At 39.6% G+C, this 72,089-nt stretch overlaps 1 protein-coding gene across 1 annotated transcript; it reads right to left on the bottom strand.

The window, feature by feature from the left end:
- Window positions 1–48,276: 48,276 nt before the first annotated feature.
- On the bottom strand, window positions 48,277–51,085 carry LOC147638158 (putative aldo-keto reductase 5). The gene is made up of 5 exons (XM_086798088.1): window positions 50,729–51,085; window positions 50,059–50,256; window positions 49,675–49,847; window positions 48,974–49,076; window positions 48,277–48,848 (listed from the first exon to the last, which is right to left on the bottom strand). The coding sequence occupies exons 1-5, from the start codon at window positions 50,999–51,001 to the stop codon at window positions 48,504–48,506; spliced, it is 1,092 nt and encodes a 363-aa protein (XP_086654214.1). The 5' UTR covers window positions 51,002–51,085; the 3' UTR covers window positions 48,277–48,503.
- Window positions 51,086–72,089: the final 21,004 nt, after the last annotated feature.

Below are 72,089 nucleotides of genomic sequence, written 5' to 3'. Positions count from 1 at the left end.
TTGAGATAGAGATATAAACTTAAAGTTTAAAGGCTAAAGCCTTTATGCATATAAGGTTCAAGTAGGTACCTGAGCACTCTAAGAACCCGGGATAGTCATGCATCATCTCCAAAGCAAAAATCCTTTCACCTCCGCCTCATGCCTATTTATTGGGCCTTGAAACATCATGTACTTTGATACCTCGCCATAGTGTCTAAGCTCCTCAATCAAAGGCTCAAGGTACATATCCATGTTTTTCACCTTATACTTGCCTGGTACAAGGAGAGAAAGCATGATATGACCTTTCTTGATTTCCACCCATGGAGGGAGGTTGTAATTCACCAATATAATAGGCCAAGTAGACCATGATGTGGACTTGAAAGCCAAATGGGTTAACAGCATCCATGCCCAAGCCAAGACATAAGTGACGAGGCTCATTTTTAAAATCTAGCCATTATGCTCCACATGTTGCCATGCCAACGAATCAACTATGATCCTCATGATACCATCGGTTGAGCGATGAGTATCATGCCATGTCATGAGTTCTGCAATCCCATTACATTTAAACATGTGTTGGATGTGAGGAATGATAGGGAAGTGTCTCAAAATCTTTTGGGGAACTTTATCTCCTTGTTACAAATCATCCCTATAGTGACTCTCCCCACATTGTAGACATGGTGTTGCATCTTTATTAACCCAATAGATTTTGAGGAGGAAGAAGCTTCTTAAGAAGCCTACAACATAGGGTAAGAAATCATATGTCAAAATATTAGCAAGGACAGTATATAGAACATGAAATATTTTCTATTTGAGAGAATAGAATGAGGCGGTCTTACCAAGAATACTTGTGACACTTGCATCACTTCATCCATAAGTTGAAAGTTAAATAGCTTCAGGTTTTCTCACAGTGTGGAGTATGAACATCCCTCATACAAAGGGGTGCTTGCCTCTCTATGCAAGGTTTCCTCCTCTTATGACATTGGAGCTTGCTCACTATCATCTATGACCTCTTGTCCAAAGAAGTCATTCACCACGTTGTCCATGATGAGAGTCTCTTCCTCCTCATGGTTATGGTGGAGGCACCTCATTCATTGGTTGGGAAAGATGAGTCTCAGCCACGCTTTCCATATGAAGCCTTGCCACCTTCTGCACTCTACCGGATGTCACCGAATTGTGTGGCACGTTACCTAGAACTCTCCTATGGTTCTCCTCCATGTCATCATCCACACTTGGTTGTGCCACTATCTCATGAAAGACTATATGTCCGAACATGCTCAATTGTTATATGACATTGTCGTGTATACTGGCCCTTGCACCGATCACACACACATCAATTTTTTTCTCTCAACCACACCTCGGATCCAACTTTCGGCCCTTGATGATCACCATCAGACATCTTTAACCTAGCCAAAAATGATTTAGGGTTCATAAAAAACACAACAACATCTAGTACTACAAACAAAAAATTACCCGAGTTCATTTTGTTGCTAAACAGGATCACAACAGCATTTTTTCATAGCGTGAAAATTTACTGCCCCTAGCAATGAAAATACGCTGCTCAAAAGCGAAGCTAGTAACAAAATTTTGTTGTCAACACGACCTGCGAACTGTGACTCCCACCTAAATCACCACCAACGGGTGTCAATACCTACCCACTTCCCCTATCCTACACATGTACAGCCTACACCTGCAACCTGAGTATTCCTCCCACCACACCTCTTCTCTTAAGGGTTTTGCATAGCTTAAGTCTCCCTCTCCAAGGTAAGCTCTTTCTTGCTTTCTTGAAGGTTTCATGGTTTTGTTCAATCTTTGTCTTCTTCCAAGCTTTCATGGCTTGGACATAGCTTTATGTGAGCTCTTCTCCCTTCCCTCTCTCCTTTTCTTCCTTCCCCTCTCTTTCCTCTCCCTTTCCCTAACCATAGCCTAATTCATAGAGCTCTAATAGAGAGCTTTGATGGAGAGGTCTCCATCAAAGCTTTCTATTAAGCATTATATGCATAGAGCTAGGGTTAAGGCTTAATATAAGCTAGTTTTTCCATTCACTTATGCATTAAGAGTAGGGTTTAGGGTACTCACCTCTTTTTTCTCTTGTTCTTCTTGCTTACTAATGTGTTAATGAGGACTAACTTTTTTATTTATTATGTTTCTTTTTGAAGGTTTATTCAAGTGAGCAAGATTTTGGATATAGCCTCTCATATGGTAAGCTCTTTTTCTTCATTTTTGCTTATGATGCTTGTCTTTATGTTTTTACACCCTTCGATGCTAGGGATTAGGGTTAGGTCAATAGGCAATAGGCTTTATACGTAGCCCTCTTATGCAATAGGGCCTTATGCATAGGCCCTATGCATAGCCCTCTTATGTAATAGGGTTATGCATAGGCCTTATGCAATAGGGCGTATGCATATGCCTTATTCATAGAACCTATGCATAGCCCTCTTATGAAATAGGGCTATGCATAGGCCTTATGCAAGAGAGCTTCTGCATAGGGCTATTGCAATAGGGCTATGCATAGGCCTTATGCAAGAGAGCTTCTGCATAGGGCTATTGCAATAAGGCTATGCATAGGCCATATGCATAGCCCTCTTATGCAATAGGGCTATGCATAGGCCTTATGAAGAAATTCCTGGTGCTCATGCTAGATCAAAGATGTGGAGGAGAAAGTGAAGAAAATGCTAAATCAAAGATGTGGAGGAGAGAGACCCAAAATACTAGAAAAGATCTTGCTTATTATTAAGTTGCCCAAAGTACAACTAAGCTTCATGCTTCATAAAATGCCTTCTAGCTCCACCTTTAAATAGGTGAGCTAGTGGACCATAAGTCCATTCACACACACATACCCTTCTCCTCCCCTTTTACATAACCTTAGTCTTTTAATACCCCCCCTCAATACCAACTATGAAAAAAATTAGAATAGGTGGTATTGGACATAGGTTGCCATAGGCGTACAAGGTTAGGAATATAGATGTGGTTACATTGAGATTTAAAACAATTTCTCAGTGGAGTTAGAGGCTGATACAAAGTTAGCCTCTGAGATCCTATAAGCATCAAAGAGCTTGGGTCTCCATTGAAGTCATGAACTAGGCTTGGTCCGGTTGGGTTCTCAAAGTAGGGTTCGACAAGAGGATGCTCCACTTCGATGTAGTATGGTTGAGAGCTAACCATCTCCATACCTAATTTAGGATTCTCATATTCCACATATCTAAAGGAAGCTGCAATCTTGCACAGATTCTTGATCTTTTTGCTTAAAAGTGTAAATTTGAGCTACCGCATTGTGCTTAATTCCCATTTTTGAAAACGCAGCTATAAAACTCTTTTCCAGCCCATCGAAAGATTGCTTTGCCTCAGGCTCTAAAGTCTGAAACCATGATAAAGACTTACTCTCTAGCGTCAAGCCAAAACCTTCGATTTGCTCCGCATGTATAGCGTATCCATGACTTGCTCCGCATGTATAGCTTGCTTAAAAGCTGCTATATGGTCATACGGGTCACCGGATCTGTCATACTTCTTGACAAGCTTTTGCAGCGCAGATGGTCTCACTTTTCTAGAATATTCATCGTCATGTCTCCTATATGAGTCTCGGCCTCTAACTCTAGGCTCTTCAAATGTCAGTTCTCTTGGAGGTACATATCCACTTGCTCGTGGTCTTTCTTCTCCCCTAGATTCTCTAATAGCCTCGGGTCTCCTCGTAGGATCAATCGTTGGAAAGACTAGTCCTCTAGCAGTTGTTCGCATGGAAGGTGCTGGTCGAGCCACACTTGGGGTTCTAGCCCATGGTGGTGCTAGTGTTTCTCCTTGAAAGGCAGATTCATCTGGACGTGCCGTGTCTAAGGTAGACACCTCAATGAAAAGGGGTCTTCCTTTCCATGTCAATTCCCTAACCTCTTGCCATTCAAGAGTTCTAAACTCGTTCCCCCATCTATCATGAACACGCTTAGTGAAACCTTCTAGATGCTCTACAGTTATTGTATGCATGACTGGAAGCTCTAAGCTCGGCGGGTGCTTAGTGGTTGCATAGTAGGTTTCTACCACATCCCTATACACCTCTTTAATTGGGTCGTCTTGATAGATTTTAACTACTGGAATTTCTTTTACTCTTTCCCATGGGTTTTTCTTGGTCTCTTTTTCTTTACCCGTTCTTTCTCTATCCTCCCAATTCATGTCAGAAAACAATTCTTCAAGTAAAGAAATGGGCATACCTGGTCTGCGCGATGTTCCTGGCACATTTGGGCCGATGGAAGCTCCTCCTTCTGCTTTGCTTGTGCGCTAGGTTGAAGTACACCCAAAGCATCCACTTGTTCATGATTTTTGGTGACCTCCTAGTGTACTCCATTTCTACCCATGTACATATCGTCTTGGTAGTTTACCCATGGTGTTGGTTCAAACGCAGAATGAATGTCTGCAATTTTAACAACAAACCGGATCATTGGATCTTTGTAGATCTCACCGCCATGTGCATTTGTATACAAGAAACGGAGTCTCATGTTGTCAATCAACTCCCCATCTGGGATTTCAAATGGATTAGCAGAATCTGCCATACCAATGGGTGTAGATGGTCTATTCATGCCAAATGACTCGTTTATGTCCATTGAAATATCACTCGCGGTTCTTGAGAGGCTCTCTATTTGAGACTCCGAAGATTTCTCGAGAATGCTCTCCAACAACCGATTGAGTGCCTCTCCCTTGAGTGGTTACCCTAAATGGTGCACTAGTGTTACGTCCCCCTAGTATTATTCCCGAGCATAGATGCATATGCTATTTTCAGCATGTTGCAGTGTCCAGTTTTAGATTTTTTTTTTAAATTCTCGACCTATTTTTAGTGTATTTTTTTGTATGGGGTTTTCGGCTTTGGGACCAAATTTTAAACCATGGGTGTCGTCCCACTCGTAGGAACGTGAAACTTAATATCCCAAAACCTAGCACCAGTGTTGAAAAAAAATTTCCAGACTCTTTTTTTTTCACCCTACCTAACCACTAAACGCAACTAACATGAATATGTGTGCAAATACATATTTTTTTTAAATAATTACACAAAAATATAAATTATGCTAATTATACTAATTATGCAAATTACACTAATTATGCAAAAAATTACAAAAATTTCAAAAAAATATAGAATATGTAGAAAATACGAAAAACCAAAGAAAACGCATAATTTATAGATTTTTTTAAAAAAAATACAGAAAACATGAAAATTGCATAATATGCGAAAAACACAAAAATTGTAGATTTTGAAAAAATTAAAGATTAACAAAAAATTAAACACTAACCTTGATTTGCGCGTAGCTTGAAACCGTTAACTTTTTGCGAGAGCGAATCACCGGGGCAGTTATGAGGTCTGCGCTGCCCAGCTAATCAAAAACCTTCTTATCGCCTCCCAACTCAGTTATTGCCATGGCTGCTGCCGCCACCACCGCCCTCTCCTCCGCTGTCTTCAGTGGCCAAGCTCTATTGAAGCCCGCCAATGAGCTCTCTAGTAAGGTGGGAGCTGGGGAGGCGCGCATTCAAATGATGGCGCCGAAGAAGGCCCGCAACTCTGGCAGCATCTGGTATGGTCCCAACCGCCCGCTCTACCTTGGCCAAAAACCTCTTCGCCTGCTAGCTGGATAGAGGGCCTGTTTGCAAGGTATCCCACAGGCAGCCGAACTACCCCATTGAATGGTCAGTGGCCTTTGCACGATCTCCTCACTCACACAACTGAGGAAGTGAGGCACAGGTAATACCCAACGTCATGAGCCTTTTTGCGATGGAGGCAATGAGAGCGATGGTTTCTCTTTATTGCAGCTTAGCGTGTAGCTTCCCTGCAATAGCTTAGAGTCTAATTATCCTACTTCTAATGATGTTTAGAATGTAATGGCTGCCAAGGGTCCTCAACCAACCGTAGGTCGTATCCCCGACCGGTGCCACAATGGAAAGACCCTTATCTCCCTACGATGCAATACAGGCGAGTAGAGGTAATGCCTAGCTCCAATGGAATGCAAGCACTCCTTTCGCGCTAGGGACTCAACCCGGTTAGGTGCATGAAAGCTTATCCTCTAAAGGAGAGATGCCTATGGCTACCATCACATGACACTAGATTAAGCACACACACAAGCTCAACTTGCCCTCATTCCTACACACCCATTCATTCACAAATACAAGCAAGAGGAACACAATCACTATGCACACAAGCAAAGAGAAAGACCTCACTCCACTCCTATCTTCCTACAAGCATGCACACACTCAAGCATCAAGCTTCCATGAAAGCTTCAAATCAGCCCACATACACAAAAACGAAATACTAAAAGCATGCACAAGAGTAAAATGATTAGAGAAGAGGATGAGAAAGACTCATGACATTGCTATTGATTTAATGAAGAGATTTATCTCATACAAAGATGTAGATGGGGTGAGAGAAGAGTCTTCACCTCTATGGAGAAGAGGGAGAGTAGCTCTCCCAAAGGAGCTCTTGCATGAACTTAGCCCAAAGTGTGTGTGAGCTCTCAAATGAGCCACTATTTATACTAAAACTCCTAAAACTCCCAAAACTTCCCATGTGGGATTATTCTCAAGCCCACTCCCACACTCACCTACAACTTGGAACTCTCTACAAGAGCCCTAAATAAGAATGTCAAGTCTCTTGTTTTCCTGCTTCCATCTTTGTGTTGCATGCTTGCATTGATCACCACTCGTCACGCAACACCAAGTCATTGTATTTGGTATATACACAAAAACATACATATATAATACACATACACATACACATACATATACACACATCTACATATACATATACATATACATGTACACACACACACACACACACACACACACACACACACACATACACATACAATATGCACAATCAATATGTCAAGTTAATCTTCTATTCATGGAGTGAAATAGTAGAAAGCTTGGTTTTCTTTACATCTTTCTAAAGCCTTTTAGACAAACCTTTCCCAAGCTATTGCTAAACCTATCACCAATTTTCACCTCAAGGTTCTGTGGTTAAGGAGAAAAAGCATTGATTAGTAGGTTGTTGCAATTCTTGCACATCCAAAAAGCATGCAACAAAAGAAGGCTTGTTTCTGTCAAATGGTGTAAATTTTCAAGAAGCGTTCTTCAACAAGGTTGTAGAGGAAATTGTGACTCACTCACCCACAAAGTTTGAGCTACATATGAATTTGGAGCTAGGACATATCATATTTGCAATAATGTGCAATTTTACAAAAAAATCACTTTATAGGTATTTAATAAGTAATGTTTACATACAATATAATATTTCATTTGAAGTATTTCATTTCTTTTCTCTTTGATTTTACACATAATCTTTGCCCATAAATCTTGCAAGTAAGGTGCTTTAAAATTCTTTGAATGGATTTCACCAGTATTGTGTTTGAAGTGCAAACTTAAGGTTTTCTTGGATCCCTTCCTCACATAAGCTTTTCTCTCAATCTCCCCCTGTGTGAGACACTACGTAGAACAAGTGCCATTGGAAAAATGCATAGCTTAGATCCATGGGGCAAGAAATTCCAAACCCTAAAAATAGCGGGTTTTGTGCAACCACTTCCTTATGGTTCATCTTTATCAAGACATGCTTGGGACAGTGTTTGAAATGGGAAGGGGTGAGGCTTAGAGTTAGGCAAAACAAAGCAATCCACACCTCAAGGATGATGACCAAATCGGATGGAACTGGAGATCCCACTCAGATCCTAACAAAGTTTAATCAGATCTGCGAGGCTATCGGGAGGATTGATGATCCCACCAAGATCTGTTCATTCAATTTTGTGCTTGAAGGCAAAGCAGGCCAGTGGTTTAGGTCTCTACACCCACTTGAAAGGCTGGCCGGCTATGAGGTCTTGAGACAACATTCATTGTGGGATTCTCACCCAGTGGAGCTAGATGGAGCTCCACATAGCATAAATCTATAAACTCCAGCAAGAGGAAGGAGAGATAATATGGGACTATATTGTTAGAACCACGTATCTCCACAGAGATGTAGTCCCAAAGAAATGCTAGATGACTTATCATTCACATCGATTGATTTATGACCAGTCTCAAAAGCAAGAGGCTTCATAACCATCTCTACAAGTCTGGACACACTACGTCTTTGATGAGTGTCATCGTGAGGTAGTAATAGACCCAGTAGACAATTTGCAAGATAAGGATGTAGAAGTTGTCCACCCAAAACAAGAGATAGGGGACCCATCATTCAAATCTTGAATAACTGAGGGTGACCGCCACCAACATTGACTAGTATCCTAGTCAAGGTCATGACAATGGACACGTTGGTAGAAAATATACTCAATTGATTTGGCCAGCAATGGGAGGGGCAAACGTAAGAGCAACCTTAAGGCCAGTTCCTTAAGGAGGACACCCACACTTATTCCCATAGAGAGATATGGTTTGGTATGCCATTTGCTGCCAAAACCATATAAGTAAGGAGTGCTCGATGATGTTGAGGCCTAGACTGTTGCCATATACATAGGCAGTGATGTGTGTGAACACACTTAGGACCGCCGAGGCACTTTTTCCCTCTTTAGGAGGTTTTTTCCCCCGGCTTGTATATACGCCCATCCTTCTAGGGCTAACTTATCTTTTGTACATTGACACAATCTAATACTTTTTGTGTTGTGTGCATTCTTGCTTCTTCTTCTCCAAGCTTTGTGTGCTTTCCTGCAACCCTAATTCCAACAATTGGTATCAGAGCAGGCATCGGCTCCCAGGGCTACGCCGCCAGCACCCTCCGACTCACGTTCTCCGATTGAGGTGAGTTTTCACGAGCGCTTGCAGGTCCCTATACTCTGCAAATTGGCCCGTAGGGCTTTGCGTTCTCAGAATTTGCATCTGAGGTCGTTTCGGGCTCCGTTTTTGCATTTCAAGTTCTGCACAGGTGTTTTCGTCATTTTCTGCAGAAATTTCGACAGTGCAGTTTTCTACAAAACAGGCATACGTACTCTATTGTGGACCGTGCTACATAGCACGAGTTGTTTTCTATTCAGTCTTTGCTTCATTACAGGCATCTTTTGCATCAGTTTCAGTCAGTGGCCATGGCTGATAACAGCAATGATGTATTTCGCATGTTGTCTGCTGAAGACAAACTGGATGGAGACAGCAACTACCCACTTTGGGCATACATAATGCAGCATGTTTTGGTTGCAAAAGGAGTGTGGAACATTGTGCAGGGTATGGATGTACGTCCAGGTTCTGTGGATGTAGGATCTGTTGAGGATGTTGCAGGTTCTAGCAGCTCTACTGTTGCTGATGTTTTACCCACTGCTGAACAAGCTCATTGGGATGGTAAAGATGCGCAGGCTCATGCCTTGATTGCACTTTCTGTCAAACGGAACATCACCCCACATATTCGTTCAGCTAAAACAGCAAAACAGGCTTGGGATATTCTAGCTGGTTTGTATGCAGGTCGTAATGAGGCAAAAATTGCTTACCTGCGTAAAGAGCTAGAATTGAAGATTATGCAAGAAGATGATGACATGAATGTTTTTCTTGCTGAGATTAAAGATCTCAAAGAACAGTTGATTTTTGCAGGTGAGATTATTCTTGATCATTCTCTTGTGCAGACTGTTCTTGATGCTTTACCTGAGACATATCAAACTTTTGCTTCCACGTGGAGACTTCTTAATGAGGACAGACCTGATGCTGTCAAGTATGATACTTTAGTCAACAAGCTCTTGCAAGAAGCGCAGTCCAGGCAAAACAGGGCCAGGCAACGTGCAGTTGATCAAGCATTTATTGCTGCCCAGCAGCAATAAATGCCCAGCAGCAGCAGCAGCAGAGAAGAAGTGGTAAGGCAGCCCCTTCCACTGTTTCTTCTCTGCTGCCCAGCAGCAGCAGAGAAGAAGTGGTAAGGCAGCCCATTCCACTGTTTCTTCTCCTATTAGTAGGTCTGCAACTTCTTCTCCTTCCACAGGTAGCAACAATAAGTCTGAGAAGGCTCTTGATAAAGGCAAGAAAAAGACGAGGTGCAACTATTGTAAGGCAAATGATCATGTCATTAAGAATTGCCCTAAGCTAAAGGCTAAAGAGGCAAAGAAGAAAGAGTCAAATGCAGCCACAATAGCGGATGCTTCTACAAATGCAGATTCTGAAAATGTTGTGCAGGATACAGAATGGGCGTTTAGCGTGTATTGCCAGTATGACCCATCTGTACATGATGCATGTTTGGCAGTTTCTGTTGACTCTCATGTATGGTATTTTGACAGTGGTGCTACAAAGCACATTACCTCGCATCGTGATATGTTCACTTCTCTTGAGGCTGTCCCTAATGGGAATACTGTCACATGTGCCAATAATGCTTCTTACCTAGTGAAGGGCGTTGGTAAAATTATGCTTACGGTTGCAAATGGCAGCGCTTTCACACTTTCAGATGCATTGTATGTGCCAGGGATAAAGAAGAATCTATTGTCTGTCTCTGCGCTTGCTAGACTTGGATTTGTAATCAAATTTGTGGATGACAGATGTACTGTTCATGATTTGACTTCTGGTGATACGATTATTGCATCTGGCACCTTGTTTCGTGGGCTGTATAGGCTCAATTCTTATGACAAGTGTGTGGAAGATTCAGCAAATGCAGTTTCTGATGAAAAGGCAGTTTCAGATGCAAAACTATGGCATGCTCGTTTTGGTCATTTGAACTTTGCTAGTTTGCTGCGTTTGCAGAAATTTGATATGGTTGCTTCATTGCCCCCTCTTGAGGCACCATTGAAACATGTTTGTGAAGGCTGTATTTTGGGCAAAATGCAGCGTTCTGCGTTTCCAAAGGATGGTTCTGTGCGGGCCACTCGCAAATTGCAGCTTGTACATAGTGATGTATGTGGGCCTATGCAAACTCCGTCATTTGGTAAACACTTGTACTTCATGACTTTCATTGATGATTACTCAAGGCATGCATGGGTATATCCACTGAAGGCAAAGTCAAGGCATGCATGGGTATATCCACTGAAGGCAAAGTCCGAAGTGTTATTGTGCTTCAAACAGTTTTTTCTTATGGTTGAAAATGTATCCAATTGTACTGTGGGCACCCTCCGTACTGATCGAGGGGGGGAGTACATGTCTAAAGAGTTTGATGCATTTCTGGCTAGTCGTGGGATAAAACACCAATGTACAGTGCCGTATACCCCTCAGCAAAATGGTGTTGCTGAGAGGAAGAACAGGTCACTTATGGAGATGGCACGATGTATGGTCAAGAGCCAAGCTTTGCCACATGCGTTTTGGCTTGAGGCTGTCATGTGTGCTGCATATGTACTCAACAGGTGTCCCACTAAGGCCTTGCAGTCTATTACTCCATATGAAGCTTGGCATGGCAGGAAGCCTTCTATTGGTCACTTGCGTGTCTTTGGTTGCTTGGCCTATGCTTTAGTGCCTGTGCAACAACGCAGAAAATTGGATGATAAGGCTGTCAAATGCATTTTTGTTGGTTACAGTGCTGAGAGCAAGGGTTACAGATTGTATCATCCGCAGTCAAAGCGTATCTTGATTAGTCGAGATGTTGTTTTTGTAGAAGATGCTGTGCAGCCTTTGTTATCATGTACCAAAGAGACAGGTGTGAGCTCACGGGATGTATTTGATACATTGTTGCCTCTGTTTACAGGTGGGAATTCAAATGTAAGTCCTAATGAGGCAAATATTCAGCCTATGCAGATTTCAAACGACATCATAGATCAGCCTATTTCTGATGCAGATTTACAGGATGTAATTCATGAGGATAGGGCTGAAAATGAGCAGGCTAGAGGTATGCCTAAATGGCTGGTGCAAACCTTGCGTGATAGTAAGATTGATGCACCTATGCCTAGTCGTACTCGTTCAGGTTTTCAGCATGCCTCTTATGCATCAGATTGTTATGCTTTGGCTGTGTCTAGTATGTGTGAAGAGGAAGAACCTCTTTCATTTGATGAGGCACAAAATTCAGAAAATTGGTTGGCTGCAATGCAAAGTGAATATGATGCCATAATGAAGAATGGTACATGGTCTTTGTGTGATTTGCCTATTGGTAAAAAGGCCATTGGATGTAAGTGGGTTTTTAAGTTGAAACGAAAGCCAGATGGCAGTGTTGATCGCTATAAGGCTAGACTTGTTGCAAAGGGTTATGCTCAAAAAAAGGACATTGATTTTGATGAGACCTTTGCTCCCACTTGTCGTATGACTACCATTCGTAGCATTTGTGCATTGGCAGCTCATAATGGTTGGAATGTACATCAGCTGGACATAAAGACTGTGTTCTTAAATGGAGATTTGCATGAGGAGGTGTATGTATCGTAGCCTCGTGGTTTTGTTCAAAGAGGGCAGGAAAACAAAGTGTGCAGGTTAAAAAAGGCTTTATATGGTTTAAAGCAAGCTCCACGAGCTTGGTATGAAAAAATACATGCATATTTGACTGCACATGGGTTTCAGAATAGTCCAACAGAAAGCACTTTGTATGTTAAACGTGTGGATGGTGTACATCTAATCATTGCTCTCTATGTCGATGACATGCTGCTCACAGGACCAAATGAGAGTCATATTGCTGATTTTAAGGCTGATTTGAATGCCTCTTTTGAGATGTCAGATTTGGGGCATTTGCATCATTATTTGGGGATACAATTTAAGCAGTGTGATGGAGGTATTGCTTTGTGTCAGACAAAGTATATTGAAACATTGTTGCGGAGATTTGGCCTTGAAGACAGCAAGCCTATTGCTACTCCAATGGAGACAGGTTTGAAGTTGAGTCTTCATGATGCTGGAGATCACTTTGATGTCACACTCTATCAGACAGCTGTTGGTTGCCTCATTTATGTATGCATTACGAGGCCAGACATTCAGTTTGCAGTCTCACAGGTGAGCAGGTTTATGCATAGCCCAGGGTCTCAGCATTGGAAGGCAGTTAAACGCATCTTTCGCTACTTGAGTGGCACCATACATCTTGGGTTGTTTTATCCCAAGGGGGGATCGTTGCCGCCAGATTTACATGCTTTTTCGGACTCAGATTGGGCTGGTTGCTATGACACAAGAGTGTCCACAAGTGGTTTTTGTTTCATGCTCGGTAGCTCATGCATATCTTGGTTGAGCAAGAAGCAACCTACTGTGGCCACTTCTAGTTGTGAAGCTGAGTACAGGGCAGCTTTCACAGCTACGGTTGAGTGTGTGTGGCTCAGACGGCTTATGGCTGACTTGGGTGTTGGACAGGAGTCTGCCACCTCTATCTTCACTGACAGTCAGAGCGCATTGGCAGTTGCGAGAAACCCAGTTTTTCATGCTCGCACAAAGCACATTGAGGTGCATTATCACTATGTCAGGGAGAGACTCTCAGCAGGAGAGATCAGCTTGGCCTATGTGCCAACACAGGACAACCTCGCCGATCTTTTCACAAAGGCGCTTCCTCGTGAGAAGTTCGAAGCTTTCCGCAAAGCTTTGGGCTTGCTCCCCTTTGTGGATTGATCTACTTCGGGCATGGCACTCCCCTATACATGAGTGCCAGCTCTCGTTCACACCATCACTCCCAGGGGGATTTGTTGCCATATACATAGGCAGTGATGTGTGTGAACACACTTAGGACCGCCGGGGTGCTTTTTCCCTCTTTAGGAGGTTTTTTCCCCCGGCTTGTATATATGCCCATCCTTCTAGGGCTAACTTATCTTTTGTACATTGACACAATCTAATACTTTTTGTGTTGTGTGCATTCTTGCTTCTTCTTCTCCAAGCTTTGTGTGCTTTCCTGCAACCCTAATTCCAACATAGACAACAATAATTTTGTGCTCATTTTCGGTGCCATGTGAGCCATGACATAACTCATTATTGGTACTAAGGAAACCCAAAAGGGTGGACTCCAGTACCACCACTCCCCACATGCCAAGGTAATCATTAGCCTTCTTGCTAGCCCCACTAGTCATTCCTCAAGTGACAAAAGCTTCCGATGCTTGCCCACCAAAACCTTTTATACTGAGAGGTATGTATAGACCCCATAATTGTCATATCTACCTCCGGTATTAGTACCTCAATTGGTTCCTCTACCTCTTACTAAGAGGTAGACCCCCATAACTATCATATTTACCTCTGGGTATTACTACCTCAATCGGTTCCTCCAAGAACCACACCATTACAATGGTACTTGTGCTGCCTCCAAAGACAAACCAAGGAACAAGAGAGATATGAGTCATATAAAAGCTCTAGTGTCTGCCCATCACAACCTCCTATTGAGAGGTATATACAGACCCCATAATTGTCATATCTACCCCTGGCATTACTACCTCAATCGGTTCCTCTACCTTTATGTATAATAGACCCCCATAATTGTCATACCTATCTCTGGTATTACTACCTCAGTCGGTTCCTCCAAGAACCACACCATTATAATAGTACTCGTCACTGCCTCCAAAGACAAAAACCAAGGAACAAGAGAGATATAAGTCATATGAACAATAAGACCCATACGAGTAGTAGTAGTAGTAGTATGAACAATAAGACCCATATGAACAATAAGACCCATACGAGTGGTAGTACTAGTAGTATGATCCCTATGGGTATCCTAAATAGGCTTCAACCATAGACTATGCCTCTATGTTCGAAGCCATACGAGTGGTAGTACTAGTAGTATGATCCCTATGGGTATCCTAAATAGGCTTCAACCATAGACTATGCCTCTATGTTCGAAGCCATGGTGCAATGACACGTAGGCTACTGATATAATGATTTTGATGTAAAGGCCTGCACCGTATTACAAAGTGTCCTCGTAAAGACCCTTCACCAAATATCTCGAGTGCCCAACCCCACTGTAATTTCTTATGGAGGCACATGTTCCAAGTACAGATTCAACCATGCTTATAAGGACTATCCCAACATAGTGACAATCACCCCAATGGGTGGCAGAAGCTTCAATTATACCACATCAATGATAAGTGTACAAGGAGGACTTATTCATAGGGCCCCTCTCCCTTAATGCCAACACAAGTGTAAGATTCTTCCTTAGCCTGAATAATGAATAAGCTTTTACCTCAATCCCTTGTAATCATCCTCTATTTTTGAATGCAAGAAAATATTGTTTTCCCTTGTTGTTTTGGCCTAGAGAGAAGAAATATACTAGATAGAGGTAATTCAATATTGAGATATTTTCGGATATAAAAATTCTCCTAATATCTAAGATATATTTCCCTGAAATAGAAGTTTAAAATAAATTTTCCAATGTACATTAGGAATCAATTAAATATGTGTATTAAAGGCCTTAGCCTAAGGGGTCCACATTTCATAAATTTTTGGATTATGATCTAATTAAGGTTCCAATGGGCCAATAGAATTAATCCAAGTGTTGGGATGAGATAAATCCAAAGAATAAAAGAAAATACACAAAAATGAGTAAATGCTCACATAAGATGAAGAGTTGAGTGAGTACAAGGTTTATTAGTTAAAAATTAAGGTATATTAGAAAAAAATTGACATATTTAGAAGAAATGATGAATTTTTGACACCTTGGTAATAAGGAGGGGGAGCCCCATCAAGTAGGTGCCTTTTTCTTTTCATCATTACTTGGATTTTTAATTCAAAAAATGTGATATTTTCATCTCCTCTCTCCTGGAGGAGCAAACTGGATTAAAAAAAGGAGCCAAATTGATCCAAATCTTGTCCAAATTAGGTCAAACTGAAGCTGGAAAGCTCTAGAACCCAGTTGGACTTGGTTAGTGACCTCCCTCACCTATAAAAAGACCCTCATTCCTTTGTATTTTCATCCTTGAGCTATATCATGCCAGTATTATCCTAAAAATTAGTATATTTCTATTATCCCTTATTTTGCCTCTTCTCTTGGGAGCTTGGAGCTTCTCTACTCTCCAACATCTCTTGCAGATTGCTCTTCTCCTCTTGGTGGCCAATGAATTTCTTGGGGGCTTCACTTCAAATTAAAGAATCAAGTCAAATTTAGAGGAGTAATTCTATTTTTATGATTTTTTTTTTCAATTATCTCAATGATTTTCTTCTTCTCAACCCCTCTAAAGCTTGAGAAGCTTTTAAATTTATGGTTCTTTCTTCAAATCAAGCTTTCCAAAGATTCATAATGTCTAATTAGAATTATGTTAATCTTTATGCTTAATTATAATGTTTGTTGGAAATCATGGATCTAGGACTAGGCTAGCCTATGGAGGCTCAAACATAATGCTAAACATGATTATAAACAAATGACAAAAGCAATACAAAGCAACACAAGATGCACTTACTTGACCAAGAGATTGTGTACTTGAGAATGAGTTGTTGTGTAACATTACATTGAAATGACCCTTTATATAGGTCCAAGTACCATATGGGCTTTGCCTTTGCATGTGGGATAACTCCTAGCCTTCACCACATTCATCCACATCCCTTTGACCTTGTCTATGATATGACATAGATCACTTTTTCTAACACCCTTCCTTGATCATGGCATATCATAATGCCCTTCCTTGCTTCTAACATTACATGAAAGAAAAGCTTAACTCATAAGGAGTATAGCTCTACAGTACATAAAAGAAAATGACATGACATGAAAACATTCCTACATGAAAACATTCCTCTCCCATACCCCATCATCATCATAGCATCATCATCATCATATCCATGAACATTGTGCCTCATGTGCACCATCATGAGTTGGGCATGGAGACCCAACACTCCCATCAATCCCCCCCTTATGGGCTACATGGCCAACGTAGGAGAACTGTGAGCATACATCATATCACATGACCTACATCATCGGTGGTCAGAGGTGAACATACATAAACATTTGGGTAAGAGAGGGCATAAATCATTCGTCATTATGACATGACATAATAATCAACATAGACAGCATCTTGTTCATCTTCATCGACATCTTCGTCTTTGTCTTCATCCACTTTTGCGTCTTTATCTGCATCTTTATTTTTGCATAACATCTTCTCCGTCCTAACATTGCACATAGACTGTGCATGCATTCCCATCCTTGAGGCATCGGCATAATGCAGAGAATTTTCCAAAAAAGAGGTAAAAGAACATCATCCTTAAGTGCCATAGGAACAACCTCTTATATGGCTTTAAGGTTTTTAAACCTTAGACTCAAAATAAAGAATAAATCCTTTATTTTCAAATGAAAACGGCAGATTTGATTCCACCGGCGCTGATTTCGGATTTGTCAGCTGCGCTGATTTCGGATTCGTCAGCTGCGATCTTCTGATCTGGTCAACTGTGTTGAGCTTCTTCTCTGAGTGCTGCTTCGTGCTTTTGATACTCTACGTCCCCAACGCTTCAAGCCGTCCCCTATGCTTTAAGCCTGAGCTGCTGCAGTAGAGCTGCAATATTCTTCAATAGTTTCTTCTTGCAGCAGGGCAACCGTGAGAGAGCAAGCATCTCTACCCGGCAACCTCAAACATCAACCCAAGTTCAACCCGCCCTCGTCATTTCCCCCAATTTGAGGCATTTTTTTCTAGCTCTTTGATCTTGAACTGTGCGGTCATCTGACGCACCTAGACAGAGCAGATCAAGCTTACCTCAACATTTCTGCGCTTTCTATTGTCTTCATCTCTAGCGTGCAAGAACTCCACCGCTTTGAGGAGGGCGTCATTCACACTCATCAATTTTGACTTGTAATGTTTGGATCATGATGTTTTTTTTTCTTGCTGACGACGTTGCTGTACGCCGTTTCGTTGACTGCTTGAAGGAGCCGCCTGCTGTGCTGGCTGCTGCCGGTGTGAAGCTGCTGCTTCTTTTCTTTGCTTTGGCTGTAGCAGCTGCTACTGTTGATGATGATGAGACGATCTCTGCTACGTTTGTTCTGCTTACTAGATTACTTCTTCAACTGCAGCCCTAGCTTGCGCCATCATTTATTCAACAAGATCAGCTACTCCACTTACAGGCTCTGTCGCAGCACCCTCTGCCATAGTGGAGCCTCCTCTTCTCTCTCTTTACTGTCCTCTCAGCTTCAACACTTCAGTTTTCAGCTTCTCCCACACATAGCTTTCTTTCAAAAGTATACAACACTCCTTGCTATTGCTTTGTGTGAAGATGGTGGAGTTAGTGCTCTTCGAAGGACTGAGGATTTGCTTTGCAAATGGCTGCTTCTCAAGTAACTATGTTTGCAAAGGATTCAAGCACTACTTGTGATCCCTAATTGTGGATGCTAAGGAGGATGGAGAAACTCCTAAGACTTAAAAAACCTTAAATCGTTTTCTAATGAAAACCTAAATCAATGCTAAGAGAGAAAGGATCTAAGCTATTGGAGAGCTGAACCTACCAGATCCCTAATGGTGCAAAGACTAATGCAATAATTTTGTTATTCCTTCTTCTCAATGGCACTTCCTTTTACGGGCACCATATTGAAGAGAAATGGCAAAACAACTAAACTAAGCTAAACCATAGCCAACCAGGCTCTGATACCATGTTGGAAATCATGGATCTAGGACTAGGCTAGCCTATGGAGGCTCAAACATAATGCTAAACATGATTATAAACAAATGACAAAAGCAATACAAAGCAACACAAGATGCACTTACTTGACCAAGAGATTGTGTACTTGAGAATGAGTTGTTGTGTAACATTACATTGAAATGACCCTTTATATAGGTCCAAGTACCATATGGGCTTTGCCTTTGCATGTGGGATAACTCCTAGCCTTCACCACATTCATCCACATCCCTTTGACCTTGTCTATGATATGACATAGATCACTTTTTCTAACAATGTTTTCCTTAAGAAAATCTCTCTTGAAAAGATTAATCATCTTTATGGATAGATCCTTAGAAAAAGGATGATTTTCAATAATAATCTCTTGTTTCAATCTACACTCTAGGCTTGATGAGCTAGAGAATGAGATTAGAAATTTTTATGATTTTTAATTTAGTAAAAATTATGGTTAATTCTTTTAAGGTTGATTATGAGTAGAAAATTTGCTTTAACTCATTCTAAATTGAAAAAGGATTATACTAACAATTTTGGAAATGAGGAATGGTTAATTTAGTTTAATCAAGAAAAATAATCATAATTATGCTTATAATTATGGTTATAATTATGCTAAGTATACATAATTTAATTTTAAGTTTAAAAGAAGATTTTGTATCATATTTTCATCACAAGTTATCATTCAATTAGAAAATTGAATATTATTAGTAATTGCAGTGAAGCTATGGCAAATTTTTCAGAAAAAAAATATATCTTATTTTTATGCATAATACTAAAAGAGGAATTCCTACCATATTCTAGGTTTATATATTTTATGCCAAAAGAATGTTTTTTATCATATTCATGAAAAATACTTTTTAGTATTTTTGCATAATTATTTAATTAAGAGAAAAGAGAAATTTTTGATAAATTTATTTTTATGCATAAGAATTTAGATGTAAAAAGAGGAATTCCCATGACATTCAGGATTCAAACATTTAAATGTTAAAAGAGGATATTTTGGCATATTCTAAAATATGGATATTTTTATTTATTGAAAAAGAGAAATTTTCACTGTATTTAAATAGAAAAAGGTCTAAATTAATTTTGATGTTAAAAGAAGAGTTTTCACCATAATTTCATGTAGAAAATTAGGGTATACTAATGTTGAAGATTAAATTGGTGGAAATAATATTTTAAGATATTTATATGTGGATAAATCAACAAAATGATATATACTCAAATTGGATTATTGGAAGAAGAGTATTTTTATAAAATCCCATTATTCTCGTATAGAACTAATTCTTAATTCTATTGTGGTTAGGAAGGAATGAATTTCATAAAGTTAGAATTTTCCTTACGGTTAGAAGTTCCGTTAATTTATCTGAAGGAAATCCTTAGGAATCAAAGTTAGAAGTAAACCGAATAATTTTTGGTTAGACTACGACCGTGAGAATGGTGACTAGTAAATTACTTGCTCATCTCTCGAATCTGAATCAAGCAAAAACCTCGTGACCAATTCAAAATCTTTGTTGATACAAAGAATAGACTACCGTTGAATTAGAGAAGTTTTCCTTTAACCGAAATCACCAAGAATTAAGTTGAAAATTCAGTGAAATTGATGGGTAGATTACCCTAATGCGAGACCAGTGATTCTCATTAAGAAAATGTGGGTTGTGGAAAAAAGGTTTTGTGGAATCAAACTCAAACCGGGAATTCTACTTGCATAGAAACCCTGTTTCTTTTTAAAAGGACTGTTTTACGCCAGAATGCTGGAGGAAGCATTTGGCTTGTGATTTAACTAAGGAGAGATTCGTTGCAACAGTTGGCGCGGGGAGTCGTCGAGGGACGTCGCTCGGCAAAGACTGCTGAGGTCTTGAGCCAGCCTCGGTATGGTTAAAATGGTGTACGAGGGACGTCGCTCGGCAAAGACTGCTGAGGTCTTGAGCCAGCCTCGGTATGGTTAAAATGGTATACTTCCGGTATGCTGTCTCTGAATTTTGGGACCTTGGCTTCCTTGTCCCATAGAAGGAGATGGGAAATCCTTGAGCTGGTGCCCAAACCCTTGACATCCGCCCGAAGCACCTGTTCTCACTTCGAAGCTCTTCTCTCTGCATTCTTAAAAGAGCCGGAGTTCTTGAGAAAGATATTCGAGGGAAAGGTCTTCCTTCATTCTTGAAATTTCCCGACTCCAGATTCTAGTTGGGACCTTGGTGTCTCTTTGGAGGGACGAAAGGTTGGAAGAACTTCTCGGTGTCTAAAATCTCTTGAAGGATGAGGGAGCTGGCTTGCGGGACTTTTACGATGAAAGCTTTGGCAAAGTCCTTCGCCATTCTTACAGCTTCTGCCATGGGGACTGGTTTGGTATTCTTGACCAATGAGTCTAAGGGTTCATTCATTCCTTGAATGAACCTGGCCATGAGTTGCTCTTCGTCTAGCGGTAATGAATACTTGAGGAGAAGAGCAAATGCTTGATGATATTCTTCGTCGATGGTTTTGCTCCCCTAGTTTAGCTCTAAAAATTCATTCATCTTAGTTTCTAAAAATCCGGGGGGACAAAATCTCTTCCTTAGATAGGCTTTAAGATCATTCTAGGACTGGGTATTCCTATCTAAATGGTTAGTGTCGCAATAGTTTCTCCATGCCACCCTGGCTGTTTTCACAATTTTTAGCCTAGCAAGAGCCATTTTGCTCCTCTCATTGTATCCGCCGGTGACACCAAAATATTCCTCCATTGCTTCAACCCACTTCTCCATAGCCTCGCCCAAGTTCTCCCCTTCACCTTTGAAGGGTCCTGGCTAAGTTCTATGAAGAGCCTTACGAACGTCGGGGGGGGGGGGGGGGGGGGGGGGGGGGAGGTCAAGCTCTTCTTCATCAGTGAGAGGATCTGGCTGACGGGGGCCACGGCTCCCTCGCCTGATTCTACCAAAAATGATACATTATTAAATTTTTATTTTGATTTCGTCAATGAGATCCTAAGAGTTAAGAGGTTTGGAAAATAATTTCTTAAACAAGATAAATGATCTTATTGGAGATCTATGACATATGTTTGAGTAACATATTTTTCTTCATCAATTCGTCACATAATAAACAATCACTTATATAACAGGGAATTTTCCCACAAAACATTTCCTTATTTATATAAAGGTTGCAATATGTACATAGAGCATCTTGGCTCTAGAAAGTCAAAATCTCCTCAGGAGACGCATAAGACGGCGATACTGGGCTATAGACATGCCTTGATACAAATGTTCCCTTACTGCCAAGGGAGCTATTATCTTCTCCTTAGGAATAAAGCGACTAAGAAGTTTGTAGATATGGCAGGAAACTCTGAAATTTTGAGGCATTAGGTGATATAAAATAACACCATGTATCACTTTCAGCCTCATCAAAATCATAGTCAATGAGATATTATGTCTCAGCATCATGCACTGGTCGTAAGAGGCGTGGACATACTGCCCTGCAAACCACTTGTGCTGCCATCTCTCCGCTGGATCAGGGAAATATAAATCCTCAAAATGGCCCGCGAGTCTAGCTCGGCTCGATCGAGTTGTAGCTGTGAGATCCCCCTGTTCCCACCGAGCAACGGATTCGGGTACTAGCAGCGGAAGTAGCACTTCTCGCGCGGGACAGGGGTCCCACATTCGGGGCCTCGTCCACCCCACGGATATCCGGACAAGAGACTAATCCGTCGGTTTTTCCAAAACCGGACTCGGAAAAACTTCCCTTACCCAAAAAGCACGGGCGATTCCACCAGGATAACTTTTTACTCTAACGTAGTCAAGACCATTACTGATCAAGCTGATCCGATTGCACCTATAAAGATACTCAGTCAGATCAAGGAAGAAACTTGCACTTGGATCATTGGGATCAATGCTTTTTTCCCCATCAAGGAGGCACAGCCGTTGATTCCTATCCATAGAATAATTACTATTCGGGATTTACTTTATCTATCGTAATAACAAAAATTGAGTCTCGATTTACGAATCCATCAATCCAGCCTAACCCCATCCAGTCCCATGGGTTAGCCAACCGCTGTAGTGATGGGATCCAATTTGGAATTTGGTTAGGTTTTATCCCGGGTACCAAGGAAAAGAGTTCCAAGGCCCCCTAGCCGGAAGTTCATGCAAACATAAAATTAGCCACACCACTTACACACCCAATATGAAATTACCTTTTCACAGATTCAACCAGTTTTAAAACAATCCTTTAATGAAACCATAGTACCACTGATCAAAATCTTCCAAATTATCCGGTTGATTCTTAATTAGCCACACCACTTACACACCACTTACACACCCAATATGAAATTACCTTTTCACAGATTCAACCAGTTTTAAAACAATCCTTTAATGAAACCATAGTACCACTGATCACAATCCTCCAAATTATCCGGTTGATTCTTAATTTCCCACCATTCCTTCATCAGAGTATCTATGGCATCATTGGCAACTAGAATGCTCACCACCTGTCCACTCTCAGGGGCCTTTTCAATAGTTCCTAGCCCATAATACTCGGCAATATAATCACTTATAAAAAACAAGATGGACTCTCGTTGAAGATCAGCAAGATCAACCAACAGATCCATATAAAGAGCCATGGACTCATCCATTGAAGGACCAGCAAGGTCAATCAACCAGATCCATGCCTGGTTTCACAAAGCAACTCTTACTCCTTGTTCCAATATCTTCCTCGACGCACACGTGGGTATCCTAGGTGACCCAGAGCCCGAGCACCGTATGGTCAGCACCCTCTAGGATCCTTTGCAGGTGACCTAGCGCTTCACTCATAGGCCGCTTCCTTGGTCCCTCATCCACCGTACCGGAAGCTCACCATTTTAATCGAACCGAGGCTGGTCAAGACCTCGGTCGACCTTGCTACGCGAGACGTCCTCCATTGACTCTCCGTCTCAGCAGTTGCAACTTTATCAGTTAGGTCTCCACACGACCTTAATCACAAGACGGTCAAAATGCTTTCCCAGCATTCTTGACATAAAACAGTCATTTACAATCAGCATTTACAAACAGTTTACAATACAGTTTCTATATTAACTCTCATTTTTCCACATTATCCCTCATCAATCCACATTACTTATTCCATATTCCATTTATATGTATACTCATCCCATCACATCATTTTCCATCTCATCACTTCAGATTCCTTCACATCACATATCATATATTCACATCCATACTTATATCCACATCCACATCCACATTCACATCCACATCCACATTCACATCCATACATCCATACATCCACATCTACATCCATACATCTATTTTCACATCCATACATCCATACATCCACATCTACATCCATACATCTATTTTCACATCCACATCTACATGCACATTCATGCATCCTCATCCATACATCCACATCTATATGCGTACATTCACATCTACATGCATACATCCACAACCACATTCATACATCATCTACATGCATATATCTACATCTCCATGCATGCATCCACATCCACATCCACATTCACATCCATACATCTACATCTACATACCTCCACATCTATACATCTACATCTACATGTATACATCCACCTCCACATTCACATCCACATCTATACATCTACATCTACATGTATACATCCACCTCCACATTCACATCCACATCTATACATCTACATCTACATGTATACATCCACATCTCCATGCATACATCCACATCCACATTCACATTCACATTCACATCCATACATCTACATCTACATGTATACATCCACATCTCCATGCATACATCCACATCCACATTCACATTCACATCCATATATCTACATCTACATGCATACATCCACATCTCTATGCATATATCCACATCCACATTCACATTCACCTCCATACATCTACATCTACATGCATACATCCACCTCCACATTCACATCCACATCTATACATCTACATCTACATGCATACATCCACCTTCACATTCACATCCACATCTATACATCTACATCTACATGCATACATCCACATCTCCATGTATACATCCACATCCACATTCACATTCACATCCATACATCTACATCTCGCATACATCCACATCCACATCCAATTCACATTCACATCCATACATCTACATCTACATATCTACATCCACCTCCACATTCACATCCACATCTATACATCTACATCTACATGCATACATCCACATCTCCATGCACATTCATACATCCACATCTACATGCATACATCTATACATTCACATCCACATTCTCATCTATACATCCACATCCACTCATCCCATACTCAATCTTATCACATCTCATATAACTCTTAACTCATCCTATCACATCTTAATATCTATTTATAGAATACAAGAGAATTCTTATATTTGATATAAGATTTCTTTACGCATGCATAAATTCTATTTTTAGGAGAATAACACTTTCGAAATAAAATCAATCTTTTATGCATCTTCCTATGCATAAATCCAATTTAGTAGGAATTACAACTTTAGAATAAAAGAATTTCTCTTATGCATCTTATTTATGCAAAAATTCCATTTATGATGAAAATCACACTCTTAATGTAAAAATTATATCCTTTAAGCATATGTTTATGCATGCAATTCTTTTATGATAAAAATCATTCTTTTAATATAAAATTTTTATCCTTTATGCATATGTTTAAGTACAATTCATTTATGATAAAAAATCATTCTTTTAATAAAAGAATTTCTCTTATGCATCTTAATTATGCATAACATAAAAATCAAATTCTCCATGATTACAATAAAATTCTTTTAATTAATCTAGGATGATAATTCCTAGAATATGGTAGGAAATCCTCTTTTCATGCTTTGAATGAAATTATTTTATGAGTAATTTTTATAAAAATTTTACCATAGCTACTATGACTGATAAATCTCAATTATTTTAAAAGATAAAGCTTATCATTAAGGGAATGATTAGAATGATCCCTAATTGGATCATTAACCCATAATGGATTGAATCATCAATATTGAATCATCAATATTCATAAACTAAAAGCATAGGGAAAGCTATTAATTTGGTCTTAAGCATAGATTAATCTTGGATTAAGGAAAAGCTTTATGAAAAGCTTCATTTGGATTGAGAATAGGTCATGAGTATGACCATTTCTTTAGTGAGAGAGAGATATTACATAAAAACCATTAGAATTAAGCATTAATTACTTCAATAGCATTCAAAAACCATTCCAATTAAGCTTCTCAAGCTTGAGAGGGGTTGAGAAGAGAGAAACATTGAGAAAATATAGAAAAGATTAAAATTCACCACACTTACCTTACAAATTACTTGATTCTTTGTTCACGGTAGAGGCCCCCAACCAATCAATTGGTTTAGTATGTTGATGGAGCCACCAATGGAGATTGAAGAAAGAGGGAAGCTCCAATTTCTTACAAATTGGAGAGAATTTTAGAGAATAGTAAATATTAGCATTATTTCAGTATAGTTCTAGAATAGTAAAATTATCCTCCTTTTTTTCAAAGGATTCATGTTCTATTTATAGGAGAGGGAGGCTCTAACCAAAGCTAATTGATTTCTAGAATTTTTCAATTTCAATTTGGTTGAATTTGGACTAGATTTGAACCTAGTTTGGTTCCTTTTTTATTCGGTTTGGTTCCTTTTTGCTTTGGTTTGGTTCAAGAGAGAGGAGAGATGAAAATATCACATTATTTTTTAGTTTAAAAATCATTCAAGCATGTGAAATATGCACCTCCTTTAATGGACTCCCCTTCATTACATGTGTCAAAATGGAATCATTATACCCAAAATATCTCATATTTTTAATATTGCTCATAGTTTTTTACTAATAAACTTTGTACATTTTCAACTCTTCATCTTATGTGAGCATTTACTCATTTTTGGATACCCAAAATATCTCATATTTTTAATATTGCTCATAGTTTTTTTACTAATAAACCTTGTACATTTTCAACTCTTCATCTTATGTGAGCATTTACTCATTTTTGGATACCCAAAATATCTCATATTTTTGATATTACTCATAGTTTTTTACTAGTAAACCTTGTACATTTTCAACTCTTCATCTTATGTGAGCATTTACTCATTTTTGGATACCCAAAATATCTCATATTTTTGATATTACTCATAGTTTCTTACTAATAAACCTTGTACATAGTCAACTCTTTATCTTATGTGAGCATTTACTCATTTTTGGGTATCTTCTTTTACAAAATTGGATTTATCTCCTCCCTACACATGGATTGATGCTATTGGCCCATAGGAACCTTAATTGGACCATAATCTAAAAATTTCTGAAAATCTAGACCCTTAGCCTAAGGTCCTTCATATCCATTTTCAATTAATTCTAATTGCACATTGGAAAGTTCTTTTTGAATTTCTGTTTCAGGGAAACTTATTTTAATAAGATGAGTTATTTTTCTATCCAAAAATATTCATAATCTGAATATTCTCTCTCTAGAATATTTTCTCTCTCTATGTCAAAACAGGCAAAGACGAGATCTCTTATATTTATGAAGAGGGAATTGATTACAGGGGAATATGCTGGACATTTTGAGAGGCTGGGGAGGAATCTTACAGTAGCAGAAGAGATGAGATGATTGAAGACAAAAGCAGTCATATCTTGTGTGACTGGGTGAGGTTGGGAACACCAGATAAGTGTGGAACTTCCATCTATAAAACCAAATTCTTTGATTAAAATTATTCAGTAATGAAGCTTAAGGAATGAAAATACAATATGTAAATGCTCTTTCTGAGTTTTTATTACAAATTTCTGATAAGAATTCAACAAAGCTCTGATATCAGCTGTGAGACCCTCGCTGTGAGACCCTCGCCCCCTGCGTGGTGCCCCCTTCGAGGTCCGCTTCTGGTGGCGGCGAAAGCACGTCAGCCTCTCACACGGGGCAGGGATCCACACTCGGGGCCTCGCCCACCATGGATATCCAGATAAGAGACTAGCCTGGCGGCTCCTCAAAATTGAGCTCGGAAAAACTTCCCTCGCCCGGAAAGAAGGCACGAGCAATTCCGCAAGGAAAATCATCTAACTGGAGAATTAATCTAACGAGTCAAAGTCTTAACTATTCAAACTGATCCGACCGAACCTGAAGTCACATGGTCAGATAAAAGAAGAGACTTGCACTTGGTCCATAGAATCACCGCGTTTTTCCTCCTTTAACAAGGCATAGCGCTGATTCCTTTCCCACAGAACAAGGGTCTTCTTAGGACTTAATCTAACTAACGTAACTAATCGTAACTTATTTGTATCAAAGGAATCCCCCGATCCAGCCTGTTCATGGGTTAGCCAACCGCCCGACCACTGTATTGGTGGGATTCCTTTATAAAGATTTGGTTATGTTTTGTGTGGGTACCAAGGAAAAGAGTTCCCAGGCCCCCTAGCCGGGCGTTTCATGCAAAAATTAAGGTAGCCATACCACGTACACACCCAATATGAAATTGCCATTATAACAGAATCGGCTGTCTTTAAAACAATCCCTCAATGAAAATCATAGTATTACTGATCATAATCCTCCAAAATATTGAGTCCATTATATTACAAAATATGTCATCTGGACTGTCCGTTAAAGACCAGGTGGCCAACAAAATGAGATCCAATATCAAAATTTGATTCACAAAAGTCATTCTTTTTAGTCCATCCGAATCTTTCTCGACGCATGCATGGGTGTCCTAGCAACGGCGAGCCCGTGCATCACCTAGTTAGAACCCTCTAGGATCCTACTTAGGTGTCCTAGCACTTCACTCAGGGACCGCTTCGTCGGTCCTCGCCCACATACCAGAAGCCAACCATTTTAATCGTACCGAGGCTAGTCAAGACCTTGGTTGGCAGACTTTGCCCGCCGCGAGCAACGTCCCTCGATGACTCCCTGCCACAGCAGAGCTGTTGCAACAACAAGCCTCTTCTTAGTTTAAACACATACCAAATGCTTCCTCTAGCATTCTGGCGTAAAACAGTCCTTTAAAAGAAAACAAAGGTTCTACGCAAGTAAAATTCCCGGTTTGAGATTGGTTTCACAAAACCCTTTTTCCTTAATCCATATTTTCATTTAATGAGAATCATTGATCTTCAGGGTAATCTACCCATCATTTGACTGACTGTCCAACTAGATTCTTGGTGATTTTGGTCAAGGAAAAACTAGGTTAATTCAATGGTAGTCTCTTCTTTGTATTAAGAACTGGAATTGGACGAAGTTTTTGCTTGATTCAGATTGAGAGATGGATAAGTAGTTGACTTACCATCCCTCTCATAGTCTTGGTCTAACCAAAATCATTCGGTTTAGTTCTAACAAGGATTTTCTTCAGATAAACATCTACTGAACTTCTAAACCGTAAGAAAATTCCAACTTTATGAATTTCATTCCTTCTTAACCATAAGAGATTAAGAAATGGTTTTATATGAGAATATCGGATTTTTATGGAAATACTCTTCTTCCATTTAATCTAATTTTGGAAAATATCAATTTGGTGAATTATTCACATAAATATCTAAAGATATTCTTTCTACCACTTTAATTTATCAACTCTAATTCTCTAGGTGGAATTTTGGTGAAAATTCCTCTTTTGTCACCAAAAATTAATTCAAATCTTTCTCTACTTAAATACCAAAAATTCTTCTTTTAACTAAATACCAATGTCCATTTTTTTTGAATAAGCTTAAAATTCTCTTTTTCTCATTTAATGATTGGATTCCAATTGTCATGGGAATTCCTCTTTTATCATAAAATAAATTTATCTAAAATTTCTCTTTAAATTAAATAAAAATATTCATTATTTCAATTGTACCAAGAATTCCACTTTTACCATTTAAATGATTGAGTCCTAAATGTCATGAGAATTTCTCTTTTATCATTTAAATTTTCTCATGTATAAAATAAATTTATCTAAAATTTCTCTTTAAATTTAAATAAGAATTTTTATTATTTTAATATATCAAATTTTCTCTTTTTCCATTTAATTACATGGATCTCCATTATCATGGGAATTCCTCTTTTTGCATAAAAATAAAAATACCAAAATTTTCTCTTTTCTCTAATTAATTATTTACGTATAAATACTAAAAATTAGTTTTCCATGAACGTGACGAAAATCATTCTTTTAGCATAGGATGACCAATCCTAGAATATGGTAGGAAGTCCTCTTTTCACATTATGCATAAAAATGAGTTATGTATTAATTTCTTAAAATTTTACCATAGCTATTACTGATAATTTTTAATATTTCTAGAAAGAATAAGACTTTGTAATACAATTATGACAGAATAACTATCTTTAGACTTAAATCCAATTTATGGAATTAAATCATAAGTTTACCATAATTTTATTAGCATAAAAGCATAAAAAAGCTATTTTCTTAACCTCTAGCTTAACTAGCATAGAGTTTGATTTTTGAATTGAGAATTTATCAATGAGAAGCATCCATTTGAATAAACAATGTCATAGGAATGACTATTCTTTTGGGAGAGAGAGATATACATAAAAAGCATCCTAATTAAGCATAAAGATTAACTTTTTTGTGATTAATCATTAGAATTCTTATAGAAAGCTTGATTTGCATTGAAAATAATTAATCTGAAACTTCTCAAGCTTGAGAGGGGTTGAGAAGTGAAATCTTTTGAGAGTAATGAAAACCATGAAATTACTTCTTACCTCTAGATTTGGCTTGCTTCTTTATCTTAGAAGGAAGCCCCCAACCAATCAATTGGGTTAGTATGTTGAGAAGAAAGCTCCAAGGATTGTTAAAGAGAGAGAGAAGCTCCAATCTCTCCCGAAGTAGAGGATTTTTAAGGGATAATAGAAAATATGAGTATTTTAATGTAACAGTGGCATGATATAGTTCACAGATGAGAATACAAAAGAATGAGAGTCTATTTATATGTGAGGGAGGCCACTAACTGAGTCCAACTAAGTTCTCAAATTTTCCAGCTTTAGTTTGTCTAAATTTGGATAAAATTTGGACCAGTTTAGCTCCCATTTTGATCCAGTTTGATCCAGGAGAGAGGAGAGATAAAAATATCTCAATATTGAATTATCTCTCTCTAGAATTTTTCATCTCTCCAAGAAAAAACAAGAAAAAATAATATTTTTTTGCATTCAGAAACAAGGAATGATTACAGGGGATTGAAGTAAAGCTTATTCATTATTCAGGTTGAGGAGGAATCTTACACGGGGATTAGGTTTAGGTCAAGAGCCATATGGTGAGCTTCTGGTACGGTGGATGAGGGACCAAGGAAGCGGCTTATGAGTGAAGCACTAGGTCACCTGTGAATCCTAGAGGGTGCTGACCATACGATGCTTGGGCTCTGGGGTTGTCGACGATACCCACGTGTGCGTCGTGGAAGATATTGGAACAAGGAGTAAGAGTTGTTTTCTGAATTCGGGCATGGATCTGGTTGATTGACCTTGCTGGACCTTAACGGATGAGTCCATGGCCCTTTTATATGGATCCGTTGTGGTTGATCTTGCTGATCTTCAACGGAGATTCCATTTTGATATGTGAATATATTACCGGTTACTATGAGCTAGGAACTATCAAAAAGGTCCCACAGTTATGCATACGGCCTATGCATAGGGCTTATGCATACGACCTATGCATAGGCCGTATGCCCTATACATAGGCCATATGCATAGGGCTTATGCAATGGGCCGTATGCCCTATAGGGCTTATGCATACGGCCTATGCATACAATATACGGCATACGGCCTATGCAATACGGCTTATGCATATGGCCTATACATAGGCCGTATGCCATATGCATACGGCCTTTACATACGGCTTATGCATATGGCCTATGCATAGAGATATGGGGCATTGTTATATGCCCCATATGGCCTATGCATAGAGATATGGGGCATTGTTATATGCCATCTAGAATGCTGCTTATGTCAAGTTAGGAGTGGTTATCCGCGAGTAGGTGGTTATAGTGGAGGGGGAGCCCTCGATCTTCTCTTCACTATCCTTGTCTTGCAAAAGAGGAGTTGCCTTTGGCTTTAATAGTGGGGAGTGTGTGGAAAGTCCTCTCAGAAGATGCTATCATCCGAAAGGGGCACTATCCACCCTGCTTGTCTAAGCAGTATTGTAGGACGTCTTAACAATGTTCTAATATCACATGTTGTATTCTTTGTCTAAGCTTTAAGTATGGCTTGGGCTAGAGCAATCGTGTTTTGTTGCCTATGCATGTATGTAGTAGCAATGTCGATCGACCCTTCACAAGATCTCAATGTGGCCAATCTGCTGTCCATAAAAAATGAATGATATGGGCAGCAAGTTTGGTCGCAGTTTACACAAACACAGATATGGTTCCATCAAACCTTTTCACATACACAAAGTTAATCTTTTATGCATTCTATTTGTCTTATATTTTAATCTTATATGTAGGCAGGCTTGTAGTCGTCGATGCCATTGGGGCAGACTACCCCACTTGGCGAGTTGTTTGACGCCGTGGGGGCAATCTACCCCACTTGTTCAGTCGGGGGCTGACCACGCCTTTGATAGGCGCGGGGCCATCACGGTATGGTTGTGATGAGTCTACACCACCTTCCTCTACTAGATCCACTCCCGCTCCCTCACATCCATCTTCACCACCACGATGACATAGTAGGGAGTATGGGGGGTAGTAGACGTCCTGGGGGGGAGTCGGCTATTTTTGCCAAAGCAAAAGTAGCACTAGGTCTCTCGACGCATCTCCCCAATAGGGGGAATCATCATCTACACATTATGAACCACAAACCCCAGGAGACCCATTCTGCCATTCGATCCTTCCTCCATGCCTCCTACCATACACCGTGGATGCGGATGGTGCCCTTGTGATGGATGCACAAGGAAAGCAAGTCATGCATTGTATGCATGTACTTGCAAACATGGAGTTCATGAACTCCTTCAAAAAGTGGAAAGCACAAGATGAACTTTCTAAGCAATATGTTATCGATGTGCTTAAGTCGGAGTTCCTCGTGCCAGTGGGTTTGTGCTTCTTCAAGGAGTGAATGAACTTTCTAAGCAATATGTTATCGATGTGCTTAAGTCGGAGTTCCTCGTGCCAGTGGGTTTGTGCTTCTCCAAGGAGTGAATGAACTTTCTAAGCAATATGTTATCGATGTGCTTAAGTCGGAGTTCCTCGTGCCAGTGGGTTTGTGCTTCTCCAAGGAGTGAATGAAGTGATGCATCAAGATTTTGCTCTCTAATTGGAGAGAAAATATCAAGAGAGCAAAATTTTTTTTTGGGAAAAGCCTAGCGTGTGTACGGCCCAGGAGTGGAGGCACGCACACAATTTCGTGAGAAAGCACCAATGACAAGTGGCAGCAAGTGCTTCTCGACTACAGAAGCAAGGGACTTTGCACTTCAACTCTGGTGAAAAATCCTCCTTTCTCGCCTGCTTCGTAAGTATCATTTCTTCTCTCATTTCATTTCGTTTTGTACTATATTGTTTTCTTGAAATCATTGTATATTATCTTCTTCTTCTTTTTTTGTAGAGGGAGGTTGTTGGGCGTGACCCAACAAAGGAGGAATATGACTATGGGTATAGAGCCCCCCATCTGAAATTGTGGGTGTGGATCCGTACGCGAGGTGTGTATGCTTGGATGAGTCCATTTTGGAGACTCAAGTTGATGAGGTAATGTGTTATGTAAACCATTCTCTTTCCTACGTCTAATTGTATTTTAATGGTCTTGCTTACACTTGATGGTCTTGCTTACCTTCTTACGCTTGATGGCTATGCAAGCATGAAGCAAGTGAAGAGGACAAGGAATCGGATGATGAAGATCACGGAATTCGATGAGGATTTTAGTTAGATACCCACCTCTTCATACCTATTCATTGTAAAAAGTTTATGTATATATGGCCAAAGACCCAACAATTTTTGAAATATAATAACTTTTTGGGCTCAATTGCATTCTCCATAATGTATGTGTTTCTTATATTTGTGTTTCTGTTACAAATATGAAACTATGAATCTGTAAAAAAAAAATATGAAACTGTTACAAATATGAAACTGTGACTCTGACTGTTAAAAAAAAGAGTTGGGGCAGACTGGGGAGTCCTATGCAGACTCCCCAGTCTGCCCTAGCTCTTTTTTTGCTGTGTAGAGCGTTGATTAGGAGCGAAAATATAAGTAATTGTGAAATATTGCTCTGCTGTGAGTAGCGATATTTTGTTGCAGAATAGCAAAATATTATTGCTGAGCAGCAACATTTTTGTTGCTAGTTTTGATGCTGTGCAGCGAACCTATTTGCAACAAAAATAGCAGTGTTTCAGCAAAAATGGCCTGGCAAAAATGGCTCGACACCTAGCTGCCCTTCTAGTTATAAAAACATTACTATTTTTGCTGCTAGACCCTCATTGTGTTGTTCTCTCTCTCTCTCTCTCTCTCTCTCTCTCTCTCTCTCTCTCTCTCTCTCTCTCTCTCTCTCTCTCTCTCTCAAACACCTCTCTTTCTTTTTATTTACCACCTAACCATGCTTTCACCCGATTGTGGAAAAGAGTTTTTCAAAAAAGTGATCTCGTACCAAGGCTAGGGCGAAAAGGCTAGCAAATTCAATACTCCCAAGCTAGGAGAGATTGCTCGAGCACACATTAGGGCTTCTTTATCTTTCACTATTTTAGTAGTTGGTTTAGGATCCTTGAAAACCCCAAATAGAAAACCAAAAAACCCAAAAAGAAGGTAATAACTACGCATATTTTGGCCATTTCATGTAATCATGAAACCATACCAAGGTTCACTTTGTGCCACTTTTTCATGATACCTTCAAATTTTCAAGCGCACGAGCATAAATTTCTCAAACCATTAATTGCCTTCTTTAGCTTTGGCATTGCTTCTTCAACTCAGCTCCCCCACAATAGCACCGCAATATGAGGACTCCAACCAAGAAGAAGAATCCTGAATCCTCTGCTATACAAGCCCCAAAACCAGGTATTTCCTTTGTTAACATTTAATACTCAAGGTCACACAGTGATGCATGTTTATAGTTTTGATGTTTTTTGGCTCATGCATGTTAAAGGTATTAATTTTTTTGTCTTCTAGCCTGATGTCTTCTAGTTTTTTTGGGGCTAGCAAGAGAACGGCAAAGGATTATGAATATCCTCGTTTGGCCAAATTTTGCTACACAACTAAGGAGTTGCATTCACAATATGGGTTGAGCTTGTCAAGCAAGCTCCCCCAACAGCTTCACAATATTAAAGACAAAGACTGGCTAATAGTCTTCAATGTCAGTCACAAAAATAACACAAAGTTGTTTCTGAACATGTTGTGCCTAGAATTTTTCAAAGAATGCTGGTTGTTGTACGAGAAGGTGTACCAGGCACCCCCAACAATGGTCAGCTACCAACAAAGTTTGCAGTGTGCTTTGTGTATGAGAGATCTCTTGCAGCGTGCTTTGTGTATGAGAGATCTCTTGCAGCTTGAGAAAATTTAGATGAACATACAATAGTGTGGGCACTGTTTGGGGAGAATGTTTTGAGGAATGTGAGCTCATCATACGACAGAGGGCTTGATAAAAAAATTTACAATTGGAGAAAGGTCAATGGCCCTCCGTGTGCTTCTAGGAGTGCAGCCTCAGAGAAGGGTGCTTTGAAGGTCAATGGCCCACCGTGTGGTGCTAGGAGTGTAGCCTCAAAGAAGGGTACTTCCGGGGGGGTCCCTTCTAAGAGTGTAGACATCAAACCGCTTCAAGCATTCGCTACCAAGATAATTCAGTAGGCATACATAATCCACCAGAGAGAAAAAGCAACTTTGTTAGAGAAAGCACAAATTTTGAGCCTTCGAAAAGCTGATTTATGAGAGCAAGAGAGACAACATATTGCACCAAGAAGGAGCCTCGCCAAATGTTCATGGTTGAGCTGGACAACTTGAAAATATAGCTTGAGGAAATAAGAGCAACACCTTCTCTGGACAGTGTGCAAATTATTATCTAGCAACAAAGACATGTTTCAAGAATTATAGGTAACAAAATTATAAGTTTCTCACTAAAAAGCTTTGTTTGCATTAATATGTACTTTTAAATGTTTTAAAGCATTTTAGAAGTTTGATAAAAGAAATTTAAAGTTACTAAAAGCGAATCACTGTGTCACGAAAGAACGTTATAGAGCCCAAAGCACTTTTGTAGTGCCAAGAAGTATTTTTGTAGTGCTCAAAGCACGTTTTATTGTATTTAGGATCTTGGAAAGCACTTTTGGATAGCCCAAAAGCACTTTTCACTTTTGGGGAGTCCAAAAGCACTTTTGTAGTGCCCAAAAACACTTTTTATTGTGTTTAGGATGATGGAAAGCACTTTTTATTTTTTGGGAGCCCAAAAGTACTTTAATTGTCTTTAGGATCTTGAAAATCACTTTTGTAGAGCCCAAAAGTCCTTTTATAGTGCCCAAAGCACTTTTTTTAATCTTTAGGATATTGGAAAGTATTTTTGTAGTGCCCAAAGCACTTTTTATTTTGTTTAAGATTTTGAAAAGCACTTTTGTAGAGCCCAAAAAGTCCTTTTGTTTGTGCCAAAGCACTTTTTTATCATTAGGATATTGGAAAGCACTTTTGTAGTGCACCCAAATCACTTTTTATTATCTTTAGGATGTTAGAAAGCACTTTTGTAGTGCCCAAAGTAATTTTATTCTATTTAAGATCTTGGAAAGCACTTTTGCTGAGCCTATAGCACTTTTGTAGGAACTAAAGCACTTTTGTAGTGGCCAAAGCACTTGAGATCTTTAAAAAGGTGTCTAAAATTGCCTAGCAAGTGGTTACTTTTGTTGAAATGTGCAATGTAAAATGAATGGGTTATTTGGTTGAGTGTGTGAAAGCACCCTAGAGGTGCAAGATATTGTGGTAAGATAAGAATGCCACATGTAAGGTGTGTGAGTATTGACCAAAAGAGTGGAAAAGGGAGTGCCATGTGGATGATGACATGTAAAGTGGGATAAGGCCAAAAAGTCTATATCATTGTATGGTTCACTTGAGATAGTGCAATAGAATTGAGCGTTGAGTATGCAATCTCTCTCTCTCTCTCTCTTATGGAGTTCTTAGTGTGGTTTAATCCACCTTAATTATGTTGCTTAATCTATGTCTATCACCATGATTAAGGTGGTTTAATCCACCTTAATTATGTTGCTTAATCTATGTCTATCACATGATCAATCCCATTTTTGGATTGTTAACATGGTATCAGCTTGGGTGGGCTCTTGGTCATGGTTAATATTTATATATAGTTTTCATGGTTATGAGTTCTTTGATTAAGCATTATTTTTAGTTATTATATATTATCATTTGGATTTGCATTTGTGAGGATTTGAGAGAAGATTTGCAACAAGGAGGTTGTATAGAAGCTTCCCAAGAGAGTTGCAAATGGGAGTTTTGCAACATGGAGAGCCTGCTCATCATCATTTGGGAAGCTGAAAATGGAGTTTTCAGTAACAAGTATGAAGGCTATGGAGTCTTTGGTGTCTACAAGAAAGCTGCCAAGGAGATTTGAGAAGGTATTTTTGGTGATTTTGCCTCTAATTTGGTATTTGAGCATGGAAGAATGTTCATATTTCAGAAGGGTTGCTATGTGTGGGATTTGTGAATCCCATGGCTCTTGCATTTTGGGCAAGGAGCGTATTGAAGGTGCATTCTTGTTTGTGTCAATGGTGGCAAGTGAGGCAATCTGGAGTATGTCGGAAGGGCATGGCTATTGCTCATGGAAGAAGGGCAATAGAGGTGGAAGCAAGTTGTCTTTCACAAGATTATGCACCTCTAGTTTTTTGCAAGAAATCGACGATGAAGAACTAGCCTTGAAGATGGTGTATGCAAGAGAAGCATGCACATAATGGAGCTCAAGTAGTGAGAGCTCGTGGGAGAAGACCATGAAGATGGTTCCTAAGAGGCACAAAGAAGATGGCATGATTACAACATGCAAGTGCTGCATATGAAGCTTTGGAAGCTACACCATGCCGTGAAGTTGTGTACAATGTTCACACCACAAGTATGGTCAAAACTACCCCCACCATGGGAACCACCAGTGGTGTTTCATAGTTGGGCAAATGAAGGGCAAAGTCTGAAATCAGATGATACTCCGCATTCTCAATCAAAAGAAGTTAGAAGAACGTTCCAAAGGAGGTAAAAAGAGGTCTCCCCTTCTGCACATAGAGAGAGAGAGAGAGAGAGAGAGAGAGAAGGTGGTATCCCCTTTCATAGGGGCATTCTTTCTGCCCTGTTCATGATGTATGTTATCAAGCGAGATGGGCTCCAGGAGTTTGTCCACTTTGAAAAGATCACCACCCACCTCAAGAAGCCCACAGCTATGGCCTGTGCTTGTCACTCAAAAGGTTTGCATAGGCATCTAGTGTGACCCTGTGCTTATTGCTTAGAAGGTCTGCGTAGGCGTCTACAAGGCGTCACCACTAGCTAGCTCGATGAGCTCGCTCCGGTCGTTGCCCTCATGGGCCAACCACCCTAACTATGCCTTGCTCATTCATAGCCAGAATTGTAGTCTCCCCAACCTACACAAAAATACCAAGAAATCATTCTCATCATGCTGCGTACAATGGTGAAGATAATGGGTGGATAAGGGCCACCCACCATAGCCCGTGAAGAGAGATTACAGCAGTGAAGTGAAATGAGATAAGGTTTGGCGCTGGAGACCAGCAATGTTTAAAAAAAATCCTTAATCTTTAAATTCATGTGTGGTGGTGTAAAGAAGGCCAAACTAAGCCCTTATTCATATGCCGTTTATGAAAATACTTGTGGTGGTCCATCGAATGCAAAGTTTCTCAAGTGGAGGCATCTTGTTATTTTTGGAGGTCATCAAGAACAATAATCTTTGTTCATTTGGCATCTTTAAGGTGTGGAGTTGTATATTTTTTTATGTCTCTCCTTAGCCTTGAAAAATCGAGTAGATATCGACTTCGAGAAATCCATGGATTTTGACCACATTGGACGGGCTTCTCCAAATTATTCTTTTCTGCTCTCTTGATATTTGCTCTCCTATTAGAGAGCAAAAGCTTGATCCACCTCTTCATCCACTCCTCGTAGAAGTAAAGACCCTCATGTGGCACAGGGAATTCTGATTGCTTAGAAAGTTCATCTTGTGCTTTCCACTTTTTGAAGGAGTTCATGAACTCCAGGTTTGCAAGTACATGCATATGGTTCATGACTTGATTTCCTCATGCATCCATCACACGAGGGCACCATCCACATCCACGTATGGTAGGAGGCGTAGATCGAATGGTGGAATGGGTCTCATGGGGGGACTGGCTCATAATGTGTAGATGAAGAGCCCCCTATTGGGGAGACACATCGGGAGACCTAGTTCTACTTTTGTCAAAGTAAAAGCAGCCTGCTCCCCCCTGCTAGCATGTCTACTACCCCCTAGAATCCCTACTACATTGTCATCGTGGGGTGAAGACGAACGTGAGGGAGAGGGGGTGGGTCTAGTAGAGGAAGGTGGTGTAGGGTTATCACAACCATGTCATGATGGGCCTGCACCACTCAGCCTCGCGCCTATTAAAGGTGTGGTCTACCTCGACTGAGCACGTGGGGTAGATTGCCCCCATGGCGTTGACTGGCCAAGTAGGGTAGTCTGCCGGGGACTGTAAGCCTGCTTGCATATAAGATTAAAATATAAGACTTATAGAATGCATAAAAGATTAACTTTGTGTATGTGAAAAGGTTTGATGAAACCATACCTGTGTTTGTGAAAATTAGGACCAAGCTTGCTGCCCATATCGTTCACTTTTATAATGGATAGCAGATTTGCCACATCAGGGTCTTGTGTGATGGGTTGATCGACATTGCTGCTATATACATGCATGAGGCAACCAAACACGTTCTCTAACCCAAGCCATACTTAAAGCTTAGACAAAGAATTCAACATGTGATACTAGAACATTGTAAGACCTCCTACAATACTACTTAGACAAGTAGGGTGGATAGTGCCCCTTTTAGATGATAGCTTGTGAGGACACACGCTCCCCACTATTAAATCCAAAGGCAACTCCTCTTTTACAAGAGAAAGATAGTGAGAATATCAAGAGCTCTCCCTCCAGTATGACCACCTACTTGCGGATAACCACTCCTAACTTAACATAATAAGCATTCTAGATGGCATATAACAATGCCCCGCATCTCTATGCATAAGTCCATTTCCTAAACCCAGCACCCAAGGGTGCAATAAACATGAGGTTGAATGAATAAGGCCACTTACCTCAACAATGTCAAGCCAACCAAGAGAAAACAACAACACAAGCTTAGACAAAAAATACAACATGTGATATTAGGAAATTGTTACGACCTCCTACAATGTCAAGCCAACCAAGAGAAAACAACAACACAAGCTTAGACAAAAAATACAACATGTGATATTAGGAAATTGTTACAACATGCTTAGATAAGGAGGGTGGACAGTGCCCATTTCAGATGATAGCTTCTGAGGACTTTCTACATGCTCCCCACTATTAAAGCCAAAGGCACCTCCTCTTTTACAAGTATAGTGAGAAGATCAAGGTCTCCCCCTCTACTATAACCACCTACTCGCGGATAACCACTATAACCACTCCTAACCTGACATAAGCAGCACTCTAGATGGCATATAACAATGCTCCCTATCTCTTGACCTAAACCACTCCTAACCTGACATAAGCAGCACTCTAGATGGCATATAACAATGCTACCTATCTCTTGACCATAGCAAATGCATAGTCTAAAACCATAGCCTATGCATAGCCTATGCATAGGCTATGCATACGTTATGCATAGCCTATGCATAGCGTATGCATACCCTCTGCATAGTGTATGCATAGCCTATACATATGCTATGCATACCCTCTGCATAGTGTATGCATAGCCTATACATATGCTATGCATAGCCTATGCATAGTGTATGCATAGGCTATGCATAGGCTATGCATAGGCTATGCATAGCCTATTCATAGCCTATGCATAGCCTATGCATAGCCTATGAATAGCCTATGCATACGCCATGCATAGCCTATTCATAGGCTATGCATACCCTATGCATAGCGTATGCAAGGCCTATGCATAAAGCCTATGCATAAACCCTGTGCATAAGGCCTATGCATAGGGCTATGCATCCCCTATGCATAGGGTATGCATAAAGCCTATAATCTCTTGACCTAAACCTAATCCCCGGCACCCAAGGGTGCAAAAACACAAAGAGAAGAAGCATAAACAAAGAGGGCTTATCTCTACTAGCCAAATCTATATGAACCGTTGCGTGGCCAGAACCCTTCGCTTGAATTAACCTACAAAAAATTATCATAATAAATCAAAACATTAGTTCATTAGTTCATAATCCCTGTGCATAAGGCCTATGCAATTCCTATGCATAAGGCTTATATGCATACAGCCTATGCATAGCCTATGCATAAGCCCTATTCATAAGTCCTATTCAATGTCTATGCATAAGTCCTATGCATAAGAGCTATTGCAATAGCCTATGCATAGCCTTAATGCAATAGCTATGCACAGTCCTATGCATAGCCTATGCATAAGGCTATGCATAAGCCCTACTGTATAAGGTATTAAAAGACTAAGCTTATGTAAAAGGGGAGGAGAAGGGTGTGTGTGTGTGAATGGACTTATGGTCCACTAGCTCACCTATTTAAAGGTGGAGCTAGAAGGCATTTTATGAAGCATGAAGCTTAGTTGTACTTTGAGCAACTTAATAAGCAAGATCTTTTCTTGTATTTTGGGTCTCTCTCCTCCACATCTTTGATCTAGCATTAGCACCACAAATTTCTTCATGGTATCTAGAGCTTGGCAAGATTAGGTCATTTTTTGTGGTGTAGAATAGGTCAATCTTATCTTCCTTTTTCGTGGAGCTGAACCTTCTGCCAGTGGAGGAGCTCTAGCACCTTGTGGAGGTAAGAACTCGGCGTGATTCCAATTGGGAAAGTGTAGAGGAGGTGTAGGCACTGCAGTTCGTACGACTAATGGGCTGATGTGTGGGTACTGAGGCCGCGGCACTGAGCTTTGATGAGCAGGCCGGCGCAGGTTTTCTATTGGCATGGTCGTACGTCTAATTCGCCTCCTGCTGCTGCATGCAAGATCAAGCTACAAAATCAAAGGGCAATTGAAGCCCACCTAAAGGACCTGTACTACCAAAGTCTCAGCTCTAATGGCGGCCTGATGTGCACGCAATAAAGGAAAGACCAGGCCTGCCCATTGTGGTAGCCATTGAAGCTTCCATTAAAGCTTCAAAATTAAAGGTTTTTTTGCACTAATCCTCTCTTCTTAGCTCAAAATCCCTTAAGTGCTTCTTGAAAGTGTTTTGCTCCAGATTCTCTGCTCCAGATTCTCTGATGTTGTGGGCATACACCATGAGGGTTCATAAGCCTCATTATCATCAAGCTTTATCAAGTGTACAATGTTCCATAGTGTGCTTATAAGCACTAAAGGTGTTGCTAATAAACACCATTAGTGGGTGTAGCCATCAGCAAAGGGGAGCCTCTCGACATTACAAAGTTTTTCTAAACACTAAGTATTCTTAAACACTAATAGTGAATCTAATCACCACCAATGCAAGTGTCATTAGACGCTAGAAATGTGCTCTTAAGCACTAATAGTGTTGCTAAACACTAATGGTGATCTTAGTCACCAAACAAAGTGTTCTTTGACACTAATGAAGCTAATCTCCACCACAAACCCTAAGTGCTAAACCATAAGCTTCACCATCTTAATCTCCTTTTTTATGTAACATCCTTGGCTTGATTAAGGGTTGTTGCACTCTCATTAGCCTTTCTCTTTCTACTTAAGCCAAAACATCACAAATTTTTTGGTTTTTCTTCTTCATAAATCAGACCATTACTCTCTTGTAATCTCCTTCAATACACAATGTCAAAGGAAAATACCCAAATTAAGAAGTTCTCAGGAGAGGGCTTCCACACTTGGCAAGTTCTTGTCAAGTACAAGATGATGTCCAAAGTTTTTTGGCCATTCATCTCTGGCACTAAGGTTATTGATCAAACTAAGGCTGAAGATATTGAAGATGATGAGAGGGCACAAGCCATTATCATGCTCCATCTTGATGAGGCTCTCATTCACCATGTGGACTAGTTTCCGACTGCAAAGGAGAAATGGGATGAGCTTGACAAGCTTTATGGAGCTCGTGGGTAAGAATTCCAAGATCTCACTTTAAATTGAATTTTTCAGCTTGGAACTCAAAGAGGGAGATGGCATTGGAGCTTTTATCTCTCACTTGAAGGGCCTTATGGCTCAACTTGCATCAGTGAATGTGAGAATGGATGATGATGATGCAGGCTACTTTGCTAAAAGTAGTCAAGAAGGTGTGCCCCACCTTAGTCACCACCCTGAAGAACATACCTAATCCCACCCTTGAAGGAGTCATTCAATCTTGTCTTGATGAAGAAATCTGAATCTTCAAATGCAACAACTTCATCGAATCAAACAAGCTTTGTCACATCAAGTGATCAAAGTAAGGTGTGTCCATTGCAAAAAGGTGGGTCATTTGGCAAATAATTGTTGGATTAAATATCCCAACAAAATGAAATGTAACAAGTGTAAACAAACGGGACATATCACTTCCACCCAAATGTCCTAACAAAGAGTCAGGCCACATTGTGTTTAGGAATGGTATATCCACGGCGGATGCGGAGAAGATAGCTGTTATTGTTGAGCTACCTAGACCTTACAATGCAAAAGGGACACAAGTTTTCATGGGTCATTGCGGCGTGACTATCGTAGATTTATCTACATGTACGCTGAAATAGCACGGCCATTGTACACACTCCTTGTTGTATTTGAATGGACAAAGGATTGTGAAGAAGCCTTTGAAAAGCTAAAGAAAGCATTAGTGACGGCACCTATTCTCAGGTCATCGGATTGGGATAATTTATTCCACATACATATAGATGCTTCGGCTTTTGCAATTGGCTGTATTTTAGCTCAACCAGGCGAGCTGTGAAGAAGTTTCGGCATTACCTTTTGGCCAACAAATTTACATTCTTCGTAGATCATCAAGCTTTGCTTTACCTTGTGAACAAGCCATGTGTGCAACCGAAAGGATTGTATGCTGGTTTGTTATTCTACTTGAATTTGAATTTGAAGTAGCGGTAAAGAAGGGAAAAATGCATCAGCGGGCTAATCATCTTTTCAGGATAACTTCAAGAGAAGCACCCATTGGTGTAGATGATGATATTCCTGACGCTACTCTATTCTTGGTTGAGATAGCACCAAGATGGGCAGAACCCATCATTCAAGTTTTAACGACAGGATTTGTTAACTCCATTAGTCCCACCAATGAAAAGATAATGACCTTAGAGCATTGTGCTCCTTATAAGCTTCTTTCTGGACGATTGTATAAATTGGGAAAAGATGGAATACTCACATCTGTGTTTCTTGGCATGGGAGTGATGCAAGCTCGCATGGCTGCATGCTCATGGAGCAGATTGTTTTCTTCCTGCTGGAAAGAAAGAGAGGGACCTACAGTTATTGGGCATCTCTATGTTTCCAGATGTTTCATGAGGGAACAGGTAACTGGATGTATGCCGTTGTTGGCACTGTTGTTGAATTGTGCTGTGAATGGTTCTGTATGGAAACAGGAAAAAGGTTTCAAAGGGAAACAAGCCGAAGGGTTTCATGTGGAAACAGGTTGTAGGTTTCTCGAGGAAACATGTATGGTTCTCCAGGAGATAGGTCACATGCAGGCAAAAGGTACAGGAATGGACACATGTTTGCTACTGATTCGACAGGAGACATGGAATCCATGGTAGAGATGGATAGTACCCTTGGAAGGTAGACAGGGTTGGTACAGGTGTGTCGACTGTATGGTATGTTGTGCTGTGATGCGAGTTCTCTTTTGGGAGACAGTTTGGGAGCCTCTGTTGTGATGCATAAGCATTGGATGTGTCAGGGTGTGATGCTGTTCATAGGGTGAGAGGCTATGGATGGCTGTGGGGCAGCCCTGAACATGGGAGAAAGCTTCAGTATGCACGACTCATGTGAAAGAGTCTTTTGATGTGAACAATGGCTGGATTTGTTTGTGGGTTCCGAGGGGACAAGAAGCCATGATGCAAGGTCTTTTGCAGGCTTCAGGAGTTCTACTGTGATGGCTGAGTTTCCAGCCTTGGTGTTCATGTACTGTTTGCAGGAGCACTCTAGCTCCCCTTGTTTGTTTTCCTTTTCTTGGTCCTCAAAGGTGTTGAAGTGTTTTGTGTGCAAGTTTGTTTTTGCACTGCCCTTTGGTTTTGTCTGAATTGGCTTTGTCTCAAGGCTTGAGGCTGGTTTACAAGGTTCCGTTGCCAGGACATCGTCGACTTTTTCAAGTAGGAGAGTCCGTGGTTGCTCTGGTTGAGACAATCGCCAACTTTCCTAAGGGGACAAGGCGGGCTCATGGTTATCTCATGAGAGTCACATCAAAAGCTTCAACATGTAGAAAGTGAAAAGGAAGTGCAGGAGGCAGTGCAAGATTGTGTGTCTTTGCCTATGTGAGGTAAAGACGAAAAGCTAAAGATGAAGATCAAGCGAAAAGACACCAAGGACAAGAAGTAGTCGGCCAGGAACAAGGAGTTGAAGTGTTACGGTGCAAAACATGGGTTGAAGGCTATGGCTTTCGACAGTTTGTCACCGGTGGTATCTTTACGAAGGCTTCATGGGTTTGGAAGGCAGATTCTTTCTATGTTTAGCAGTGGTGATCTACTATGCTTCATTGGGGACTTGTGCTTACCACTTGGGTGGAGTGCAAGCAGGTTTTGGGTGCCTGAAGATGTATCAGATGAGGCTAAATCAGAATCGGAGGAACTTGATGAGGTTCTTATTCCCGAGTAGATACTGGCACACAAGGAAAGAAAGATACAAGGTAAAGTTTCCCGTCGCTATCTTGTGAAGTTCAAGAACTTTTCACTGATGGATGCGAAGTGGATGGAGGAGGGTGACTTAGCAGATTCACCTCAGGTATTGCAACTTTATCTTGATGCCTTTGACTTGGAGCTGACTCTTGTGTCATTCAAGTTTAACAGAGCATGGGTCTGGAGCATTGCCTGATGCTCAAGAGGGGAGTAGCACCTCCACTCCCTTGTTACAGACAGGCTCAGTTGTCATCTAGGAGTTGCTTGGTGACATCTTTGTATTCACCCGAAGGTGCTGGAGGCTGACAATACATCTGCTTATGGGACTTCTATGATATTGTGTACTAGTCACATGAGATGGTAAAGTTGGGTATGGTTCATAGTCAGCCGAGGAATGGCATGGTTTGGTTGAGCTCAAAGTCTATAGCAACCTGAGCTAACACTTCGACTCTATGGAGGGCGTAAGTCTTGCGAGCAATCCTAGAGTTGGTTTGGTTCATAGATATACGGATCGAACTCTATTTGTGCATGTATGCATACACTTTTTTAGATATTATTGTATTCTGGTGCCATTGGATCCTGGTACCATTGAGAATACATTGGGTAATACTCTGGATTGTGTGGTGTGATGCATGTATGTTGGTATGATACATCAAGTACTTTATTATGTTCATGGATGCACCACTGGGTGTGACTCCTGCGAGATATCCATGAGACATGTGGAAAGTACTTAGTGGATGTATTGTTTAGATGCATTGAGTGCTTTCATATGCTCATGTTGTACCATCAATCGTGGGTCCTGCGGGATGCCCACGGACGTAAGGCTTGCGAGCAGCCCTTAGACTGTTACTTTAGAGTAGGTAGAGCATCTTGAGGAGCATATTGTTTGCCAATGCATACATGTGTCATGCATGTGTGTCATATATAGAATGATGCATGGTTTTGTTTTTGGCTAACACATGTTACGTGTTTCCATTTGGTTTTAGACTTTTGTTGCAAGTTCTGAATGAATAAGCAAGAGTTGTTTGTCACTTTCACGTGACGGTGTGGCCATATTGTGCAGGATGATTGTTTCATCACCCAGATGCATTGGTGGAGGGCAATTGCTTTTGTCATATAGGGAGTCTTTACTCATAAGATGCCTTACTGTGCCATTGAGTGCAATCAGGACGCTTGCTTTTTTTCAAGGGAGGGGGGATGTCACGCCCTTGTGTTTTTCTCTGGATAGTATGCAGGTGTGCACGAGGACATGGTGGACAGTGTGAATGGCATCAGTTTGGAGTTAAAAAAGGAAACCCATGTGTGGACAACCCCAAATGTGAAGGGGACAAAGAGATTTTAATTTAAAAGGTTATATAACTTTTGGTGGCCCAAAAGCTAATTTGGGAGGCTACTCCAATTTTGGGAGACACCTCTCTCTCTCTCTCTTGCTTTTTGGAAGAAAACAAGGAGATTGGCAGGCTGCTTCCAGGCACCTCTCTATTGGTGAAAAAGGGGAGGGTTGAAGAGCAAGAGGCGGTGGGCTGGAGCTGCGGCGCATGCTCTCTCTCTCTCTCTCTCTCTCTCTCTCTCCACTGTCGGCTGCATGCTGAGGGCTGATACAAGTTTTTGGAAGACTAGGGACAATTTTGTAGGGGCGCATAGGGGCTGAACAGCAAAAAGAAGATGGCTGGGTGCGCCTCTTACTGGTGGAAAAACAGTGGGACTGCACATGCACCTTGGCTCGCTCGCTCTCTCTCTCTCTCTCTCTCATGCTTTTTGGAAGGTACTACTGGCAGGCTGCGCTTCAGAGAATACAAGCACAGCTGAATATCTTCTTATGCTTGCTTTTTGGAAAAAAAAGGTCAGTTGATTGCCGTACTACAGAACTGAGACACAGGCACTAAACCCTTCACTCTCCCTTTGGCTTTTGGAGGGCTGGCTGGTTGCTGTGCTGCAATGTATATAGGCACCTACGGAATTTCTCTCCTTGGCTTTTGACAAGAGGAGGTCTGTCGGGCTGAACTGTTGTTTATACATACAGTGCTGGACATAGAAGCGTGGACTGAAAGAGGGAGTGTAGAGCTGGACATCTATGTTTCTTGGCATGGGAGTGATGCAAGCTCTCATGGTTGCATGCTCATGGAGCAAATTGTTTCTTCCTACTAGAACGGAACAGAGGGACGTACAATTATGGACATCTCTATGTTTCCAAATGTTTCATGAGGGAACAAGTAACTAGATGTATACCATTGTTGACACTGTTGTTGAATGGTGCTGTGAATCGTTCTGTATGGAAACAGGACAAAGGTTTCAAAGGGAAACATACCTTAGGATTTTACGTGAAAACAGATCGTAGGTTTCTCGAGGAAACATGTTTATGGTTCTCCAGGAGATAGGTCACATGCAGGCAAAAGGTACAAGAATGGACACATGTTTGGTACAACCTTGCTCCTACTGATTGGATAGGGAACAAGGAATCCATGACAGAGATGGATAGTACCCTTGGAAGGTGGAAAGGGTTGGTACAAGTGTGTCTATTGTATGGCATGCTGTGATGTGATGTGAGCTCTCTTTTGGGAGACAGTTTGAGAGTCTATGTTATGATGCAAAAGCATTGGATGTGTCAGGGTGTGATGCTGTTCATATGGTGAGAGGCTATGGATGGTTGTGGCAGCCCTGAACATGGGAGAAAGCTTCTGTATGTAGGACTCATGTGAAAGAGTCTTTTGATGTGAACAATGGTTGGATTTGTTTGTGGATGCCGAGTGGACAAGAAGCCATGATGCAGGGTCTTTGCAAGCTTCAGGAGTTCTACTTTGAACGGCTGAGTTTCCAGCCTTATTGTAATCAAAGCTCTCTTATAATCAATTAATGAAATACCGCAAGGGACACCATTGCGTTTTGGGGCCAATCGGTGTCCGTGCACTGTTTGCAGGAGCACTCTAGCTCCCCCTGTTTGTTTTCCTTTTCTTGGTCCTCAAAGGTGTTGAAGTGTTGAAGTGTTTTGTGTGCAAGTTTGTTTTTGCACCGCCCTTTGGTTTCGTCTGAAGGCCCGAAGCCAGTTTACAAAAGCCGTTTTACTTAACTTTAGAAGTGCACACAGAACAAAGGTGTTGAAGTGTTTTGTACATCGTCCTGCCAATACAAGAGTCTAGGGCAAACCAAAAGTTGTGCTAGTAACGATGGGGGCAACATCAAGGCACTTGATCAAAGACATTAGAAAGCCATATTACTTAACTTTAGAAGTGCACACACCTGTGTGATATACATCGGGATATGATTGAAATCATTATAATATCTCATCAAAATCATCTCAACATTTTAGTCAACAGCTCAAACTTGGCATTGAGATAACTAGAGGTTATTACTCAAAGAGATTGCGATTAGGGAACTCATCAAAAACATCGGCATACCCAATACGACTTTACTTTTAAGAAGGTTGCCAAGAAGAAAGGGGAGGCGTCTCAGAATTGAAGAAGGTCCATGCATTCATATCTAGGTATCGCTCTCCAGCAACTACATCACCATGAAAGAGAGCCTCGATCTCTTCAATCTCCTGTTTGCTGAGCTTAACTTGAAGTGCACCCACATTCTCCTCAAAGTTTTTCACCTTGGTAGTGCCGGGAATAGCTACAACATCATTCCCTTGATGATGCACCCAAGCAAGGGCGAGCTGACCTGGGGTGCACCCTTTTTTTGAGGCAAGTCCATGCAATCCATTGAATAGCTTTTGGTTCTTCTCCAAATTATCCCCCTTGAATCTGGGTTGGGCAGTCTGCGGACAAAAAGCAGAAAAACAGCAACCTTGTAAAATACAGGCAAAAAGGATCACTAAGCACCAAAAGACTTTATCCAGCTAAGTTCGTGCAAGACCGAGCTGAGTTGTTAAGACGATGATACCTTTCGGAAATCCGTGTCTGCAAGACCTTCTAAAATTTTTGCTCCGGCAGAGAAGAAGCCACGGCCCAGTGGGCTGTAAACAACAATACCGATCCCCAACTCCCTACAATACAACAAGAGAAGCTCTTACAGGCATTGGCAATTTAAATTAGGAGATGTCAATTGGCACCATACAAGTGAGAAAGGCAGCAAATGTCCCCAAGGCGGTAGCCTAGAGGATAAGGCTTTGGACTTTCTAAGGAAGGTCCTAGGTTCAAATCCTCTTGGGGACATCTCATACTAAGGGTGTGTTCACGTGTAAGTGGGCACAAAGGCTGCCATCTACCCACGGTCCACTTTAGGCTGTCGTCATTCGATCATCTCGGCACTTGCTTCCATCCTCCACTTCGATGATCCAGCGGCCTTTCAAGCTCATGCTCTCAATCAAGGACAATGGTTGCCATGGACATGAAAGATTGGGACAACTTACGACACCCAATTCTATCAAAGCTAAGCAGGGTGTCGGCCGAGCGGCTAGCTTGTGGGGTTTGTCCTGTGGCTTGTCCACTGCCTACAAAGTGGCCAAAGGGTGGTATTAGTGTGTGTGTGGTGAGTAGTATAGTGTGTGGATAGCTGGGTGAAATTCCCATGTTCGACTAGGAATGGGATAAGACCTCATTAGGGGGGAAAAAAAAGGGAGGGGGGGGGCAGCAAATGATCACCTGCAAGTGGGTACAATGTCTTTTTCTACATCTCGAGACCATAATGACCATTCGATTTGGACAGCTGTGATAGGGTGAACAGCATGAGCTCGTCTTATGGTGGATGCAGAAGCCTCAGAGAGACCAAGATACTTCACCTTCCCTTCCTCTACTAACTTTTTCATTTCTCCAACCTGATTCAATGGCAGTCTATGAGAATGAAATAGTAGAAAAACCTCCTACGGCTATTTGCAAGAGCAATCAACAGTCAGCTACCCTGCTCCCTAGAAAGAATTTAAAGATTGCCATTATATCTACATATACGTACATACATGTCGGATGCCATCAGCGAGACACACACACACACATGCAAAAAACATTTTTATCTTTAGAATGAGTGCTTACAGTGACTTCAATAGGAACTCTGGTATCCACACGATGCTGATAATAAAGATCAATGCAATCCACATCAAGCCTTCTCAAGCTTGCTTCACAGGCAGCCCGCACATAGGCAGAGTCTCCGCGAAATGAGCGCTGCCCATTTTCATAGTGGATCCCAAACTTTGTTGCAAGCTGGACCTTATGACGTATTCCTTTTAAGGCCTGAATAGATGCAGCACATTAACATAGGGATTATGAAGCTCAATACTACACATAAAAATATAATGACTAGACAAGTAAAATACCATGACTTGAAACAGCGTTTTGTAAACCCTAGCTTCCTAAACCCTAATATCCTCAAACCAGCTTTGTTTGAAACCCTCGTTTCCTTTGCATCCGAACCCATATCCCTGTGCAACCATTAAAACCCTACCCTCCTGCGTTCCAAACCTAAACCCTAACCTCCTGAGCTCTGAAATCTTATATTCCTTTCACCAGTTTCTTCTTGACACCCTAATATCCTACTATTAGCTTCATTTAGGAACCCTAACATCCTTTAATCAGCTTCATTTCCACTCTGCTTCACTTTGAAACTCTAACATCCTTCAATCAACTTCATTGCCGAATATCAACCCTAAATGAGTTAGAAACCCTAATACAGCTGGTGTAAGAGAAAGCTGAGAAAAAAGCTAACCTTGCCGAGCAGGATCTCATTAAGGAAGGGGCCATAGATATCAGAGGTGTCGAGGAAGGTGATGCCGGAGTCGACAGCGTGGTGGATAAGGGCAATCATGTCCTGCTCGGGCTTCGGAGGGCCGTAGATTGCCGACATGCCCATGCATCCCAGCCCTTGCACAGACACTTCGAAGCCCTGAGAACCCAGCTTTGTTAAGGGTACATTGCACGCCATAGCCAGACCTTGCAAGCTGAGATGAGAGAGAGGCGATGAAGTTATGTAACATAACATACATGCTGCATCTATATATATAGACACGCAGTATGGGTGTTTCACTTCGCCACGACTCCTCCTCGTCTGCACTTTGGAGGAGTCAATGACATTTTTTGAGCAAAATTTTTAAAATGCCCGTAAAAATTTACACTAAAATTAAAAAAAAACTTGTTATATTTCAAAAACAACTTATGACTTGCACTTAGTTTTTTTCCCCTTTAAATGGAGCTAGTAAAGGAACAATTTTCAACCTTTGATTTTACTTTCTAATCTTCTCATTTGCAAAATCTTTTTGAAATGGAAGTGGGCACCAAGGCTGCCATCTACCCACGGTCCACTTTAGGCTGTCGTCATTCGATCATCTCGGCACTTGCTTCCATCCTCCACTTCGATGATCTGGGGGCCTTTCAAACTCATGCTCTCAATCAAGGACAATGGTTGCCATGGACATGAAAGATTGGGACAACTTACGACACCCAATTCTATCAAAGCTGTGCAGGGTGTCGGTCGAGCGCTAACTTGTGGGGTTTGTCCGTGGCTTCTTGTCCGCTACCTACAAAGTGGCCAAAGGTGGTATTGGGATGTGTGTGGTAAGTGGTATAGTGTGTGAGTAGCCGGGTGAAATTCCCATGTTCGACTAGGAATGGAATAAGACCTCATTAGGAAAAAAAAAAGGGGGGTGGGGGGGGCAGCAATGATCACCTGCAAAGTGGACTTGAAACAGCGTTTTGTAAACCGTAGCTTCCTAAACCCTAATATCCTCAAACCAGCTTTGTTTGACCCTAATCTCTTGAGCTCTGAAATCTTATACTCCTTTCACCAGTTTCTTCTTGAAACCCTAATATCCTACTATAAGCCTCATTTCGGAAATCAAAGGTAAGCTTTAATTTAATGGTTTTTTCTATTCTTCTCCATGACTTTCTTCTTCTCAACCCCTCTAATGCTTGAGAAGCTTTCAATTGAATGGTTTTTTTTTTGAAATCAAGCTTTCTAAAGATTCATAATGGTTAATTAGATTAATACTAATCTTTATGCTTAATTAAAGTATTTTTATTAAGTAAATCTCTCTTTTTGGAAAGATTAATCATCTTTATGGTCAAATCCTTGTTAGAAGGATGGTTCTTAATGATAATCTCATTATCTTAAACAAAAGTCTAGGCTTGACAAGCTAGAGAAAAAGATTAGGTATTTTTATGATTTTAATCTAGTTAAAAATGATGGTCAAATTCTTTAAGCTTGTTTATGATTGAGAAAAATCCTATAAACCCATTTTAAAGTTGAAAGAGTGTTATGCTAACATTTTATAAGAATTCTCATGTAGAAATGATGTGTTTTAAATCAAGAGGATTAATCATAATTATGCTTATAATTATGCTATGTATGCATAATGAAATTTTAGCTTAATTGCAAACATCAACTTTGTTTCTATCAACAAATTACTGCACAATATTCCTTTTCACTTTTTTATACTTTTTCTCTTCAATCATGTCCTTTGCAATACTAGAAGGTATAAATCCTTTCATCTATTTGATTGGAAGGTTATTAGGACTCACGTTTTCTTTGTTTGGTTCTAATATGTGCAACCGGAATCTTATTCTAGGAATTGATTGTCGAAGAGTAGAGAATTAATTCAACCATAGAAACCATTGCTTGTAAGCTTCAACTAAATCAAAATCAATTAAAAAATTAAACACTTAAACAAAAATACTTAGCTCAAAAAGACCATATTGGGTGCAATCTTCCCCCCTCTTGTGCGTGGCCTCTCCCCACACAAGAGTATTTCTTTATTAGCTTTCTTTTTCACCAAAATTAGGCCATAGCTCCCAAAATATACAAGATGTGCTTTTTAGAGAGCATGGCACTCTTCTTTAACAAAAATAGAGTGTCAAATTGGGACTGGGTAAAGCCATAGGCTTTAATAAATTCCACATAAATAAATGTATCCTTCCTAAAGTTCAAAATGGAAAAATCATTTGATAAGGTTACAAGCTACTATGCTTGCCAAAAATGAAATGTGATGAACCAAGACATTTCTTCCAAAGTAAACTCTTCAATTCCCATAGTCTTCATCACCTGAAAATATAAGCTCAATTAATTATTAAATTAATCCCACAAATATTAAACAGGCACAAATATTAAACAGACACAAATTAATCCCACAAATATTAAACAGGCATAAATCATCACCAACTCATGTGACTACCAGGCGTAAGTACCCCAGGAATCACCCTGTCATACAAACCTAACTGAAATAATCATAGGTGGTCTCAAACATACGTCATATACCGCACGTATTAATATTTATAGTGGTATCACCCACGATATTAACCTAGCCGGCATGACGTAAGAGTAACTTAGGCGTCCCCAAATTACTCAAGAGGGGATAAACAATATTTTTCTAGAGGACTTAAAATATATTCTCATGACATCCCTTTTGCTTGAGTTTGCAATTGTCCTCAATTGCGGATTTGCTGGGTTTGAAAAGAATGAAGAATTTCAGGGTAAACTCGGAAAAATTTCTCAGGCATCCATTTAGTATCTTCTTGAGGATGATTCTTGAAAGTCAAAAGATACTTGAAGTATTGATTACCTGTTCTTGTTGTTGTTATCTCTTGGTCAATGATAGCATCAGGAACTAGTACTTCTTCCTCTCCTTCAATAAGAGGTGGTTCCTCATATGTTGGGTGAGTAGGAAGTGTTCCTCGAAAAGGTTTCAAGAGATGGATATGAAAAGAATTGTGGATATTCCAATTAGATGGAAGCTCTAGTCTATAGGCCCCATCATTAATCTTTTGAAGGATTTTAAATGGCCCATAATATCTAGGCGCTAGCTTCACTGCAGGGAATTTTTCCACACTCTTTAATCGACGTTTTTCAATTCTCAAAAGTACATAATCACCTTCTTGAAATGAAAAATCTTTACGCTTCCTATTTGCTTGAGATGTACATACTTCTCTTGAGCTCTTGCAATACAATCACGCACTTCAGATAAAATGCAATCAAAGTCTCTAACATATTGGTCGGCAGCTTCAATCTTATGAGAGAGTCTAGTAGCCAGAATAGGCAATGCTCTTCCATAGATAATCTCAAATCGACCAGTAGCAGTATGAGGAGTATTATTATAAGCAAATTGGAGTAGGTGTATGTACTTATCCCATGCACTAGGTTGCTGGGAAACATAGGCTCTAAGCATATCTAAGATAGTGCTATTTGTAACTTCGGTTTGTCCATTCGATTCCGGATGGAAAGCCGTGGAAAAATCTAACTTAGTGCCTAAGTTTGAGAATTGCTTAACAAATATGTTCGCGGCTTGCTGAGAAGTTAGTGTCTTTTTACATGGAATGAAATAGGCTTGCTTACTAAATCTGTCCACTATTGTCCAAATCATGTCATGGTGTGACTGGAAGTAGTAGGAAAGCTAGTAATGAAGTCCATAGGCACTTGTTCCCATGGTCTATCAGGAATAGGTAGAGGCATAAGCAATCCTAAAGCTTTGCCTTTATAGCTTTTAATTGTTTGACAAATGTTACATTCAGCTACAAATTTAGCTACATCATTCTTCAAATGAGGCCAGTAGAATTCTCGAGAAACTACTTGAAGTGTTGCGGAAACTCCTCTATGTCCCACAAATGGTGGTTGGTGCATCTCTTCCAAGACAAGTTATCTATAAGGTTGAGTAACACACAATCTCTTCTCAAAGAAAAGATAGCCATCATTATGAAAATAACTTCCTTGAGGTGTCCAATTGTTTTCACGCAATTTGATCCATATTTGAGAAAAATCTGGATCAACTTCGTAAGTTTCTTTCATAAGTACAAATGGTTCACTTTCAATAATGGAAATGTTGTTGATATTTGGTCTTCGACTCAAAGCATCGGTAACAACATTTTCTTTTCCAGGTTGATATTGAATCATAGGTTGGAAACTTTGAATGTTTGATATGCCTATCTGAAATAAGAGGTTGCGTAAACAAATGCCTAATGCTTTGTTGATTTGTCTTGATAAGAAATTTAGAGCCCATTAGGTAATGCTTCCAGATTTTCAAAGCATGCACTACTGCTGCTAATTCCTTGTCATATGTGCTATAATTTTGCTCTGCAGGCTTAAGCTTTCTACTTTGATAAGAAATAGGATGGTTGTCTTGCATAAGAACAGCTCCAAATCCTTTGCCACTGTTAGAACTGGTGCTTGTGTTAAAGCATTCTTGAGTGTTGCAAAAGATTTATCCTGCTTTTCAGTCCAATTGAAATTTGTAGCTTTCTTAAGGAGTTCAGTCAAAGGATGAGCAATACAAGCAAAATTCTTGACGAACTTCCTATAATAACTACATAGGCCAAGAAAAGATCTAAGATCATGTATGTTTCTAGGCGTAGGCCAAGAAGCAATACACTCAATTTTCTTAGGATCTACACGAATCCCTTCAGCCGACACTGTATGACCTAAGTATTCAATCTCTTCTTGAAAGAAAGAACTCTTTTCAGGATTGACATACAATTCATTTTCTCTCAAAAGATTGAACACTTGTTCCAAGTGTTGTTCATGCTCTTGTCGATCCTTGCTGAAAACAAGAATGTCATCAAAGAACACTATAACAAAACTTTAAAACTTAAGGAATATGCGATTCATCATACGGCTGAAAGTAGCTGGAGCATTGGTCAAACCAAATGGCATAACCAAAAACTCATAATGACCAGTTTGGGTTCTAAAAGCTGTCTTGAAAATGTCAGATTGAGTCATACGAACTTGATGGTACCCAGACTTTAGGTCAATCTTGCTAAAGACCTTTGATCCTCTAAGCTTATCAAGAAGATCATCTACCCTAGGAATAGGATATCTGTTCTTGACAGTAATCTTATTCAATGCACGATAGTCTACACACATTCGGTAAGTTCCGTTCTTCTTCTTAACAAGAAGTACTGGAGCTCCAAAAGGTGAACTACTAGGTCGAATAAGGCCTCTCTCTAGCAAGTCTTCTATTTGGCTTTGGATTTCTTTTTGCTCTAAATTGTTGACTCTATAGGGAGCTTTACAAGGCGGAGAATTTCCAGGCAATAAGTCAATACTATGATCCTCAAGCCTAGACTTAGGTAATCCTGGAGGCAGATCTTCCATGAAACAGTCACTAAATTTGGAGATAAAAAGATCAAACTTTGGACTTTTGGATGTGTCAGACTCAGCATCAAGCTGGTTAACCCATACCATATAAGTCTTATCTCTTTTTCTTAGAGCTCTCTTTGCTTGAGTGTGACTCAACAAAGGACTCATTTCTCCTTTGACTTGACACTGTGGAGGATAATATTTTCATTGTCTTTCCTTAGAGAAATGCTATGAGTGTCATAGTCTATAATAGGATTGTATTTGTGTCTCCAAGGCATACCCAAAATTATATCTACCCCTTGTAAAGGTGCAACTAAGAAATCCCTCTTTTCTGTTAAAGGTTTGATGCATAAATCCAAATCTTTCACCTCTTTTCTGTTAAAGGTTTGATGCATAAATCCAAATCTTTCACCTCTTTTCTGTTAAAGGTTTGATGCATAAATCCAAATCTTTCACCTCTTGCATGCAATTATACTTTGTTCCAGTAAATGCTGCTTTGACTTTATAGTGCGTAGGTAAAGAATGAAGATTTAATGCTTTAAGTACCTTTTTTGAAATGAAATCATGTGTACTACCATCATCATGCAAAATAAGAACTTCATGTCCATTTATCGTTCCTTTTATTTTAAGCAAAGAATGAATATGAGGTTTACCTTCTTGTTCTGAGTAATCTGGATCGGAATTACCCTCTTGCTCGAATGATTCTTCTTCATTGTTGTCTTCTTCAATCATGTTGACTCGAGCTGCTGCTGCTGGTGTTGAATTCTTGGTACGCTCCGGACAATTCGGTGCTATGTGACTTTCTTTGTGGTACTTGAAACATTTGATAGGAGATGTCTTTGGTTTGCCACCATTGACTTTCTTATTGGTACTCATGTTGCCTTTAGCCTCGTCCTTGCCTTTGTCATAACCTGGTTTATACATCTTCTTTGAAGCATAAAAAGATTAAGTAAATGGTTTAGAAGAAGTACCCTCATGTGCTTTAATCTCTTTAGGAAAACCATTTTTACGTTCTGAATTAGTTGCCAAAGATATTGCAGAAGATAGTAAATGAGGTCAAAACATATTCACATCGACCCTAATGGTAGATCTAAGGCCCGATATGAACTTCCTTTTTTGGTCCTTCTCGTTGACTCTATCCACAACCTGCACCTGTAATAAAGTATTCCATAACTTTTCTACATACTGTGACATAGTTTCCTTTTCCAATTGATGCAAAGTGTCCCATTGGTGCCTAACTTTGGACTTGAATTGTGAGGGTAAAAAGTGCTTTTTAACCAACCGTTGAAATCTTTTCCAAGAATCTGGCTTGTCACGACCTTGCTTTACTACACTCCACCATAAAGCTGCATTGTCTACCAAATCACTCTCTGAAAACTTTTCTCCAGAAAAATAGTCATCTAGTTGACTAAGCCAAGCTAAAATGACCCTAGCATTCTTCTTTCCATCATAATTTTGAAATGTGAAAGCTTTCCGACTAATCTTGGATTCTTTTTGTGACCTTTGTGTTTAGCATTTACAGCCCTTTGAATAGTGTCATCTTCGTCATCAAAAGATAGCGAAGAGTCACGCTTGCGTCTACGACTCGTGAGCTGTCTTTCCAATTCAATACGCTTCTCTCTTTCTTCTACAATTTGATGTTGTAAAAAAAGGAGTTGCTCTTGAATTGATGGCGAGATAGGCAAATCTGCCATAGTGTTTGTGCAAATGATGTAGATAAATAAAATTTTACTTTATTTGATGTAAATAAATAAAGCAAAAATAAGTACTTATCTTGTCTTTCTCTCGTAATTTGATCTTGGTTGAAGCTGAACAAAGACGTTGTTCAATGGCTGAATTGAATTCTCGTCGTCTCAAACAAATCCCGAACGATTTCGCGTGATTCAAGAGTCTTGGGCTAGTCGAATTGTTGATGAAATAATTTTTCTGCACTTTGAAACTTGCTGAAACAGTCTTGTAAACCTTGCCCAATCTCTGTAATATTTTTTAAAATTTTTTCAGAATTTTTCAGAAGCGATTTCGAAATTTTCTAGCCTTTTCTAGGCAATTTCCAAGCTTTTTAAAACCTGTAAATCACTTTTCTGCACCCAAAAATTTTCAAAATTGAAAACCTTTGAATTTCTCTTCAAATTTGAAAATAGGAGAAGTAAAGGTTCAAAAAGGAGTGATGTGCCTTGTATGGGGATTGGGAAAAGTAAGCTTGATTAACCAAGATTAAGCTTATGAAGATTAAAGCTTATGGGATTAAGCTTGGAATTTTTTTTTCTTCTCCAATCGCCGTTTTGCGTCGGCAGGCTGCCGCTGTGCGCCTCCTTCTCCACGAATTTCCTTGGTGATTTTTGATGGCTTTTACAGAGATTTACCTCCTCCATCCATTATAGATTTGCTCATGCTTAAAGCTTTCTGATTTCTGAGAGATACCCGTGAGGTTTTTGGCTATGAGGATTTCATCCATACGGTCAGATTTTGATTTCACTGAGTATTTGGAAAAACCACCTTTTGATAGAGAGGGATGGTTTTGCAGCGTGGTGAGTGGGTTTGAGAGTAGATCTAGTTTTGAATCTTTGACCTTTGGATAAAGATCTACAAAACACCCTTCTGTCCACTAGATAATTTCCTGCACTTTCTTGATTTTTGAGAAGTTGAAGCCCTTTCCTACCTTCTCCACAAATCTCCTAGCCCAAGCTCTGATACCACTGCAACCAGAATCTTATTCTAGGAATTGATTGTGGAAGAGTAGAGAATTAATTCAACCATAGAAACCATTGCTTGTAAGCTTCAACTAAATCAAAATCAATTGAAAAATTAAACACTTAAACAAAAATACTTAGCTCAAAAAGACCATATTGGGTGCAATCTTCCCCCCTCTTGTGCGTGGCCTCTCCCCACACAAGAGTATTTCTTTATTAGCTTTTTTTTTCACCAAAATTAGGCCATAGTCCCCAAAATATACAAGATGTGCTTTTTAGAGAGCACGGCACTTCTTTAACAAAAATAGAGTGTCAAATTGGGACTGGGTAAAGCCATAGGCTTTAATAAATTCCACATAAATAAATGTATCTTTCCTAAAGTTCAAAATGGAAAAATCATTTGATAAGGTTACAAGCTGCTATGCTTGCCAAAAATGAAATGTGATGAACCAAGACATTTCTTCCAAAGTAAACTCTTCAATTCCCATAGTCTTCATCACCTGAAAATATAAGCTCAATTAATTATTAAATTAATCCCACAAATATTAAACAGGCACAAATCATCACCAACTCATGTGACTACCAGGCGTAAGTACCCCTGCCATACAAACCTAACTGAAATAATCATAGGTGGTCTCAAACATACGTCATATACCGCACGTATTAATATTTATAGTGGTATCACCCACGATATTAACCTAGCCGGCATGATGCAAGAGTAACTTAGGCGTCCCCAAATTACTCAAGAGGGGATAAATAATATTTTTCTAGAGGACTTAAAATATATTCTCATGACAATATGTTTCTAAAGAATAAATTGTGTTCTCAATATCTAAAAAAACATTATCTTACTAATCTATTACTCATTCAAAATTCTATTTAATAACAATTAACTTTTTTAGTAATAATGCTTACCTTGCCTATCACACTCTATGCTTGTATCATCCACTACCTACTTTCAATTCTGCAAGACTACAAACTTTCAATTCTGCAAGACTACAAACTTTCTTCTTTCTTTATCTTTCGATAGAATTTCTGTCCTAAACACCTCCCTGCACCAAATATGACATACAAAGAGCAAGTTGCATTACTCAAAATGTGTGTAATCAAATTTTAAATACACATGTTGCAACAGTGGAAAAACACATGTCCAAACTAACTTGATAGCTTGGATTTTCGCTTGTGCATCATCCACCATAAAAGCATTTGGGTTGCCAAGACTTATTGGCATCAAAAGTCTAGTTTCTCAAAGCAGTTAACCAAATTTTGATATCAACCATGGAGCAAGACGACGTGATGGCCCACGCAAGTGAAACACCATTTTGATGAGCATCGAATACCAATAAGGTATATAAATGGAACTACAACAAACACCAATTTGTTAATAGTAATACCAAAATTTGAAGTATTATGAAATGCATCATTGGAATCCCAATTTTGAAAGTAGCGTCCATGGCCAATAAACCATCATGACCGTGGGTGTTCATCATGTGAAGTTGCCAACTAGTTTGGACTCCCAAAACAAATGGTTGTCCCTTTGGATTCATTAAACAATTGATAGAAAAAAGTTTGACTCTTATTTGACAATACCCAGCATCATCTCGATCAATTTGGAGTGTGATACATTCCAACTTGCTTGCAACATTAAGGATGTCTCGCGGTGTAAGGAAAGTATCCCGAGTTGCTTGAAGGTTCCCTTCCTTTGCACTACTTTGCACCAAATGTATATGATGTCTCGCGGTGTAAGGAAAGTATCCCGAGTTGCTTGAAGGTTCCCTTCCTTTGCACTACTTTGCACCAAATGTATATGATGTCTCACGGTGTAAGGAAAGTATCCCGAGTTGCTTGAAGGTTCCCTTCCTTTGCACTACTTTGCACCAAATGTATATGATGTTGCAACACTTGTTGGGGGGTGAATCCTTTATGTAGCATGTCACAAATCCACGATCACATTGTTGCGGATAGCCATGGAGTGAAACACAACCTTGTTGAGGCAGGTCTCATGTATTGCGAGCCATGGCATACATTACCCTTTGAATCGACATGTTGGTATTGTATGTAATTCAAGCGACATACCCATGGCCATAAGTACAATTGTGAAACAACAAAATGACATTGGCAGCCAATTGCATAGGATTGTGATTCCACTCTTCGCTTTTAGGCTCTTGGACGATTCGTCATTCATCACGAGCATCCACTGGTGGACCGAAGAAACACCAATATCTAATAGAAACACACATGATGTAGTTGCTATAAAAAAACAAAGTTGGATTTTGTACTTTTAAAACCAAGAAACTCACAACTACGTAGTCATGCATTAATTTGAAACTTACCCGATCAATGACAAGAAACTATCTTTGGTTGGAAATTTTAATGAGCCTGCCTCATTGCTTTTCTTCCAATGTATTCGGAAATTCGTGGGGGCATCTGATCATCTGATAGACTCGTCGTGCTTGAAGTCAGCCATGCAATCCCAAGGAATGTATGCTATTTGTTAGATGTCAAACTTTGATTGAGGATTCAAAGAGGTTTCCCATACAAGATTTGTTGCATTAAACGGAACAGCTGGAGGTGTTTCAACATTGAGCTTGTGAGCACGTGAGATCGGAGGTTAACTCTTCAAAAGCGAAACTAGACTCATAGCAACAAGTAAGGTGGTTCGGATTCACCGCACCCCACACAAGGAAAGGTACTACACCACCCTGTAGCAATCACAAAAAGATCAAGATTATATAATATAAGTAAAAATAATAATATGTGTATGAAGCTTGGGGATCTTTATTACTCTTACCCTCACTCTCACAAATCCATTACAACACCTCATGATTATTTTTATAAAGTTTCACAAAGGATTTCAATGGACAAATGTGTCGATCAACCCAATTTTAGTGTGCCCATAAAAGTTACATATCATTCCATAAAAATTTTAGTGTATCCATGCTCTGTAGTAGTTTGAAGTTCCCACATATCACGAAAAGGAAATTACATGTGCCTTGACCATGTGGCACTTGGAAAAATCGAGAAAAAAAGGGATAAATTTTGAATGCAAGGAAATCTACGTGGGAGCCAATGTGTATATAGCATTATTACTCTTACCCAGCAGCAGCCAGTTGGCCTTCTCTCTCTCACTTCAACAGGAATTCGCTTCCTCCAGGTTCCTGAGCAATCACCCCACAGCAGCCCGTCCTATCCAACAATATCACCTATGTAGTGGTCTTATAAGCAACAAAGCTTTAGGCATTATAATCCAGCCTCCACGACCGGCGCTAATTTTGACCACCCGCTCATAGCTATGGCGCGTGGCAGGCGAGTAGTCTCCATGCGCCTGCAGTGTTGAATAGAGAAGAGAAGAAGAGAAGAGAACTTTTTAACATCGTAGGAAACTATCCCAACGGACTCCTCTCAGCCTCTCATTACGAGAAACGAATCCAAAGTGTTGCAGTCGTAATTAACGTTAATTGCTGACGTGGAAAAGCTGGTGGGAATGCTGACGTGGAAATAGGAACCGTTGGTGGGAATGACCTGGATGCGGTCACTACACGACAAGTTGGTGGGAATGCCGACGTGGAAATAGGGGTGGGAATGACCTGGGTGCGGCCGCTACACAACAAGCGAAATGTATCCCGAGCCGTTTCACTTCACCCACGACTCTTCCTCGTGTGTGCACTTTGGAAGAGTCAATGAGATTTTTTAAGCAAAATTTTTAAAATGCCCGTAAAAAATTACGCTAAAATTTAAAAAAACTTGTTATATTTCACCAAACCCCATCAAAAACAACTTATGGCCTGCACTTAGTTTTCCCCCCCCCTTTAAATGGAGCTAGTAATGGAACAATTTTCAACCTTTGATTTTACTTTCTAATCTTCTGAGTTGCAAAATCTTTTTGAAATGGAAGGTGTAGTGGCATTTCAACTTTCCTTTCTCACCACACCCGAGAGGTACAAAGCCTATACAGCATTTCCTTCTGTACCCTCTCCTACAATGCAACATGTGTAGGCTAAACACATTTTAACTTTTTCTTTTCATTTAAAAAACAAGAAATTACAATCAAGCCTAGAATTTGAACTCTTCAAAGGCAGGATTATTCTTCAAAAGAAGGGCATGATAAAACTCCTCCCCCACATGTCCAAAAGTACATGAGTAGAAATGCCATGGGCCACCTAGTGTGAAACAATAGTGAGTGCATCCCCCACCTCACAAAGCTTTAGTATCTTCCCTAAATAAGTAAAGAAAGTGTAGTTTAATTGCTCCAAGGGTCTAAGTTATCATGCTAGGGCTGCTCACCCATGTCCCACGGTCCTCACGGAGTCCAAATATCGAAAGGGGAAAGTCATGATGGGAGAAGTATGAAGAGATTGAAGTAGATTAAAGTGCTTTGGTTTATTAAATTACTTTGATGTAGGGATTAAAAGGTTTTCCTATACCTTTCTTTGCTAATTAAAGTGCTTGGTTTATTAAATTACATCAATGTAGGGACTAAGAGGTTTTTCTATACCTTTCTTAGTATCTTAATTTGTTGCTTTTTCTTTGTTAAGATAAGAATATGTCGATGACGAATATATTACTATAAAGTATAGTTTATTAAAGCTCTTATTGAAAAATCCCTTTTCTTCTCACACCATATCCATGCTACCTATAGGTGCAAGAAGTGTGTGAGCATCTACATGCACAATCATTTGTTGGGGCATACATGCCATGGTAGAGAATCATGTGCGCAAATGGGTAGAGTTTTCAATTCCAACAGGTGAGCTTCTTGTAAAGAGGTGAGCTTGATAAGGTAAATTTTAGATAAGAAACACAACTTTATCTTCTTCTATTCATAACCAATGCACCACCTCAACATCTTTATGACTTGCTGTGATGATCAAGCGTGAAGATATTTACTCGATGCTTTTGCTTTGCTGCACTCTATTGGAAGATGTTCTTGCAAGAGCCAAGGGGAAGATGTTGTTGCAAGAGTAGTGGTCTACTATTTGTGATGGCATGCACATGAGAAGGGAATGCTTTTCATTCACCTAGTCTAAAGCTAGTTTTTAAAATCACCCTTGTTGCTAGACTACTAGTTTAACGAGACTACTAGACTACTAGTTTAAGGAGACTGCCTCTAATAGTTGTTTCCAATAGGAGAGGCATCAATTGAGTTGCTTCACATAGATGCACCAAGCTGTTATAATAAGGACCAGTCTCATTGGTAGAAAGAAAGCTCTTTGCTTGAGAACTACGAGGAAAGGGATGTAGACAGCTTAAAAATAACTTGTGTTGCTATTGCTCTTCACATGTACTTGTCACAAGGAGGGAGGTGTTGAAGAGGATGGCTCAGCTCACAGAGAGGTCATGAATAGTGAGCACTAGTTTGGTATTGTTAACAAGACATAAAGTGTCCTTTTGAAGATTTGAAAAAAAAAATCTTTAACAACAGAACAAATAATTATTTCTTTCACAAAGGAACAAATAATTATTTCTTACACAAAAAAATTGTTTTGATAATTTCCTTATCCCTGCTTGATCTACATTATCCTAAAATTATACAAAAATTATTGGCATGGGGAAAAATAATTATACTTCATGGTTACACTATGTTTAATAGAGTTTGGTGCTTTGAAGATTCTAAATAGGTACTATTTACAAAAAATTATCATTCTATCAGGGAAAAAAAATTACTCAAAAAATTTTGTGACCATGCTTTATCTAGATGATCAAGAAATCATTATCATGGAGAAAAACAATCATGGTCACACTATCCCCTTTGGAATTGATAGGTGAGTTTATAATTTGATTTTGAATTTGGCATTGAAATGCGTATCATGGAGAAGTCAATTGTGCTTGAGATAATTTAATGAGTTTTATTTAGTATGTTATCATGATCCAAATAAGATGCATGCATATGGCATCTTAAATACATGTTAATAAATTCTTTAGAGTGCAGTTACCTTGAAGAGCACTATTTATTAAGAATGGAGGAGTCAATTGTGCTTGAGATAATTTTATGAGTTTCATTTAGTATGTTATCATGATCCAAAAGAGATGCATGCAAATGACATCTTAAATACATGTCAATAAAAGTATTTAGAGGTAGTTAGATGACCCTGAAGAACACTATTTAAGAATGACAAGGATGTGATTTGTATGAAGATATTCAAGTAGACTAACGTGTTTGATTTATTAAATTACTTCAATGTATGGATTAAAAGGTTTTCCTATAACTTTCTTAGTATCTTAATTTATTGGTTTTTCTGGCTAAGATAACAATATGTTAATAAAGAATCTATTGTGATGAAGTCACCATCCTAATCTTGCATATACAGCACGGCCTACACTAACCTTGCACCCAAATTTCTTCTCATGTTCTTTTGCTAAGGCGACGTTCTTCCCCATATTGCACTGCACACAAAACGAGCATGCACACAGCAAAACTAAGGACATAATCCATGCAGATAAGGAATATCCAAACAGGTATCATGGATGAGGGATCCATGTCCATCACTATGTACGAAACCTAGAAAATGTCCTCTAGGCCTTCTTGATCTATGTCTAAAATGGTTGTGACAAGTTCAAGGAACCCTCATTCACACTTAGGTCAAAACTCCCCTTGGAATCACTTTAGGGTCTATCTATCCCATTGATAAAACGTCATGCAATCTTCCAATGACCCGAAGTAGCCCATTACTTTGACAAGGTCGGTCTTGCAGACTTCTGGAACCAATCATCATGGTGGTGAGGCCAGATCTCTCTCACCTTCTTGCACGTCATTGAGGCCTACCATAACCTAAACAATTCAAGGGTAGTTGAGATGCTAGATGGGTTGCATCACCAGATCTCTCACTAAGATCTCTTTAGAAAAGCCCTACAACTCCCAACCACCTCACAATGGGAAAGGAGCCATGGACGAGGTTTGGCACTTGGTTAATCACCAAAGAAGGTCTCCAATGGGGCTAAATTTGAAGACATCATAGTCCCCAAATTGGTGCATACAGCTCGTGTGCTTACTTTTCTCACTCAAACTAAAATAGTTAGAGATTGAGAAATCGACACTTAGTGTCGGACTTATCACATCCATGTGGTTGAGACTTCTAAGTGGCACATCTTTAGCTAACAATATGAGCTCAAGTGCTGGGATGAGTCTATCTAAGAAGAGCAATGGAATATTAACTACTCCTAATAACAACTACTTTAGGTTAAAGAATGCCAAACTAGAAGTTGAGCAAAGTCCACAGGCTTCAAAACAAGCTCATTGCTATGAAGGCCACCTCCTGGGAGGAGTTAGTAGCTAACACTCACAAGCATGGCATGGATGCCCTTCAACTATAATACTAAGCATTATAAATAACCAAGATTGTGATAGTAGTAGTAGCAGCCTGAGAACAACGAGTCATTTCAAACTACCACAAAATCACCAAAACTACACCCCACCTCAAGTTTTACCTTTAAAAATCCAAAAACCAAAATAGGCCCAAAAAAGCATTAAAAAACTACTAATTTATAAAAAAATTAAAATAATCTATATATCACAAATAAGGTACACTCCATGCCAAAGATAGCATATTTTTAATAATAAAAAACCTTACGTATTACTATAAAAAGATGCTATAGTGACAAAAGTGACCATTTTGGCAACTCATATCCCTTAAAATAAATCATTTTTTTTAAATTGAGATTTTATCGGTTTCTTGATATATACTACCATACATTTTCAAAGTAAACCCATGAACAAGGATTTCAGGACTTAGAGGTTGAGCTTAGCTATTTAACATTGATTCCCACATGATTTCTTATCCTTTCTCCCTCTAACCATCTCCAGATCCTACATCTTGTTAATGCAGCAGAACATGTTTTTCTATACTAATGAATTTATATTGCATGTACATCTCTATTCCACTCATACGCACTATACTGATTTTGTCACCAAAATATTTTATTTTTGGCTCTTTAATGAGTTTTTCTTGTTCTATTAAAAAGCTTTACCATCACTCCTATGATTTTTGTCCTTTGAAAAAAAATCCTTTTTTCTCTCTTCAATGAGTTTTTCTTGTTTTATAAAAAAGCCTTATCATCACTCCAATGAGCTTGCTAGAAAATACACATGTGTAACATTTACTATCTTGTTAATCTTTGACAAACAAGATAGTACATGTTACATCAAAGATATTTATCTCTACAGTTCATCAAAGATAGTTAATTGGGCAGTTCTCTTTTTGTATGGTTTTCAAATTACAACTTTTGATAGAGGATCTCTCTTTTCAATCCATAGAATCTCTATCATTCTTGCATGATTTTGGCAAACCCCAACTTTCTCAAACAATTTTTGGCATAGCAGTAACTTTGGCATATTAGTTTAATTGCTATTATTGACATGAACCTTTTGTTTTGTGAAATTTGTGATATTTCTACCTCTTGGGATTCAAAATCACGTTCATTTGAAAACTCCAAGCTTTTTTCTTTAAAAAAGAACTTGTCACATCGTCGTCACTTTGAAAGAACCATTTGTTTGAGAGATTAAAGAAGATGGAGGCTAAAATGTGTTGAAAGGGCTAGAAATAGAGAAGCTTAAACTCTTCATTTCTCTGCAAAATCTTTACAACAAAGGTGAGAAACAAAAAAAACAAAGACATGCTTAAAATTCAGTTAGAGTTAAGTGAACGTAAAAAAAATTTAAAAAGTGATAAGATTATAGTTAAGTGATATTAAAGTAAATTAAATTTTCCCTTTAGAAGGGGGTGGTGAGGTTGTTTTCTCCTCACTTCAGAACAAAAGAGCACCTAAGATCCCTTTTGTAGTTTTGAGCTTTTGTGAGTAGCTTTTAGTGGCCCACATACACCTTTTTCCTGATATTTAAGTGTTTTAAATTATACACACACACACTCACACACTCACACACATAAATGTAAGATTTTAAGGTAGATTTTAGAATCTAACCTTTTGAGTGAACATGGTTCAATTACAAATTTAAAGTTCAGGCTTTGAATCACATGTCAAAAATGTTTATATAGATCATGACAATGTTGTTTGATTTCCAAGACCCACACATAGTTTGTTTTTCTTAAGAGCACTTCATAGAACACAAACAACGCATCATATTTGAAAGGTTTTTGAGTAATGTTTTATCCTTCGTACTCTTATTCCTTAAAAAATAAGAAAATATTTTTAGACTAGTTGGTATTCTGGAGTCCAGTGAGGCAATTTGTTGGTATTGTAAATCCTAGTGAAGAGACTTCTTAGCATGTTGAATAGCATCATTGTATTATTCCAGAATACACCTATGTGCTTAAAACAAAAAGCTTTAGTAGAATAATATTCTTGTTTTTGTAGATTTTAAAAAATTATACCATTTAGTCACGTTTCTTTGATGTTGTGTTCTGGAATCAGCCTTGTGGTTCCTTTGTATTATTGAATATAGTCACGCTTCACATGCATTCTCCTTTTGTATTCTAGAATACCAATTGGTAGTTATCCATGACATCTTTGTTTGTTTGGGTGCATTTACATGCCTTGTCCTACCCATCAATGCATGTCCACTTGCATGCCTCTGCCGGCTTGTGGCTCTTCAAAAGTGCCATTTTTTATTGTATTACCACCCAAAAATGTGTCACCAAAATTGCACCTCGTGGAAAGAGCCAAAAGACACCTCTTTTTTGCAAAATATTGCGACTTGGAGGGGGTGGTGATGGTTTGTGAAGGGGAAGGTTGGGTCGAGCAGACAAGATTTTAAAACAAAATATCGGTGATATGCCATAGGAGATCTATAAGTTGAGAATTTTCACTATCTCTTGAAATGTTCTTTTTGTGTGAAATGGACTATTATTTTTCTTTAGAAAAATAAGCTCTTATTGTTAGTCGTCTACTTTTTAGAAATATGAGGTGGATATTTAAGGAGTTTTCAAATTTTGTACTCAAAAAAGTTTTTTGGTAATTTTAACATCTGTTAAAAATAACAATAGTTAAGTCATGCTCTATGATTGTGTTTAAGGTGATGTGATTATTTGGCATATTTGAGATTGCGTGAGGAAATTTAGTCTTTAAAATTCTATAAATGTCTAAAATGGGAAGTTATTTTTTTACCATTTTTGGCAATTTAAAAGAATTTCTCAAAAGTACACCTCTCGCCTTGTTGTAGTTTTAGATGACTCGCTATTTGAGACACATGAAGAATTTCTCAAAAGTACACCTCTCGCCTTGTTGTAGTTTTAGATGACTCGCTATTTGAGACACATGAAGCCCAAAGGGACCAACTCCTAGATGAGGTCAACAAGAAAACTAAAGCTGAAGAAGCCCAAGCTATCCATGGAGTGCTGTGACCAGCTTAGGAAGGAGACACCCTTCTATAGGCAAATGAAGAGGCAACCAAAGCCCTCGCCAATTTTCACAAGGATTATAACCAACAAGCCATGGCCAAAGGGGCAACTTAAGAAGCAGCCTCAGAACTCCTTCACCATAAAGAAGTCCTCTCATCAACCATGCACACACTAAAATCCATACGCTAGAGAACCTTCCCTTAGATGATACCCTAGAAGGGCGTGACCAAAAGGCATGACCAACCTCAGCACCTTGAGTCGGTACCATGTGGAGACTACCCTTACCCTCATATCGATTGTACCTTGGCCCTTTACTTGCTTCAATTCAATATCTTTTCATCAGACCCTATCTCGACCCCCACCTTCCATCTTAGCTCACATTAACACTGTGTGAAATCTAACCCTTTCCACCCTTTTCTTCTTTGACTAGGCCATCTCCTTCTTCTTGGACATAACACTTTTGTACTCCATTGAATCCCAACCGGTGAATCCCAACCGGTTGTGTCCAACCTCACCATCTGATGCTACTTCACATCAATTCTACACTCTTTACCAAAACTCTTTACCAAAAGGAAGATCACTTCCTCAAACTCACGGCACCACCCAATCCTAAATACCCCATCAATGAAGATCTACTTCACTCAGCCATGCTAGCCATGAAGACCCTTGTTTTCCCGAGAGAAGCACGCCTACTGCCAACTTTGTTACATGCCTAAAAACTAATACAACTTGCAAGGTATCCTTCAACTATATCAAAAAGTCTACACTTACCTTGAGTAAGCCCTTGCCACCATTAGAGATGGCACCATTCACACCATCCATGTGGCTTACTTGACAAGGCATCTCCATCGATGAGGTACAGAAGGCCTATGCTTTTTTTCAAAGCCACAAGCCTATAGATAAAGAGGATGACCTTGAGGAAATAGGCTACGAACCTTCCATCTAGAAAAGAGGATGTGCACACAGAGAAGGGAAGAGGAAGGGAAATAGGGTGAGAGCCTTCCATCTAGAGAAGAAGATCCACACACACTCTTTTGACGGTTTGGGAACCAAAGCAAATACCCAAGTGCCAACCCCAACTGCAAGAAAGGGGAATGATGAACTCAACTAGAGTAACATAGTTTGCACTCATAATGGAGTACACACATAGCTGCTCAAGAGAGGAAGAGCTCACCATGAAAGCTTGCTCTAGGAAAGAAGATGACCAAAATGGTAATATGTTAAAAAGATGTACAACTGTCCCAAAAGTGACATATAGTCACTTACTCCTAAGACCTTTCACACATGGTCTGCCCATAAAACCCAAGTCCTATGTCCCATATCATGTGCTTAGGCCCTCATCCCACATGTGCATGTGAAATACATCTAAGCACATAATTTCCTATGTTACAAACCATCCCCTCCTATAATTATTTCCTTCTCAAAATTGAAGAGTGGTCGCGTAAAACAAACCAGAATTGAACCCACATGTGGAGTCATAGACAATAGTAAGTACTTAAAAATCCATGTTCCCATATAGTAAACCACGTTCAGTCACCGCTAGGATCTAATGGAAAACCATGAATGTCGATACACAAATAACATCAACATTAAAAGACTCTTGTAGCCTCATAGATCAAATGGAAAACTCTGTGGACCCAACTCCTAAGCTATAAAACATGATGCCGCTTGGGTTAAAAAGATGATGTAGCCATGCATCCTCAATCATCACACAATCTCTTGGGTCAAATGGAAGTCCCAAGGACCAATGATCCCATATGCACACGTGCATAACCACATGTACTGAAGGAAGATCCATCCAACGGTCCACCAAGACAATCCAAATGACTACCTAAATCAAAGGGAAATTCATGAAAGTTACCATCCAATGTCCATGTCTCATAGTCATGAGAATAGCATCTGAAATGATCATTAAAGTGGCCACAAATTGTGCTATGATCTAAGGGAAATCTTATAAGGCCATCCTCGGTCATGAAGTAACCACCATAAATGCAAACGTGGCCTACCCCAAGACAAAAAACCATGCATCTGACATGTGACACATCCAAAAGTGAATGTGTAAGGTTCCTCCTCAGCCACCATAAAAGATGTATAAGCTCTCATCTCAGTCCCCTATAATCATCCCCTATTTTAGAATGCAAGAAAATATTATTTAGATGTAAATGTGAAAGAACCTGTGAAAAGGTGAGGAGAATCTACTGGGAGAGAATAAAGGGTAGCATGAGAAGATTTAGGAAGTGTGGAGATATTCTAGGAAGTGTGGAGTTATTCAGGGAGATATTCTGGGAAAAGAGAAGAGGTGGAGAGAATCAGGGAAAAGAGGTGGAGTGAATCATGGAGAAATCAATGGGATTTGATGCTTGATGTAAACTCTATAAATTGAGGCATAGCCCTAATGAGAATTTGCTTGTTTTTGAGTATCCATGCCTACATTAATCTATTTGCTAATTATTCACTAATTACATCTTAATCATTTGCTAATCACTTTGTTAATGATGTTGATTCTAGTGTTTGATCCACCATAGCTCATCATTATGCTCAAATTTCATTATGCTCAAATTTCAACAGGTTTCCTATCACAATCTAGGTTCTATGAAGACATCGTCATCCACCTTGAAACCTGGGTGATTAGCAGGTAACTCACATCTTCATCCAAATATGCTTGGGCCTACCCCATGGAGCATCAAGCTAGAAAAACAAAATGATTTTGTATACTAGGCATTGAAGGACTTACCCCCACTAATGCTCTCTAAGAAATCCCAAATTCATCACCATGATTTTGTAGAATCGCGACCGTGATTCTATAGAATCACAATACAATACTTCTTCCCATCATCATCTTGGAGGGCCAAAATCAGTTCCAAAATGCATCAGGACCCACTTTAAATCCCCTAATGGCCATACCCTGATTGTCTTACTGTCATGATTCCACTACACCATGATTCTAGTGGAATCACAGCCCCATGATTATGACACCTACAGAATCACACCCTAAAAATTATTTTGAAACCCATCTTTTTTGAGCGCCCT

This window comes from Cibotium barometz, chromosome 5 (assembly GCF_041138505.1).
Source record: "Cibotium barometz isolate CiBa-2024 chromosome 5, ASM4113850v1, whole genome shotgun sequence".
NCBI classification, from domain to species: domain Eukaryota; kingdom Viridiplantae; phylum Streptophyta; class Polypodiopsida; order Cyatheales; family Cibotiaceae; genus Cibotium; species Cibotium barometz.
The sequence above is the reverse complement of the archived record's forward strand: the minus strand, read 5'-3'. Positions and strand labels throughout refer to the sequence as shown.

Coding starts and splice junctions, on each gene's coding strand:
- LOC147638158 (XM_086798088.1), bottom strand. CDS start 51,001: ATGTTATGTTACATAACTTCATCGCCTCTCTCTCATCTCAGCTTGCAA. Junction 49,848..50,058: donor GAGTTCCTATTGAAGTCACT/GTAAGCACTCAT, acceptor CCATTGAATCAG/GTTGGAGAAATGAAAAAGTT. Junction 49,077..49,674: donor GACATTGTACCCACTTGCAG/GTGATCATTTGC, acceptor GTTGTATTGTAG/GGAGTTGGGGATCGGTATTG.